This window comes from Poecilia formosa, unplaced genomic scaffold (assembly GCF_000485575.1).
Source record: "Poecilia formosa unplaced genomic scaffold, Poecilia_formosa-5.1.2 Scaffold2, whole genome shotgun sequence".
Taxonomy (NCBI): domain Eukaryota; kingdom Metazoa; phylum Chordata; class Actinopteri; order Cyprinodontiformes; family Poeciliidae; genus Poecilia; species Poecilia formosa.
Window position 1 is genome coordinate 389,865 of NW_006799941.1, and position 60,948 is coordinate 450,812.

General features: G+C 37.4%; 3 protein-coding genes across 3 annotated transcripts; 1 reads left to right on the forward strand and 2 right to left on the reverse strand.

Annotated features, from left to right (window-relative positions):
• Window positions 1–3,654: 3,654 nt before the first annotated feature.
• Window positions 3,655–16,888, forward strand: LOC103135447 (suppressor of tumorigenicity 7 protein-like). Its single transcript, XM_007548186.2, has 15 exons — window positions 3,655–3,860; window positions 4,270–4,352; window positions 5,414–5,573; window positions 5,658–5,712; window positions 5,861–5,976; window positions 6,103–6,181; window positions 6,587–6,675; window positions 7,054–7,154; window positions 7,273–7,387; window positions 7,495–7,567; window positions 7,652–7,754; window positions 13,222–13,372; window positions 13,510–13,602; window positions 13,726–13,865; window positions 15,587–16,888. The coding sequence occupies exons 1-15, from the start codon at window positions 3,692–3,694 to the stop codon at window positions 15,680–15,682; spliced, it is 1,623 nt and encodes a 540-aa protein (XP_007548248.1). The 5' UTR covers window positions 3,655–3,691; the 3' UTR covers window positions 15,683–16,888.
• A 2,132-nt stretch (window positions 16,889–19,020) lies between these two features.
• Window positions 19,021–29,219, reverse strand: wnt2ba (wingless-type MMTV integration site family, member 2Ba). Its single transcript, XM_007548197.2, has 5 exons — window positions 28,579–29,219; window positions 25,074–25,294; window positions 24,008–24,285; window positions 22,119–22,383; window positions 19,021–20,483 (listed from the first exon to the last, which is right to left on the reverse strand). The coding sequence occupies exons 1-5, from the start codon at window positions 28,737–28,739 to the stop codon at window positions 20,254–20,256; spliced, it is 1,155 nt and encodes a 384-aa protein (XP_007548259.1). The 5' UTR covers window positions 28,740–29,219; the 3' UTR covers window positions 19,021–20,253.
• A 4,791-nt stretch (window positions 29,220–34,010) lies between these two features.
• Window positions 34,011–48,993, reverse strand: cttnbp2nla (CTTNBP2 N-terminal like a). Its single transcript, XM_007548208.2, has 7 exons — window positions 48,857–48,993; window positions 45,920–46,024; window positions 38,219–38,452; window positions 36,281–36,388; window positions 35,946–36,134; window positions 35,704–35,874; window positions 34,011–35,615 (listed from the first exon to the last, which is right to left on the reverse strand). Exons 1-7 carry the CDS (start codon window positions 48,893–48,895, stop codon window positions 34,689–34,691), a joined length of 1,773 nt encoding a protein of 590 aa, XP_007548270.1. The 5' UTR covers window positions 48,896–48,993; the 3' UTR covers window positions 34,011–34,688.
• Between the last annotated feature and the right edge of the window lie 11,955 nt (window positions 48,994–60,948).

Below are 60,948 nucleotides of genomic sequence, written 5' to 3' on the forward strand. Positions count from 1 at the left end.
AAACCTGAATGTAAGCAGAAAATTTAAAGTATCTATAAAAAAAGCATTGACCCCTTAAATGTTTTCATATTTTTATTGCTTTTACAAGTGAATAATGATCAACAAAATGTGACTTTTTTTCACCAAGGAAAAAAAAAAATCCTTAAAACCCTCATTTAATATCAAAGTGAAAACTGATTTCTGATGTTGGGCTCCTTGGGGATCAGCTATGGACAGCCCTGTTCAAGACATTCGCAAATTTTCTGTTGAATTGAGGCCTGGTGTTCGACGATAGGCCACTAGTTGTTGTCTGCGGGATGCTTCGGGTCGTTGTCTTGCTGGAAAACAAATGTTCTCTACAGCCGTAGTTCAGTTTAGGATGGAAACTACTTATCCTGCAGGATTTCCCTACATTTTGCTGCATTCGTTTGACCTTCCTACCTTATAAGCCTTCCAGGGGCTGTTGGTGAGAAGCATTCTCACAGCAGGATACTGCAAAAGTCGAAAGTTCAGGAGAATGTGTTTCTGATGATGTGCAGTGTTTAGTGTCTTGTCTGAAATATATTACAATTTTCACAAAATGTGTTAAAAAGTCTTTATGCTTTAGCAAAGCAGAAGACGTTCTATATAATACCTAAGACAAGTTTTTAAGTTCGTGTTTTAGTGCTGGGTATCTGTTTATTCTCATAGATTTATTAAGAAAAATGCTGAAATGCTACTTATTGGCCTCTGAGTCTGTCAAGAAGGAAGTCATTTTTCTGCGGCATGCTTGCCTTCTGATGTGGTCAAACAGCATGCAAAAAAAAGAACACGCCTTTTCTGAAAATGAAGTGTTTTGAGAGAAATGACTTGTGGAGGGAGAGTCCCTTAATGGAGACAAGTAATATAAACTCAGAGAAAGAAAGTAGTGTGGGAGACAGGGAGCAGTTTCATAAAGTTTGACTTTTTCCATCAGCAGAGACCACCAAATGCACAGTTGACAAACGGCCAGTCAAAAATCATGCACTTGTTCAGTGCACCAGATAACTCAAACTGAACTTTACAAGTCATTAAGACCACATTGTATCCACATTTCTGTTTAGGTTACATTAAAATGCTTCACTGATATTTAGCAGACCTAATGTGAAGCATTGTCAGTATTCCGAAATACTTTAAAATACATTTTTGCTTAAACTCGGCTAGAAAAATAAGCACTATCTGCTTAAACACATATTTTTGTGGGAAGTCTTATTCAGAGAAAAGCAGGTATTTTCAAGTCTTGGAGAAAAAAAACATCCTCTCAAGTTATAATGAGAGAAAGAAATGCAGTGCATTTAAGTGAAAACCCTGTTTAATTATGAATGATTAGAGGACTCCTAAAAGCTTTGAGAGTGAAGAGAAAGAAACTACATAAACAGAACATGAAGTCCAGAATGGCTGGATGGATACCAGATGTGAAATTGTAAATGAACCTTAAGTATACAGGTGAGTGCAGAATGATGAGGGATATTGCTTCTGCATGGCTGGACACTAGCTGACCGTGCACAGGGTCTACCACAGTATATGCTAAGGTAGTAGCTCTTGTCTGCAGGTTCATAACAATGTTAACTGTGCATTACTTTTGCAGTTTCATTTATTTAATAGCTAACCGAAAGCCTATTTGACAAAGGGTTATGGATAAACATTTTTCAAGGGTTATGTACAGTATGATCAAATTACAGGGAGGAATTTTGTAACTCAATGTGCATTCATCTCAATGCTGCTGGTAATGGACCTGTGTTGATATTTATCAATATGAGTGATGCAGTGCAAATCTGAAAATATAATGCAATTTGAAGCTACATTTCTGGGCTGGGTTACAAAGCAGAAGTCATTTAGGAATATGATTTCACATAAAAATACTCTCACCGAGACATTGCAAGCTATAACTTTTGCAGACCTGTCTTGCTCCCTTTTCCTTTCCTCTCCGAATCGTCTTTTTTTTCCTGCCCCACTATTCCTTCCCTGTCAGTAGCATCATGCATGTTTTCACCTCTAAAGTGATTGTACCTGATTTATATGACAGGCCTTTAACCCCACATGTTCTTGTCCATCAGCATCAGGCAGAAAACACCCAAGGGCACGAGTGAGCAGGACCAAATCTGGTTCTCTGTCATTCACTGACTGTAACCTCCAACTAGAATGCACTCCTACAAATCACATTTATTCCTGAATGTTTCAGTGATGTGAGTATAACTATCTATCTATCTTTAAGTTGAGAACTGCTACTATGCAATATTAACAAACACATCTCTAAATGAGAGTAGCAATTTGTCTGAAGAGTGTACGCATGTTTGATTATGTAAATTCTAGAACTAGAAGATACAGCTGCTTCAGACATATAATAAAGATGAATCCATGAAGATTATGTTTCCAGTAAACTTTTTTTGTGACTAACTTACAAATTGTATTCTAGATATTTAGGAAATTAACAAATCAGCTTTCACTTTTGCAGAGATTATTTTCTAAAGTACTTGCATACAAGCAACATTGATTCAACACTGAATTGTCTCCCCCTGCAGACAGTTGAAGACGCTCTAGTTTAACGGCTTCATAGTCCAATTGCGCCCCTTTGTGGACTTTAGTTGCATTGCAAGTCATAATGAACAACTGTTAACAAGTATTAGGGGCTGCAGTCCAGCAAATGTCAGATTTGAGAATTACTCTTAAAACTTCTGGCTTTCAAACAGTCACTAAAGTATAACAATTAAATATTGCATTGATATAAGGTTGAATTACAAATCAGACTTAATGTCTGACGCCAGTTCTTATTATAAAAAGTAGCTGATTTTAAATTAGACTCTTCTTTAAAATAGAAATAAACTCTTTCCTCTGTTTAATGTATTATGTAAATATATTTCTATAAATATGTTATTCACGCTTTACCAAAGATAGTATATGGTTGTTTAAAAGAAGGTACTGTTTTAGTTACATGTTATTTTGCTTCATGTTGTTCAAAAGTTGCCTAAAAACACTAGGCTAATTATGTAACTGCCATCTGTGAAACCAACCATAGTTGTGATGATATTTCTAGTTTATTTTTTTTTTTTTAGTATTTTAATCATTTAATCAAAAAAAAATCCTCTTTTTTGGGTTGGTCATACAATAAGCAATGTTAATGAACTGGAAAAAAAAAGAATTGTGAGGACAATTAGACATTGCAGCTGGTTTTCCCTTAGGGTAAAATTATACATTCAAACTCATAAATATTTGGTTCACTGTTTATCAGTAAATTACAGAAAAAACATTCAGATTTTGCCCTAATTCTGGCTTGGTAAAATACCAATCCAGAATTATTCCAGAATTCTGTTGATGGCTACAGAATCATTGATTCCTCTGCACAGTTTATCCAGATATTAGAGGGGTTATTTAATTATGACAAATTTCTTGTTTAAAGAAAATCAACAGTAATTTCCAACTTCTGTGACAAATTTTTAAAATTTAATTTGGTTGTTCTATAATCATTCCAACTCCCAAAATGAGTAATAACATTCATGACCATCATGATGTATCAAAACTTCTGGATGGCCCTTTAACTTGTTCAATTAAATTCGTCACACAACAAGAGGCATTGACTTGAAAGTGTTTACAGAATTTTATTTTATTTCCGGAAATTGATTTTGCAGCTACAAAATAAAAGCAGTTTGACTCCGATGGTCACGTGACGCCACTGTTTACAGACATCCGGAGAAACATGGAGGACACCATTGGCAGTAATCCCCCATCTCTCGGATTTTTAGAGAAATTGAAGTCTTGGCTCTCCTGGTCATGGACTTACGTATGCTTCGTTTGGTTTGGCATGGTGCTGATTATGGTATATGTCGTGTGGAGTCCGCTGAAACTGCAGGAAACTCTTACTTCAGGTAAATTATTGCAGTTTGATGCTAGCTGCTGTTAGCCTTCGGGTTTGTAGCTTTTATCTCAGCAGCCGTTATTTTGACAGCTCGTTGTTTGTGTGGTGAGTACACGAACAAAGATGGTCTTTTGTGCGGAATTTGTCTGTTTAGTGACATTATATCATGTGATATTTAACATTTTTACCGTTCTTAATGAATATTTTATTATTTTAGAATTATGCTCTTTACATTAGTCGGTTAAATTAGCTAAATAGCGTCAAATGCGACAGCGGATATTTTATTGTCATATAAATGCAAAAAAGTAGTTATGTTTGAACTTTCACTTATTGTCATAATGAGAAACGGCACGGAACAGCACATTTATGTGGTTTAGGTTGCACAAATCTGACTGCTCTACTTCTTGTTTGTATTTCAGCTTCAGTGTTTCTGAACACTCTCACTCCTAAATTCTACGTGGCTCTCACTGGAACCTCTTCCCTTATCTCTGGACTTATTCTTGTAAGTTTCCAACTCGATTATTAAAGATTTTTATTTATGCTATCTCGGTACTAACTTTTCACTCACTGAAGGATACACCATCGCCATCCTAAGGGCTTTTGTTCTGCACATCTTTAGTGGTTATAAAAAGTTGAAACAACCCTGTTAAAGAGATTAAGACTTTTTTTTTTTTTTTTTTTCTGGAACACACTGTCTTCCCACCTTCCTTTGTCAGGTGGAAAGTGCTAATGGCTTGTAAATAATTTTGTGCATATCTTATCAATGACACTTTTGGCAAATTGACCCATATGGTGCTTTGGGAGCTGTCAGTGGACCTTGACTTTGACTTTAAAATGCAACTTAAGAAAGTATCAAGAAAAGCCAAAACGAGCAGGTCAACTTTATTTAGGGTTGATCATAAGCACTTTAAATGGTGGCAAATTTATGCACTCCAACAGGTGTTGAATGTGATGGTTAATTATGAACTAAGCCAAATATCCAGTTATAGGAGTGTCTGCACATCTACAGAACCACACTTAAATTTGTATGATTTATTTATTTATTTTTTTTAACTTAACCAAGACTTCTAATAACTACTGTGGATGCATGTCTGTAATGGAATTCCAATTTCAAAATACGATCCCTTAATGAAAGTTCTAGGTTAGTTTCAGTTAGTCAAAACAATTGTAAAAGTATTTTTATTCTGTCTGAATTTAACTCTTTAAACACTTGTCAATATTCTTTTTTAAAACATTTTCTAATTGTATTGCTCTATTTAAGAAAAGCCAAAAGTTTGGGGAAAAAGTTTTGTTTTCGGATCAACATAACGACTCACAAATGTTCAATTTCTTTTCACATATTTTGGTGCATTGCTATTTCTCTTTAACCCCTCATCTACCACCTTCTATTTGTGCTTTTTGAATTTATTTAAACATGAGTATTTTTATTGATTGTTTTGCATTAAGTTTTAGAATTATTGGCATTCTCTCTAATGTTAGCGTTTATAATGGCATACAAATATAATAAGTATTGCTTTTTATTTGTTTCTCTTCAATGTTGTTTTTTTTTATTATTTGGAACAGATTTTTGAGTGGTGGTATTTTCGCAAATATGGCACGTCATTTATCGAGCAAGTGTCTGTGAGCCACCTGCGTCCTCTGCTGGGTGGGGTGGAGAGCAGCTCGTCAACTGGTCTCTTCTCATCAGTTAATGGAGCGGCAGATTCCAGACCCAGTGTTTCTGGTAAGTATATTTGAGCTTGGTGTATTTAAAAGCAGTAGGAGTCTTAATACTGCATGTGCTGACAAGTTGTCCTGCTTTTGATAGATTGCAAGGTCTGGAGGAATCCTTTAAACCTTTTCAGAGGAGCAGAATACAACAGGTATGTATGACAATAACTAGCTGCTGTTTGAAGATCATTTAAAAATTATAATTCATGGCCGAAACCACACTTTATTAGATATATTATTTATGAGTGAGAGATTGTACTTATTTTAGTAAGTTTCTGGTGAAATATGTATGTACTACAGGTACACTTGGGTGACAGGGAAGGAACCTTTAACCTACTATGATATGAACCTTTCTGCTCAAGATCATCAGACCTTTTTCACTGGAGATACTCAACAGTTAAGGCCAGAGGATGCAGGTTTGTTAGATGTTACTTCCAACTCACTGTTAAATAACGCTCTCTGCTCAAATTATAAAGAATAATAATTCTAAAGCAGGTCTTAGAGGTCATGTGAATAAACCTTAGCTCGTTATATCTCCATAGTGATGCAGAAGGCATGGAGAGAGAGAAATCCTCAGGCCAGGATCAGAGCTGCTTACCAGGCCATAGAAATGAACCATGAGTAAGTTCTACTTTTACACAGCTGCCAATCATGTCCCAGATCATGCTACTGAAACTTCAAAAATCACAACATAAATCCATAGTTTTTAGGGATTTACATTAGTATTTGACCTGTGAATCACCTGTCAAAGCTATTGAAGAGAAAATGTGTACATTGTAATCACTTGATTGGTGATAACCTATCACTAATAACAGTACAAGGTTGTTGTAAGACACACAGATGTGTCATACGTGTTTGTTTGAATACCTGATGAATCGTCTTGAATATGTTTTTTTTCCCCTTCTTATAAATTATGCCATTTTACATTGGGTACATTTGCAAAAAACAGTAGTTTCCAGTTGTCAAATTCAAAAAAGATATTTTGGGTGTTTTTTTGTTCATTTTTGTGCATGTTTGCATGTGCAGATGTGCTGCTGCATATGTGCTTCTAGCAGAAGAGGAAGCCACAACCATCACAGAAGCTGAACGCCTCTTTAGAAAAGCACTGAGTTTTGGTAAGGATGGGCGCGACTGAACAGTGATTCCTGAAATCCAAAAGCTGATCAATTAAAATGCAAGTCCCCAAAGTTGGTGAATATACTCTGCAAACTAATTGTCTATGGTAATGGATGTAGTTAAGTGCAATGTAAAATTCTGCATGCTCTTTTACAACACCAGATCTCAAATGTGTAAAGTATTGACTTCAGTCTGCAGTTGGTTCATTATTTCTGTAAAGAACTGTGCAATTATGTTTTGCTGTAGCTTTGACCTCTGCTAATTAGCAGCTTCTTCTATATTCGTTCTGTTTACTGGATGCATATTTTAATCCTATTTATGTTCCGCATTTTTTAACACGTCTTTAATACTGCATATGTCTTCTTTGCGACCTACAGCTGGGAAAGATATCAATCTACTGGTTTACATTAAACGCAGACTGGCGATGTGTGCACGCAAACTGGGCCGGATTAAAGAAGCAGTAAAAATGATGAGAGATGTGAGTTTCTCTCAAAAAAAACATATATATATATACACACATACATACACACACGCGCACACACACAAAATAAATTTCAGAATATGTAGTGCTAATGTGATTTAAAATCTAATTTCAGTTAATGAAAGAGTTCCCATTGTTGGGAATGCTAAATATACACGAAAATCTCTTGGAGGCACTATTGGAGCTTCAGGCATACGCTGATGTCCAAGCAGTCCTCGCAAAATATGATGGTAAGACTAAACGGAATGTTGAATATTTTGCAACTAGTCGTAGAAAGTAGCTCTGATGCCGCAATAATTGAACAACATCCACAAAACTATTTCTGCTTTTATTTTAGATATTAGTTTGCCAAAATCTGCCACTATCTGCTACACATCTGCACTGCTGAAAGCACGGGCAGTTTCAGATAAGTATGTTCCTATTTGTCTTAACTAAGTAGTTGCTAATCTTGTAAATCATGTGATTTAAACCCACTGTCTGTGACTTTTTTTCAGGTTTTCTCCAGAAGCAGCATCTAGACGAGGGCTGAGCACAGCAGAGATGAATGCTGTGGAGGCGATACACAGAGCTGTTGAGTTCAATCCACACGTGCCAAAGGTCAGTAATAAGTATAAGCTGGACCTCATGAAAGCTTTACATCAATGTAATATGTGATATTTAACTATAAAATAATGGGCTGGATTTAATATTTTAGTAACTCATCCTACTCATAAACCCTAAATAAAAAGAAGTACCCCCTGACAGTTTTATAATTTGAAATACCTGAAAAATTTTCAATAATAATGTTTATTTTTTTTAATCATCAGATGGAACAATAAGTGAAGCAATCAAGAACACTGTGTTTGCAGATAAAAGTGTTGACATACTGCTGACTCACCAGCAGATGTCAGTGTGGGTCATTGTACCCAAAATCTCAGCATATTCTCAGTTCAGACTAGCCTTGTTGAACTCTCTGATATATCTGTTCTTCTTTTTTTATTATTTCATGCTTGCTTAACAGTGCTTTGAAACTGTACATGGTTTTCTTTTTTTAAGTGTTCCGTTTAAAACATATCATAAGAAGATGAGGAGAGATTGTGGGAATCACCATCTCTCCTCTCAACACACACCCTCATTTTGCTTTCTTATCATCTTATCTTCCCTTACCCCATCTTCATCCAAAACTGAGCACACTTTTCATCACGATATATTGGAGTGTTCAACGTTTACTTTTTGACCCAGAATTGTCCTACATGCTCAGGGCTCCCTCCCTCTCATATAACAGTGTATGGTATGAAAATGCAAACACTGAAAAGTGGGGGCAGGTTGTTTTGAGCTGTCTGCAACGTCTGATGGATGAGTGCACCTGTAACTCTGCCCTTTGTAGAAATGTTCTCATCTCTTGAGCTACAAAAGATGCCTTGCAACTATTCTGTCTGACATGTAGTCTCCTCTCAGTTTCTGATCCAAAACACTCTAATCACACATTAGTCACATCTAGAAAACTAATTTGAAATGGATTTAAAAATCAATGAGTCTTGGAAAAACTCATGCCAAAATGTAAATAAATTTAATAAATTACACATCAGTAATAAACATACTGATTTACAAGTGTGAATTTATGTAACCAGGTGTCAAACGGTGCTTATGATTTTACAATGAGACAAAATAAATGAGTTTACAGCCTTTCTAAAGAGACCTGGAACATTAAGACAGCTGTTTTAGTAAACCTAATGATGCTAATTTTTAATAAGCACCATAGCAATCTTACCTTTTTAAATAATTGCGTTCTCATTGATAAGGTATAGCATAGTCTATACAACTACTATAATAAATTACAACTAATGGTAGGATTACTAGAAACAAATGTTTTTAATTTTATTATATCTTTTTGGATTATATTTCTTAAAAAGAAACTGACATTGACCTTAAAGATTATCCTAAAATATTAGAAAATTGGCCAAGAGCTCATCTGTAGTTGTGACTGTTGACACGTCTGGTGGTTAGAATCAACTTGGTGACCTAACTAGATGTTTTTAAATGAATAAATTCATTAAGGGTAAGGTGGTTTATATATGATGAGTGTGAGGAGAATATTATTCAAAGCTTTATTATTTGAGCTTGTTCAGGCTTGTCAAAGCCAGTAAAAAGTCCACACACGTAATCTTTATCCACATACAATTCAGTGTCTGGCTAAATGCTGTAGTCCTCGCACACAGCTGCTTTCCCTTTTCCTTCTCAGGTTTTCTATCTTGCCTCAAGTTCTCCTTTGTCTGTTTCTATTTTGTTCTCCTCCTCTTCTTGTCGTCTTCTATTAATCTTCATTTCTTTTTTCCATCTGTCTCCTGATTCCATTTAGCCAATGTATGAACTGGTATTTCGGAAATTCGACAGTTTTGTAAATGGTTGCAGAGCCAACTACATGTCCCTGCTACCTTGATCTGCTTTATATTTACATTTACAACCCCGTTTGGCAATCCACATTCATTTTTAAGCTTGCAGGGTGATCCAATTCCATTTTTTTTTTTTCTTTGCTAGTTTACTTCAACAGCAGTTTTTCATCACACCATATTTTGGTCAATGTTCCCTGATCTAGATTGCTTGTCAGAGCTTGAAATATGGACTTTTCATGTTGCCACCAAAATGGGCTATTCAGTTTGTAAATTGAGACACAGAAACAGGATTAAGTTAGTTTGAAACAAAGATGCATGAAGTTTGATTTTGACAGCAAAAATGGAGCAGCTATAGATATTGCTATGTAGTTTCGGATTTACCCAAATGCTGCAAGGTTTCTGGTATTTTCCCTTCCTGTTGTAAAATTGGCTAAAGCTGTATGTTGAGTTTTATTTTTTATTTATTTTTTTTCATTTCAAGTTTCAAAAATGCATGCCCATCAATCATACAGCAACTACAAAGCTGATGTCATTGTTGCTTGTATGTCAGAGGCAAAAAGAGCCACAGAAGAAAATCAGACGGAGGCTTATGGGTTATGTTCTGGGCTTATGAGTGCCCCAGGATAAAAGGAGAACACATGAAACTCAATCCCTTCATCAAAGAGGCGGCTGGGTCTAAAGAGCCAGACCTCAGAACAGGGTGGTGGTGGTGGGGTGTGTGACTAAGGTGTCACCAAGTCTAAAGCCATGGCATGTGAGGAAGAACAGCTGAGCGGCTCTCTAAATGGTTAATCTTAAAACACAGAAGAGGCAGGTCTGCGTGTCTGCTGTATACTCTCCGCTTGTTATCAACAGCACTTCAGTATGGGTAAAGACGTAAAGCTGGGAAAAAAACCTACTTCACTTTTTCCAGTAGATTATGTTACAGAAAGATTTTTCATTTGCTGACCTCTCCTTCCTTCCTCTAAAGGGTTGTTTCTGTCTGTGGGTTTCAAAATGTATCTTGTAGTGGTCATTTAGGACACAAATATGCAAAATAGACCTTTGTTTGATTTTTTAAAAATGGAGTTTTCTTCATGCTTTTTGACCTTTTGTCAATGGATAAATGCAGCCTACATTTCTGATGAAAGATTTTTATAAAAGACAACTTTTCACATTGAAGAGATTTCAAAAGCAGCCTTAACACAATTTCCTGTCTTACCATGTTTGTTGGGGAATTAAAAAAAATGTGCTATTTGGGTCAAAGTTTCAGAAAATTAAATGGCTGTTATGGGATCTCTCATATTTTAAGTATGTGTATTATGTTTGTAAATGACATATGGAGTTAATATAGGCAAAGGCAACACTTTTCTGTTCGTGTTGATCAAAGCGCTTTAAATTTAAGCCAGATTCACCCAATCTTACTTACAAACACACACAAATAACTCACCTTTTGGATTGTAGGACCTCTACAAGAACAAGAACAAGAACTAGGTATAGTTCTTGTATTCTGGCATAGAAACTGCAGTACTGTCAGAAGTATGCTTTTTTTTAAAGGATTATTTTTGTTGATTTAGTTTTTTCATATTTAATGATCAACTAATTATTTAGGAAAAAGGTTCAATCGGTTGATTGAATCAAAATGTAGACCAGGTTGACATCTGTTCAAGAGTTCAGCATGCAGAGAAACATGCACAGTCAGTGCAGACTGAATGCCTGCATAAGATTCACATAGGATGAGGTCATGTCATAAATGGGACATTGTTGTGAAATTTTGGTACTTGGGTAATTTTTTTCCCCAGATTGTATGCATGATATTTATGGCATTTTATGGCATGTATGATATTTATGACATCAGCATAGTTGCTATGCTGATGTCATGGAATATTTTGGCAAGTCCAAATAGTTTTTTGGCAGTCTGGCTTTGCTGTAATTCAAATTGTGTATGCTTGCCATGTCAAATGCTAGGCAATGCTGGAACATTTTTACTTAAAGCTATGTTTTTTTTTGTTTTTTTTTGTTTGTTTTTTTTGCCATTGAAACACAAAACAGATGTAGAATAGAGGGAGGGCATATTTGTTTCCGGTGCTTTAATGAAGACGAAAAAAAAAGAGTTTTCATCATAGCAATGTTTGAAAACTGTCTTATGTGCATGCTACACATTCTTATTGATTCTTTCAAAATCCATGTGAAAGACTAAAACAACATAGAGAACATGAGAGGTTGTATACCTTGTGTGACTGTCAAACTGAGAGAAATGAAAAGAGAAGTTGTAGAAAGAGGAGGATGAGCTTGGTCAGGCTGGACAGGCTGCGATCCAGGGGGCGAGGGGTGAAGCAGTGTGGTCAGGCTGGTTGGCTGAGCCTCTGACCATGGAGGGGATTAGACAGGATTAACTCTGGGCCAACCTTCCCAAAGTGTCAGTCTGAGATCCAGAGCTCTGTGATGCTGGCCGCCTGGGAATCCAGCCCAGGGGGCCCCCAGCCTTGCACAGGGGTTTTGTTCTGCAGACTCCCTTCCTTGCTACACTTGGCACCACAGACGTAAAGTATAGAGTGGCAGGTTCATGACCGTGCAGCTCATAGTGACTTCCTTAACATTGCATAATTTAACTAATATATATGCCAGAAAAGCATTAAAACACCTTTACTTGTATTTCAAGAAGCTTGTTATCTGTTATTTCAGGGAGACTGCCTGTTTAGTCAGCTGTTGTCAACTCGGTGGTCAAAACTAATTCACTGAACAAACTTATAGTTGGTAAAGAATACAAGGCTGATCTGGGCATGTTAGACATTCATAAAATGAACTGTAACAATAGCAACAGAAAGCTTGGGAACACCCCAGCCTCTCCCCCTCCGTGCAATTGCAAAACAACGCTCTCAAAAATACCTCACCAATACCTCACTTGATGAAAATATATTTTCAGTCTGCAGGGAGTTTAGCAGGACGAGTTGCACAATTTGACTCTGTCAAATACTGAGAAACTATTAGTGCAATAAAAGTAAACTATTGAAACTGCATTAAAAGTATTTAAGATTTTCAAATTTTTAAGTTTTTTAAATAGATACAATACTACTCGACATCAAATAAAACAAGATTGTACGACTTTAATTTACAATTGGGTTTAAATATGCACTTCTTGTGTTCACATAAAAACATAGGTAATGTTTCCATCTGCTTTATTTTTCTCCTGCCTTTTTATGTCAATTTTGTTTTCATTTTCTTGAAACATATGTCTTTTTTTTATGTATAGTGATTGTGGCAACATGATGTAGGAATACTTTTTTCTCTGTGAAAATGGTTAGAATTAGTGAGATGATGGATTTAGTAAACAGACTTATAGGGGTTAAAAAAAAAAAAAAAAACTTCTTACGTTTTAAGTCTTAATTTGTAAAAAGATAGTAAAGATCTTCCCCAGAAAGACTCATAACAAAAGGCCAAATACAAATATATGCCACACTTTTCAGCTCCTTACTTGTAAAACTTCTGAAAATTATGTATAATTTTCGTTCCACTTTACATTTGGACACTACTTTTTATTGGTCTATCTCATAAAATACAAATAAGGTACATTGGTGCTTTAGACAAAATGTGGGAATGTTTTTTGCAAAGCGTTATATGACTCTGACTTGTGATGAGACCCCAAAACGAATTGGAGGCCATGCAAGACAAACATTTAACATTATCATCATTTTTTATTTCCCCATTTATAGTACTTGTTAGAGATGAAGAGCCTGATTCTGCCTCCAGAGCACATCTTAAAGAGGGGGGACAGTGAGGCAGTAGCATACGCTTTCTTCCACCTGCAACACTGGAAGAGAGCAGAAGGAGCCTTAAACCTGCTACACTGCACCTGGGAAGGCAGTATGTATCACTGTTTGTATTCTTGCTTTACCACGATCTAATTCTATCAAATATGTCCTTTTTTTATGTCACATTTTTTACATAGTTTCGTAATGTCTTGGATAAATCTTTGTTATAACCAGTGTCTGTCATTTCAGCCTTCCGGATAATTCCATACCCCTTGGAAAAGGGTCACCTATTTTACCCCTACCCAGGATGCACAGAAACAGCAGATAGAGAACTGCTCCCCTGTATGTTTTCAGCAGCTTCAACCTGCTCTAGAAGGGTTTATCCTCCCTTTTTGAGCAATTTAAAACAATTATCTTCCCTTTATAACAATGTTCTGGGTGTCTTTTCTTTTATTTTTGTTCCAGCTTTTCATGAGGTGTCTGTATACCCAAAGAAAGAGCTTCCCTTCTTCATACTCTTCACAGCAGGCCTTTGCTCTTTCACTGCCATGCTGGCCATGCTCACACATCAGTTTCCTGAGCTCATGGGTGTTTTTGCCAAAGCAGTAAGTATTGTCACTGCTTAATTCTGACATATTATGAACTATCTATTGATAGTGATTTTAAATATTTTAAATTAGTTATTTAGAAGTTAGTCAGTTATCTTCTGCTAATTTATGGGCTTTTTGTTGAAAATACATCACTTTCAGCTTCTGTCTTCAATGTCTGCCAGAACCATAAGCTTCATGGCAGCCTAACCTTTAAAGGCTATAAATGAGTGAATGGATTCCTATTATAGTTATTTTTACAGAAATGTTAACTGCTTTTAACCACACTCTGTACTCTGGGGTAATCTTTAGTTTATGGTTGATTTGTTTATTACGTCTGACTACATAGACTCGTTGGACCTTCTTTCGTCACAGAAACAAGGCCATAGAGAACATCTTGTGCTCTTTGCTTTGTTTCGTTAAAACTCAAGGGCAGAGTTTTACTCAACACCCAGGGTGCCTGGTTTGTGTAATGTTCTGTTAGAAAGCATGAAACCGTTAAACTGAGGAATTCAGAGGTTAGCTCTGCCCTCTGAGGAGAAACAGATTTTAGTAAAGCTGCTGCTATGACTGCAGAGTTGTATTTACAGTCTGCAGGTTTTATTATTTATGGGTATCTGTCATGCATAATAAGTTGAATTATTTCATATTATTAAATTGGATTGGCTTTACAAGATGATGTACTGTTTTAATTAAATTATGGATGTGTCAAACGCATCAATCAAACTTGCGTAGCTTAATCAAGAATGCAACGTCCATCAGCAACTCTTCAAGACGCTGCAGTTTTATTAGAAAATGTCCAGGGCTTTTCCAGGGCCTTTTACGGACTCAGTTTTTTTTTTTTTTCTCTTTTTTCATTTTTATTCCTAAACCAGCTTTTATATAAAGAGACCCCTTTACAAGTAAGAATGGATTTTGGATTAAAGGGGGTTATTATGTATTTTCCAGACACATAATTCCATTCTTTAGCACAATCATGCAAATATGTTATCTTCAACTGCTATGTATGTAACTTGATTAGAAATGTGATTTTGCACCATAGGTGTATCCAAAGTCTTGAAATTAGCCTTTGTCTCTTTAAGAGCATTCCAACACTCTACCTTCAACACGTCATCACAACAATGCTTTTCCATGATACCTTTTTGCAAGCGTTCTCAGGAGCTCAGCAGACGCACAGTTTCACCAGGTGTTTGCTAATTACTGCTGCCACTAGTCAGTGGGGGAGGCGCTGGGGAGGGGTGCTCTGTGTGGTGGAGGCTCAGCTGCTGACTGAAGCTCCAAGGTGGAGATCTGTGGAAATAGGCGGCACATTGTGTGAGCAGGTGTTTAGGAACATCTAAATGGTTGCCACGGGAGACTCAAGGATTCTTCAAACATGCATGAATGAGTCAAAACAATACCTTAGGAAAGACATTATAACATGATAAAAAGGTCTTCTATACTGTGTTCATATTCGGCCTTTTTTTCTTTGAGAACCAGAAAAGTTAAGGAACACTCAGGTTGCGTTATTTATTTAAAAGTACAGAACAAGAAGTATGCATTTAAATGGGTGATTAAGATGTGGTTGTCACTTCATCTGTTCTGAAATCTGACCATTAGTGTCATTGCAAATAGAGCTGTTTTTGCCTGATTATCTACACATAATATATCCAGTATATTTTGGTATACCTCGACATAAAATCTGAGAACCTTTTGGCACGATGAATTAAGGCTTGGTGTTGCTTTTCCTTTACTTTCAGTTCTTCAGCACTCTCTTTGCACCGCTGGGCTTCTTTGCAGACAAAATGGAAAACTTCATGCCGTCCAGTTTTTGGCACCAGCTGACTCGGATTTGACCTCATCTCTGTCTCACTCAGTCATTCACGTGTACACACACACACACACACACTTAATGAAAACACATAAACACCAATCTCACTCAAAATTCTTGGACAAAAAGTGTTTGCTCTCCTGTCTTCAGCATTACTATCCACTTGCTGCATTGTTACTGATTATATTGGCCAGGGTTGTATCAACACAGCAATAACACTTCTAAGATGCTCTCCAACATGTTTCCAGCTTATAGGGGTTTTCCAAGAACTGATTTGGTGACTGCCACTTAAACTAATTATCCTGTCATGTTGTTTGTATTAGTAAATTCAGGCATTTTTAGTTTTCATCAGAAAGCTACTGTTAAAATGAAATGATTAAGATCTGCATGTCCAATTCCTATTAGGTTTGTGTCCATAGAAAGTCATAAAGGAAACTATATAATTTCTCATATGATGCATCTTCTTAGATGTGCCATATAATTTATCACCTTCCATTCTTTTTAAGCTAAAAATGTACATGTCAAGCAGTCAGTATCTGATGTAAAAATAGATGTATTCCTGAAAATACAACTCTTTAAATTACTGAGAGGTGAAACCTAAGACTTATTCATCCACAAAGACTTTTAAATTAAGTCTCACTTAAAAAACATTGACCTTATTTTCAGATTTTAATTATCACATTGTCAGAACTAATTTGTCCAGTTGTAAATTATACTGACAAATCTTCACTTTGAGAGCATTTCCATAAGAACCATTATTGAAATAAAGTGCCTTTGTTAGTATTCTATGCCACTGAACACATCTAGTTTGATTACAAATGATTCCTTAAAAATATAAACATAACTAATAATTATTCTGTTGTTAAAGGGTTTAACGAACTGACAAACTTTGCAATGGCTTTACTAATCCTTCGTAGGCCCTTTCCAAATTGATTGTCCATCCTTTGGCTACACCAGTTTATGTGTGCAGAGTTGTGGGGATCTGGGGCCTATCGCCAGTGGTCATTGAGTGGGAGGCGAGGTAAACCCTGTGCACAAATTTATAAAATGTATGGTAACCGATGACAGTTTCATTCCAAGCTGATTTTTAAAAGTTGATGACAAAATATCTATATTGTACTACTGAAATAAAGCAAAGGCATGCTGAGGACAGGAGAATGTGTTCACAACTGTAATTTCCTTCCGATGGGTTTGACAGCAAAAAACCTACAATAAATGTTTCTTCCCTCTCATGTGTGATGTTTTTTTTTATATATATATATATATACTGAAGAGGAATCAGCTGCCCTATCACTGTTGATGAAAAAACTTCTACCACATGATGCTTCCTCCTCAATATGTCACTTTAGAGATGATGTGCTCAGGCTGAAACATTTTTTTAATTAATTCCTAATTTGAATAACAAGAATAGCCCAAACAAAGAGCACATTTGTATGTTGAATGCATGGGGTTCAGTGAAAACATTGTTGAGTTGTAAAGGTTTTTTCGGGATGAATGACAATTCTTTCTTCTGACAGTAAAAAAATCCACATAAACCACTCTGTGCCCCTGGGACAGTTTTAGCTCTGAGATGTTGTTAAACTGAGATGCTGATTTGATGTAACTTTGTTGGTGGAGAATTCCTTTGATGCCACTCCTGTTATATTTACAGACTTCAACTGGGATCACATGTGGTGGAGAACAAGGCACCACACAAATTGTTTTAAGTACTGTTTACTGTTGTTCCTTTATTGTTGGCACAATTTAGCCAATTAAACAATAAATTAAGACCGTAAGCTTCATTATTTTTGTCCTCTGAATGCCACAGTCACAAAGCTAAAGTATGAAAGGAGCTTTGTTTCCTTAAGGATACCATGAGGTCTTTTTTGGTAATAAAAGAAGTGTGACTTGGTATAAAATCAGTCAAATATTTCTAGATGAGCTTTGCAAAGTAAATTGCATCTAAAATGGTACATAGACTGAACTTGTATAACACTTTTCCAGTCATTGTGACCCCTTAAAGCGCTTTACACTAGAGTCACATTCACACACCAATACGCAGCTTGGGGTTAAGTGCCTTGCCCAGAGGCACATCGACATGTTTCATTAGGAAGCTGGAATCTAACCTACAACCTTCTGATCGCAAGACAACTACTCTAGTCACAGACGAAGTATACAGACTTGTCAGGTATACTTCAAGACCTTTCCCCTATTTCCTCCTGAACCAAAGCTTCACTTGGGCAAAAGAACCTGGCCTCAGTCCAACCTGAACAATTTCATCACCAGATAAAATTAATTTTGCTGAATGAAAAAATATCTAAATTTAAAATGTCTTCATTTACATACTCAAAAGCTGAACTTTTAATGCAGATCAGTGCAAACCCAGGAGCGTTTTTAATCAGTCAGAAGTTATTGCTTACAACTTTCACCTTTCTAATCTTTAAGAGAAACAAACCCACCCCAGACTACTAAAGAAATTGGAAACAGACTCTTTTACTTGTAATTGACTTTTGACTTGGTGTATCATTTGGCTTTGTTTAAAGAACTTTCTCTTGGCTGTTGTTTGCATTGCGTGGTCTTGAAACAATTTCTTCATTTTTAATGTTCGTAGCTTGTTGTCAAATTCATTTAGGTCCATAAACCCTTCTAAAGACTTGTGTCTGAGAAGGCCTAACACTGCTGCTTTACCAGATGTTAGGCTGTCATATTTAAGATCTTGAGCCATTACAATGGTTTTTGTAATGTTTTGGCTCATTTCCTGAAAATTGTAAGTTCTCAAGGAGCAGTATGAGACTAAGTGCTTGTGCACTGGGCTAAAAGCATAGACAAGATTGTAATGTGCATTACAAAAGTTTCATACGCAACAACTTGAAAGATCTGAAAAGTGTTGTTTATATTGAGCTCAATTTAATCTGATGCCTCTAATTTCAGTGAAACGGTCTTTCATAAGGTAGCTAATTAGTAAACAGAGTATACCCCCGTGTGTCGTTTGAACTCAGTATAAATACAATTGTGACACCTGAGAGTTTTGTTGAAATTACAGAACTAACAGTATCATAAATAAGCTGGCAGGATCATGCTGTGGGAACGCATGTCAGGGAAGCTCATTACAGGGAGGGTGGACGGTGCTAAATGCACAACAATCCTGGAAGAAAACCAGTTAGTTGTTACTTCTTCACTTAAAAAGGAGACATTCAGATGTCTCAGTTCATGCTCCTCCTGAAGGAGACTCCCAAAGCAGTACATGCATCTGAACACAAATGTGATCCTTCAGTCATGGGAGTAGACTGTGGCCTCATAGAATAAGCTGAAGGGTGTGGCCATGGAGAAGTATGCATCTTCTGATCTGTTACATCTGCAACCCAGTCTCAGATAAGACAATGATTGGATGGATAAAAATATTATAATTTATTTATTTCAGAATTCTGTTTACATATAGAGGTAACGTGAAAGGTGTGTGCTACATTATATCAGTAGTACCCTTGTAATTTGCCTGTATCAGATACATTTCAGTTGGTTGGGAGCTACTTGCAAAACATGTTTAATGGCAAGCAGTTATATAATTAATGATAATACTATAAGTTGTTTCCAATTTTGGAAATGGACCCGTTTTCAGTCTATTCTACTGTCCTGAACAGGAGTTATTAATACCAGGATCTATTGCTTCACATTTTTGTGTCATTATTTAAGGCAGACTTAAATGCATGAACGTTGAAAACTACTACACACCAAATTCTCTACTGTTTAAACTTACTCAGCTTTGCAACTGTAATAGTCACTGATGATAAATCCATTCTTTGTAAGGTACCGACAGTTCATAAGGTTTGTCACAAGCCGTCTAAGACGGGATCACCATTGTTTTCTCAAACGAGTCTTAAAAACTGAATAATAATAATAAAAAAGAAATCTTAATTTCTGCCAAAAATGTAGTCTTTCAGAGTCTCGTGTCTTTAACATCCCTGATAGTTGTTAACAAGAAATTCCCACAAAAAACAAACCAACTTTTTGGCCATTTGCTGAAATCACCTTCCCACTTCTTACTCAGGATTGAATAAGGCTCTGGCAACATATGACCCTGAATTAATTAATCATAATGTCTCTGAAAGGCAATACTGTCTAAACATGACTTTTGTTTTAAGATCAAATTTTCTGCTTTACTGCCCCCATGTAAGCTATTTTGCCAACCAAATACATTTCCAATTCTCAGGTATCTAGAATAAAAACAACAACATGCATGTCTATTGTCAATTATAAATGAGACATTGTCAGCAGCATTTTTTTTTTCTGTTACTTTAGATCTGGTATTTCTGTTGTTATGGCTATGTCTCCCATCTTCACATAAGAATACATTGTGTCAAAGATCTAAATATAATAGTTTTATAATATATTCACCCATTTAATAACAAAAAGTTAAGTGTCTCATAAATGGTTTTGTAAACTGTTCAATGGACTTCTTTTCCAGTTTCTGTCTTCCTCTCAAGTTTTAGGAAGTCCTTGCATGGAGAAGGATCAAAGCATCAAACGGCAAAGCCTTTGCAGTCACAAGATCCCACTTATAGGAAATCTTTAGAGCAAGTTCTTGAGCCTGTTGTGGCTGTTTTTGGCCTTGCCTTTTCGCTAACTTATGTCCAACCGATCGGGCCTCTTGTGCGGTTTGCAGGTGTGAATGTCCACTAGGTCCTCACAATCTTTGCACTCCACTGCGCAGCACCACTTGAACTTGCACTCACACTTGGTAACACGTTTGACGCGCATGGTGTCGTAGCCGCGTCCACAGCACATGACCTCACAGCCATCTGTGCCTCTTGAGGACTTGTTGCACACTCTGCCAGCTGTCCCCAGAGAGCCTGTCAAGTGATGAGAAGAGTATAAATGCCTCATTTGGCATAATGACCAAATAATTTAGAGACTTTGAACTTGAGGAGGTTATATTAAATAGTTTCCACTGATCATTACTTTTTTTTTTTTAATTAGCTACATGCTTTAACAGTGTTACCCAAAAATGTGTCATAAAATAATAACGTTGTGGTTTCACAATTAGAATGATGGTTTCTTAAACGTCAATGTTTTCTTTTAAACAAAAAGAAAAGCCTTATTCAGCGTACAGTTATCAAAATCTGGATTGACCAGTGTATATTTTACAGACACAAAAATAAATACACACAACTGACAAACCTGTGCTTGGGCTACTTCCAAGCGGTGCCACCATGCAGATATGGAACATCACTGTATCAAAAACCACTACTAAATGTAACATACCTCAGCATAGATTTCACAATTTATTTATGGTGAAATTGGTATTTCTACCAGTTGGCCAACGGCAGCAGATATTCTGATGCAATGATTTGTGTACCAAACCAAAATACCACTTTTCCCCTCGCTATTCTAGAAGGTTCAGTCTACCAGGCAGAATAGTTTCAGATTGTGGTCATATACTAAAGTGGAAAATCTTAGCATAAGATAGGTAAGGCAAGTCAGGGGCCACAATTAAGTTCACTTTTTTTTTTTTTACAAGGTAAGACAGCATGTCCCTTTCAGTCAAAGTGCAACCAAGCTAAATGCTGGAAGGAGCAGAGGAATTTGTAAGATCAGTGCCATCACGTCCCCTGTGCATGCTAACCTCATCTAATCTGCTAACAGTGAACTCCGTCACGGTCTGCTGAAGGGGATGGATCTGACAACCGGGCAAAGCAAACATCAGGAATTAAAGGAGATGTGAGAGGTCAAATTATTGAACTTTAAACTGTGGAGGAATTCAAGACTTGAGAGGATGGATTTCTACCCATTTTTTTAAAGTAGTGCATGATTCACCATCTGTTTGTCATTTTTCAAAACTGATTCAAAGAAAATCTAGATTTTGTTGGTTTTTTTCCCCAATGTTTAAAAGAAACACCAGAGGTCCAGGGAAATCTTTTTTTCAGGCTTTTCAGATCGTCAGTGCTTTAAGAATATGCATAAACAGACGTAGCTAGAATATGAGCAACGCATGTCACATTCCTTGGGGTATAGTCATTCTGAACACCTCACAAGTGTCTTTCCTGGGCTAAGGAGAAAAGAAACTAGACTGTTGCAAGCCTCAACATCCTCTTTCCAGATGGATGTTGCATTTCATTGTATAATGCATAAACTGCACACTAAATGGTTTCAGTAGGCTAGACATTTCCATGAAAAGTGTAATTTTTTTTATTGGCTTTTTGTAATATTCAGATTTTCTGAGAAAGTCTCCACAGTCAGATAAAGCTTTTTAGTTTTTATAAGCTGTAAGCCATATTAATAAAATACAATTACCATTTTATATATCACTCTGATTAATATATGAGTTTCAGGTTTTGAATTGAATTTCTGAAATAAATTCATGATCCCCAAAGTATGAGACTTTAATATCACAGTTGTTTTAAATCAATTTGGCCATTTTGAACCAATCTTTTCAGAACATTGTACATCACAAACAACTTGCAATAAATTGAAACTCACTCACTTACCTGCCATCCGGTCCCTGACACAGTAATCTGGGGAGTTCTCCACATACACCAATTCGTTCTTGGTGGTTCCTTGGAAGTCCCTGTCAGCCACCATAAAGCCAGTCCCATCCTGGTTCATCGTCACTTCGATGGCCATGTCGTACTTCTTCCGAAGGTAGTCCCCGGTTCGCCTGAAGTCAGACATAGCCAGCCAACAGGTTCTCAGAGAACAGGAACCACTGACCCCGTGACACTTGCACTCCAGCTTCATAAAGCGCTTCACTGCCTAGAGCAGGGGTCAGAGGTGACAGGGTGTTAAGCTGTTGATGTTGCCAGCTGGTGTAATCAGCTCTGCTGTTAGCTCTATTTAGAACTGAATTTATATCCTAAATGTGATCTTTCAAGATCACATTTAGGATCTTAAAAGATCAACAAACTTTGTATCTTCCTCTTGGTCTGCAGGCGTGTGTGTGTGTGTGTGTGTGTGTGTATATATACACACACACACACACACACAGTATTTTCCTACATTCTCATTAAGGAAGTTAGGTTGTGGAATATATTTGTGATTTTGGACATAATTTCAACTATTTTTATCAAGCCATGTGACAAAATTGTTAGTCATCTTAATAGTCAATCATAATCAGGAATGTGTTATGAAAAATTACTACAGTATATGTGAAGGAATTTTGCAACTATTAAACAAAATAAGCAATTGACAACTCTAACTTTTAAATAGGAATAATTTTGTTCCTTTCACTTATCTTCATACATAAGTACCGGTACATGTCCAGTTTTTTATGCTAATTTCCTGAAGTGAAACCCATATAATGTGTAGATCCATCACACATTGAATGAACTTTTTCAAACTTTTATTTCTTGTATTTTTGTTTGTTATGACTTATATATCATGAAAACTCCAGAATTTGGTGTCTTATAAAATTTTTATATTGTGGAAAAGTCCAATATTTGACATTCATGATGGCACAACCTAATCAGCTAATAAACTCAAAGCAACAAAACTCTAAATGATGTCATTCTAGGTCAGTAAGTTATACTGCTAACCTGTCAGATATTCAGGAGACAGTCATTGACACCCTCAACAAGGAGAGTAAGCCACAAAAAAATCATTGCTTAAGAAACTGGCTGTTCACAGAGTTATGAAGAAAAAGCTGCATCAGCAATAAAGATAATTGCAGACGGAGCTTCACAAGGAATGGGTTGAGGCTGCAGTCAGCACATTCAGACCTTATGCATTGTGGGTAACAGACATGGGCAACAGATGTCTCATTTCTCATGTCAAGCCACTCCTCAACTAGAGAATACATCAGACGTCTCATAGCTGAGCTGAAGAGAAAAAGAACTGAACATTTGCTAAGTGGTTGAAAGTCCTCTTTTCAGATAAACGTAAGGGGTGAATTTCATTTTGAAATCAAGGTCCCACAGTCTGGAGAATCCACATTGCTGTTCAGTGTAAAGTTTTCACTGACAATGATGATTTGGTGTGCTTTATCATCTACTGGTTCTGGTCCATTGTCTTTGAAGTCCACAGTTACAACTATCTACTTGCGTATTTTAGGGAACTTCATGCTTTTTGTTTTTTTTTCTGATGACAAGCTTTATGGAGATGCTGACTTAATTTTCCAGAAAGACTTGGCACCTGCACCCACTGTAGAGGTATGGTACCTTTGGCAGTGGTTTAATGACCAGGGTGTTACTTTGCTTGATTGACTAACAAACTTGCCTCACCTGAAGCCTATGAAAATATATTGAATTGTTTCCCAATATTCAAAGTTTTAAAATGTCCCTCTAAGTTTTGGACTTGTCTCTAAAAACAATTAGGAGACATCATTTCTTCTCTGACTTGCGTCAAAAGTTGTAATTCTAAAATTAGAACTGCTGCTGCTCACCATCCGACCGCATCGGTTGTTGTGCAGGTTCATCAGCGCTCGTGCATCCTTCACCATCTTTTCTCTGGCATCCACGAAGGCCTTGGCAAATTTGATGCCATAGTTGATGTTATCGCTACAGCCCCCCCAGTCAAAGTAGCCCTTGTCGTCGCTTGCTTGGCCCCGCTTGAGACTGTCACAGTTGCAGATCTTAAGCTCGCCCTGACTGCAGGCCCTTGTAATGGCGTAGACCACTCCAGCTGAAGAAATGGCGTAAACAAATGCTGCTTCTCTGCTGCCTGCATGGAGAAATATATGTCAGTGTTAGAGAAAAAGACTGCACTTTTAATTTTATTTTGATTGACTTTTAAACGTCCTTTTTGGTACCCTAACTCACCTGCAGTCATTTTGTTCTATTTTAGGATTTGAATTACTTAGTATTTAGTTTTGAAATACAGGAACCTTTCCTCTGTATATTTTAAGTAGGAGTGCCATTATCAGTCCATTTGTTCTAGATGGACCAGACAAAGTTGTGGCTACAGTGTCATGCCAAACAATTTTCCTTTTACTTTTTTCTTTTTTGTTTTGTTTTTTGTTTTTTGTTTTGTTTTTTTCAATTAGAACAGATGGTGAATTTCTGGGTCTCTGAACTGTGTTTTCATTTCAGACAAGAGGAGATTCTGGGGGTTATTTGGTCTGGCTGTTCCACCCTCCTCCTGTTCTCATTCCTGCTCACGCAATGAGGCAAAGCACAGGCGATATGTCAGGGAGTGAAGCTTTGTCTGGCTGCCAGATACATCTACCCAAATATTTACATCTTCTATTACTGTTTATACATCACCAGTGTGGATCTCTCAATCTGCTTCTTGTTTTCGGAGAACATTCACTTTCCCAATCTTCCTTCATTCCAGAGATGGTAAAATACCCCCACAACACTTTCTCTTTCTGTTTGTATTTCAGGATAAAGTTGATTTAAAGTGTATTCTTTACTCATGCGGCTTTTCTGAGGAAAAGGAACTCAAGCGTCATCTACATAAACAACCACTGTCACACAGCAGCAAGGCACAGAGAAAAATCTCAGACTCACTTCGCAGCATCACCCTGCCAAACACAGTGTGGTCGCGGTCCAGCGTGCTGCAGTTCCAGCGGTGGTGTCTGAACTGGTGCTGGCACTCTTTGATCCACTCGCTGGCCCCCTCGCTAATGGACTGCATCAGGTCCGGGTGCCGCTGGCAGAGCTGCCGCTGCTTGTTCACCAGGCCGGGAATGTTGTCACAGATCACCCGAGCTCCCAGTGCTCCGATGTACCTGCCGTCACAGACAATGCGAATGAAGGGCGAGCGAGCGCAGTGTTTTATCAGAGTGACACTTGTCACTTTGCGATTGTTGCTGCAAGATTAACTTTTGCTTTCTCCTATTTCATTTTTTATTTTTTATTTTTTGAGTTGGCTAAAACAATGTTTGGATGTTGGGTTACAAAACCATTCATATATTTTATATGATGTAAAATTCAAATGGAAAGCAATCTGCCTAACAAACTTATGAGGCACTAAAATGTCTGATGGTTGGTGGACACATTACTCATATTTAAGAAATATTATTTGTTTATATCAAAGTTATCAAAGTTTTCTATCCCAAAAAAGAACAAAAAAGTCTCATTTTGAATAAATTTGATCAGGTCAAATGTGTTCAAACTCCAACTGACAGATTTAATTTCTAGCAATTAAACTTGTACTCTGCCACATTTTTGGAAACCCCGGGGAAACTACATAAAAGGCACAAGAATACATTCATATTTCATTGCATTTGAGCAATCTTACACTGAACGAACAAAAAACATCGAAAATTCTAACCTTTGAATGCATTCAATAGAGAAAATTATTCCAACATTGTGAAATAATTGTTTAAACAGAATCACTGGTGTCAGAATAAGTTTTTAATCATCTGTTTCCATGATCTGATGTCTCACTTGTTTTAGCAACATTTCAAGATGGGAAAGATTAGAAAATATACCAAGCAAGCCAAATGTATGTATCTTCATAAATCAGGAAATGACTACAAGAAGAAAGCAACTAAAGCTGTGATGAACAATGAAGAGTTATATCCTACGGCTACAGAGTCGCTATTATTAGCAAATTACTGCAAGACTTTTGTGTACATTTTACCAGGGGTGCTGTCTGTTAGCAAGCAGATAATGAACTTAACTACAAAAGTCTTTCACAGGATGAAGTGAGTTTGGAAGAAGAAAAAAACTATTGATTGTTCCACTAATTATGTTCTCAGTTTACTTTAGTGTTTGAGTTTACACTTCTCATTTATACAGCTATTTTTTATTTTTAGCAAAAGTTTAAATTGAATTATGAACATGCAAATTTGAGTGTCAAGATAAAAATGTAAAAATGTTCATTGTTTAAGTTTGTTTCTTGTTTGATACGATTAAATGTTCAGGCAGCTGTGGGAAACTCCAACTGGAAAAACGCTGCAAAAAAACAACCACCAAAAAACAAAAACAAATTCTGTTTATTATCCCTGAGTTTTTCAGCAGCCCATGAGTACGGATCATATGGTGGCATTGTTGGTGGGCTTCACTTATCAACAGCCACCTGCAGTATAAGTGAGAGCTCAGATCAACCATACGATCGCACTAGGCACCCCTCTCCTCTTTCTCCCTGTTTTGGCCTCTTTAAGCTCTGTTCTCCTTCCGGATATCATCCTGATGCTTAATCGCAGCCCCATTTGTGTCACCGGGCCACTGAAACAGAAACAGACAGAGCAGGCTGTTTCCACTCCTGTTTTGGATGTCCTTTCCCATTCTGACCGTGACAATCTGCCAGAGCAATAAAACAAAACAGAGGCACGACTTATGCTTATTGTGTTTATATTGTGTGATGTACAGACAGAGCCCTGAGAGTTTCCAAGAGGACACAGAGAAAAAGAAAGTGAGGAGCGGTTCATTTAGGGAGATTTATGGTGATCGTCTTAATTACTTGTTAAAACAACAGAAAGCAGATACTGGCAAAAAAAAAAGAGAAGAAACTGACTAAAAATGCTACACACTTTCTGTCAGTTTGCTTGAACTGAGAATAGAACAGTTTCTTTTACCTGTACATTATCATTCAGCATTTTTAACTGTAACACTATTCAAAACACAAATCTAACAGGAAAGAGATTAGGAAACTAAGAGCTCATCAGATTTCATTTTCTTGCAGGTGTGATTTCAGGTTAGATTGGATTAAAGTTGCTGCTTATTCTCCAGGATATTTTTTTCTTCTTCTTCTTTTGAGGGCATTTAAAATCCATAAGAGAAATCTTCAAGGGGCATTCACTCATGCACCACTGCCTGCACCTGCCACCTATACTGTGAGCATGAGAGGTGGATAGGGGAACCTCTCTTCACACCATTAATCTTCAGAACGCTGCTGCAGGGAATATCTCACTGTGCAGTGACATGCAGAAGAATAACATAAACACACATCCAAGACGTTCCTATGCAAAGACTAAGATTTTTTAAAGACATGGGAGAGTGCACATACAGTATATAGATAAAGTAGATGAACTCGAGTAGTTTTAGTAACTAATCAATGAAAATTCACACACAAAGTTATATACATATATTAAGTATTTATTTGATGATATTTTAGATTATTTGGGTTTTACGTAACACCATACAGACACAATATTATGTTATGTCCATAATACAACCTATATAATCCTGGGGAAGACTGCTTACTTGACAGTTATCCAGCAGACAGTCTACAAGGAGAGTAAGCTTCAAAAGGTCATTGTTAATGAAGCTGACTGTTAACAGAGGGCTGTGTCCAAGCACATTGATGGAAAGTTGTGTGGAAGGAAAATTGTGTAATAGAGAATGATGGACAAGCAACTGGGGGATTGTGAAACAAAGCCATGTCAGACCACAAGGGAGATTCACAAGGTGTGGGCTACAGCTGAAGTCTGGTTTCAGGAGTCAGGATGTAGGCTATAACTGTGTCACTCATCTTAAGCCATTCCTGAACCTGAAACAACATCCAAAGCACCATACATGAACTGAGGAGAAAAAGGACAAAGCTGTTGTTCCGTGGTCAAAAAACAATTTTCTGATTGAAGATTGTTTTGCATTTCATTCGGAAATCCAAGTCTACACATGCTTGTCCTGGCAGGATCTTGTCACTGAGCAGCTCTCTACAAGGAAATTTGACAATACCTGGACTTGGCACCTTACTACCCTGCCTGACATTCCAACTCCTGGTATAATGACCACAGTGTCACTGTGCTTGATTGACCAGACATTTTCTTTGATCTTTGTTGTCCTTAAATTTTATGATAAACTGAATTTTAGGATTGTATTAGCTGCAGGCCATGATCATGTAAATAAACATTTAAAATATGTGTGCCATAAGAGTTTTAATTTGAAATTGAATTACTCAAAAAAAAAAAAAAAAAAAAACAACTTTCATTTATTTTTAGTTTAATTTACAGGAATGTGCATAAGAAAAATCCCTCCAAATTTTTTTTGCAGCAGCTACATTAAGTTAGTATGTTACATGTCCAGTTACATAAGTTCAAAAATAATGCTTCAAGATCAAACTCACCACCACGATGAATCAACTCTGGGTGTGAAAATGAGTAGGAGCAGAATAAAAATGGGCTTGGTACGATGTTGCCTCTTTGACCCATTTCTAATCGCCATCGCACTGCTGTTGTCTGATAAGCTCCTGGTCTTCATCGGGGAAATCATATTTCTTCTTCTCATGTGTTGGTAAAAGACGTACAGTCGGATGTGAAAGTCCCCGGTGACTGTCCGGCGTCCATCATCGGCGGATAAAAAGAACTTCACAACGAGGAAAAAGTGGTTTCAGTCTCCATTAGCTTTCCAAAGACAATAATCAGAGCGAAGTTTGGATCAGCACATCTGTAACCACCTTCATTGACACTAGAGATTGGTGGTAATGTGTGATACTTCAGTGCGCCGTCGCCAATAGATGGGACATTAGGTTTAGTTCCCCTGTTGCGCCTCAGGATGAAGTTCGGAGAAGTTGGAGGGACTCAAAATCGACAGACTCAACTAATAACACAGTCCAGTGGGAGGAATATCTGAAACTGGGACAGATCCAGTGCTCGCCTTTCCACCAGCAGCCGGGAGAGAAGATGCGCACAGAGAGGCGCAGCGTTCTGCTTTGGTGCGTCAGCCGTGCGCCACCCCTCACTTCTTCCCTCGCCCTGGCCTGACTCCAAAAATTGCAAAGAGCGGTTGTGAATTTGATTTGAACTGAAAATCATTGTGATGAACTTTTGCAAACAAAATTCTGTTTTTTAACACAAACTTTATCTGTGAACGCATCCTTCCACAGATTGAATAGTTCCCAGATTTTAAAATTATATTTAAAAAATGCAGTTTCACCAAAAATGCAAAAGCATATATTTTCGTAAAAAAAAAAAAACAGGACTAAAATTGAAGCATACTGACGAATGAAGCTTTGTCTTTTCTTTCTGTTTTCTTTTTGTCTTTTGTTCTGTTTTGTTTTGTTTTTTCACCTTCCTAGCTTTTGGTCTTTCGGGCTACCTATGTATTATCAGAATCAAAATCAGGCAATGAAGAGCTGTTGTTAATTATTCCTCTCATTGTATTGTACAAATGTGTTTATCAGAAAAATAGTGTAAAAATAATATACAGCCATATGCATAACGCCGCACAGCTAAAGCAGTTGTCAGTAATTTGAGAAAATACGGGGCAAAACAAACATTGAGAAAACCAGAAGCTTCTCCAAAATGAACGAAGAGACAGTTGATCTTTAGTGGATCAGCCACTAAAGATACCGACAGCAATAATGAAGGAGTTGCAGGTCTTTCTGCCAAGCACTTGTTTTGTTGTCCTTGTGACAAAAATGTTATGTTAGATCTACTTTGATGCACGGAATGAAATCTGTCTTTACCTTAACCGTTCCAGCAGACACTAGAAAGTTTTGAGGCAAAAACAGTTTCTCTTCAGCTCAGTGTTTAGATGATTTATTAAAGATCTAATGAAAATGAAAACAAGATAACCCATTGTCATTAAAACAAAATCTTTAGCTATTTTATATATATTTAGGGCTTTTGAGGGTGCTGCTTCCTGTTCAAGTCCTTGTAATCCTTCTTTCATAAATAGTGGTATTGGGGAATCTGTGTTGTGCATGTGAGGCTAAATTTAGGTTATTTCAGAAAGGATATGGTTTATTTTCACCATGACTGCAATTCCACAGGAGTTGATTTCTAACAATCACTTTGCTTTAAAAACTTGTGTTTCATACTATTCAATCCATAAGAAAGTATTTCTTTGCATTAATGGCATAACAGCTCAGACTATGTGCCAAGCCTTAATTTTAAGCTAATTTCTTTCACAAAAGCAAAAGCTCCTAAATATATTTTCCTGAAGAGAGAGGAAAGGATACTCAAACCAAAATTAAGAATTTTCTGGCCCTTCCACAGAGACACTTTACAAGTGAGCAGAATTTACAGAAATGAAAATTTGAATCTTTCACTTAAGTCAAAGGCCTTACCTAAATTGGTTATTTAAATTGACGGTTCTAAAACATAAATGTGGCGTCGTAGGTGTCCTTTGGCACACGTTATCTCTGTCATTTCTCATATTGTTCAGTTTTTCCCATGTTTGGTCCTATGCCCATAATAGCCTCTCTATGTTAGAAAATGATTAATAAGTCAATGAAGATGCCTCCATGCCATGTGCTGCAGGGAGAGGGGAGTAAAATATCCTCCCCTCAGTTCCAAGCACTTGAACCTCTCCTGTAATGCCACCAGAGTGCATGTTTGTAGTTCAGCTCATATCAACAGTCTCAGTCCAGAGACGGGTTTGTCTGGAAACATCTGACCCACCTCAAGGACATTTCCAGCTTATGTCCCTGAGACTTCAGTGAGTCACTTAAGTATATATGACAGGTAGAGATAGGCCCAGAGAAGAGATACGATGTTCCCGCTGTGTGCAGATGAAGTGTGAGAGGTCATTTTAATCAGTGCAAATCCAGGGGTGTTAGTGCTGGATCTAGGTAAAGGTCAATAACAATGCAGCTGCCTAAAAATACTTCAGCTCAGGCAGCCACTTCAATAAGGCTGATCTGGAAGCTGGGATGTCGTTATGAAATACGTTCCCATACAATCCAAAAATCCTTTATTCTCAAACAAAGGCCCATTGTGCATTCTACGCAGCGCGGTCACTAAGCATGCTCTCTTTCTGCTGCCCAGCTGTTTGTCCTCCTTTGGTAGTCGGATCTAGATTTGGAGCCAAAAAGGGATCCTCATTACATGTGACCCTTGCTTTCTTTACCCTGGGACGAGCTATGGATTTTACAGTGACAACTCTATAACAAATTGCTTTACAGGCAGCAGGTGATGGTGGCCATACCACTCATCATCCAGCCCACCCTATACTGGTGACTCGCTTTGAGCCAGCTCCAGCTGTGGTCTTTACGGGGCCGTGTGTGGGGTCTCTGCTCCTATTCTGGGCCCATTAAATGCCTGGAGATAAATTTAGATTGAAACAGACAAAAGGAAGAAAATTGATTAGGGTAAAAAATAATGACAAACAGTGATCATATCCTACAAGTCAAGAGAAGCGACAGCATCAAGTCTACAGAGAAAACATTTGTAGGGGATTCTGTTCTTCCTTGAGGCAAGTCTTTAAAAAGAAGGCTGTAAATTTATGGTTTAACTCCTGACAGGTTATGTGCTCCCTCCTTGACCTCAGTTTCACAATTTCATTTACACAACATGGAACTGCAGATATGTGGTCAGCTTGATGTTGTAGAGCAAGTCAGCACTTGGGAAATCTACACTAAACAAATATGTGTCTGCAGCAGTCATTTTCAAGTTCAACTCAATTTATTTTTGGATCTACACATTCATGACCCCTAAATCTTTCATATTTTCTCCTGTTATAACCACAGACCTCAAAGTATTTTATTAGGATTTCATGTGAGAGAGACACAAAGTAATTCATACTGGTGGAGGAAGTGAAGGAAAATGTTTTCTTTTTCAATTGCATGTACACATAAAAGTCCTTTAAGATATGTTTCTTGCAATTTTTCATATTTGTAAACAGAATTTTTTTGTCTTTGTGTTTTGTAGCTTCTAACTGGAGTTCTTCCAGCCTTGGATTCATTGGTTGCTTTGGATTCCAGTTTTGAATGATGGCTTAAGCAGTGCTCCATGTGAAGCTTACGACATTGCTTAACAATCTAAACCTGCTTTTAACTTCTCCACAATTTGACTTCTGCTCTGTCTGCTGTTTGTTCAATCATGGCCTCTAAAATTACACACAGGAGGACTAATAACTATAGGACTTTTGAAGGCAATTACACAATATGTTGTATAGTATTATTTTATAGTGGTATCAAAGTAGGTGGCCTGGTACTTATAATACATACAATATTTTTCACATTTTGAATCAATCTTTATTGCCTTTCCTCTATTTTACAATCATATGACAGCTACTCTGTCATAAAATCTTCATTAAATATATTGCGGTTTGAGGTCGTTATGCGGGAAAACCTTAAACATTAAGTACTGTCAAACTTTTGTTGTACTTGACTGTAAAGTGTTTTATCACAAGCATGTATCTTTTTATCATATTTGGACTTGCCTTGCCTTGCCTCTAGAATGTTCAAACTAACCACAGAATATCTCCTCTTTATTTATATTCCCTTGTTTTCTTGTAGATTCTTGCTGTTGGGTAACACATGTCTGCGGTATTTTACTTTTGCAAACAAAAGCCTCTACTTGTGCTTCAATATTGCTCCCTAACAAATATGTAAACAAATATTTATTAATGTCCACTTGCTGTTGTATGCAAATGGGCTTCGTGTGAAATACAACATTTTTGGAGATGTTCCAAGAGCAGTTCTTACAGCTCATCGGTGTGAGCTTGTGTTTACAGAGGCCCGAGAAGCTGAGAAGACGAGGTTTTACAGAACGACTAGGCGTGCCTGTTCTGGATTTAGGATGCAGCTTTTCTGTCCTACACTGGAATGTTAATTAGGTGAGCTGAATGAAAGAGAGGTGACCCGTTCCGTTAACCAGCTAACCCTTTTCCCCATGAGCCAGGAGGGGGATTCAATGTGTCGGAAAAGCCAAGTCAGCAAGTGCCTGTGTGGGTGTGTGTGAAGGAGACACAGAAACAATATGTGCTCTGACATTGCTGACTAATCTTCTCTTAATTTTCTTTTCTTAAGTAGCTTCACTTTTCACAGCGTACCACACAAGCACTGTTTACTGATTGAAGCAACATCGGGTATTGAACAAAATAACATTTCTGTCCACTTTTAAGATTTCACAACTTTTCCGTGCAAACAACAAGCTGCTTTTGATGTTTGCAGTAAAAGAAGGATTTCAAACAGGGACATATACTTCTTCATGTGCAGCTGACTACGCCATGCTGAAACAAACAAACTAAACATTCAACTGAACTCAAATATGTAGTACTCTCCAGCTTTTGTTAAACGTAAAACTCTTTGGATCAAGACAAACAACTTAGTATAGATACTGAAGTCTTTGTAATGGAACACATCATGTAAATATGTAAACCATAAATAAAATGTAATTCTAAGAAAACTAAAGGAATAATGCTGCATTATGATGAAAAAAGTCAACCAAACAAAAACATATGAAACAGTGGCCTCTGGCGGAATTTCAAGGACAGTGCAACTTTGCAACTATTGCTGGTAGTCATTAAAGAGATAAGCAACTTGTTCCACTTTAAAAGTAGAAATGGACCAAAATAACACATTAATTTATTTTTATTGCCCATTTTGTCCTGTTCAATGTTTCCTTACTTCCAGATTTAGGGTCTGTCCCAGCTGTCATAAGGACAGACCCAGTGGACCAATCATCAGTCCATCACAACTCTACTGCCCAGGTAAAGAATTAAAGTACTTAGAAACTCTATACAAAAAAGGCCATAATGGTTTAACACATCAGACTGTTGTTTTATGAAATATACAAAACCTTATAAGGTTGTCAATTACAACAAAGACACTTTAACTTTGAGAGTAGTTTATTAAATACGTCACTTTTCAGCCAGCATGTAAAGCATGTGATAAAGGCAGAAATAACCAACATGGCGGAAGAACCCTGATACTAATTACAGCAAAGGTTAATAGTTAAGTAATGCAGGATTCCGCTAATGACAAAGGCATAACATTCAACTTTAAAATCTCTTCCAACAGTAACTGCATGTAATCATTCTCTTTGATAAACGTCACTACGCAAAGAGAATATCAAAGAATCAATGTAGATGTCATGTGTGATTAATAGACTCTGAAACATTCATAACTTTTAATACTAAGACTGTACAATAAAGTAAGACTTGGTAGCATATAAACCTCTGTAAAACTTGTAGTATTCAATGATGATTTTATTATTATTATTTTTTTAATTAACCAGCAAAACACTTCAGGCTCGTATACGGGGATCAAATGAGAACTCATTAGTGTGGATGTTTTTTTGTTTTTTTTTCTTTTAGATGTTAGACTTTAGCTCTTTATTGCCACCTAAGATAGTGCCTCTGTTGATGTTTAAAATACATCTAATAAATACATATAACATTATGAGGGGGATTTTTGTTAAAGAACTGCTATAAATCCTGACTTGTGTAAGTCTCAGTTATAACCATTAGATGATCCCGCAATTAAGTATCTGAAGGCTGAACAATGTGTTAATTTGATGAAACCACCATGTCGAGTTCTTTGACGCCCTCCTGGGTTGAGCTGAGGCCACAGCTACCCGACAAGGCGGTCTCTGAGAAATGGTTGCCAGATTTTGGAACGGCTGCTGGAGAGAGAGGAGCCTGGGCCAGACTGGGTTTCTTCGGAGGAATAGGCGGGGGGTTTCCCCTTTCCACCCTGGAGATGGTTGGTGATCGGACTCCCTGTGGAACTGCCCCTGTGGCCCTACCAGTGGCAGGAGACAGGGGTGCTGCAAGGCTACGGTAGTCTGTACCAAACGGGGAGTTATTTGGCGTGCCCTGTTTCATCGACCCGCTCTGCTGGACGGAGGTGAACCGGGACAGAACCTGAGTGACTGTGCTCCGCGCCATCTGCTTGACTGGGCTGGCCTCAGGAGACGAGCTGCTGGTCACAGGGGAGAGCTCTTTTGGTGAGAGCAAGGGGACAGGTTGAGCAGGCTGGACCTGTGAATCTGGCTCAAAGGAACCCTGGAACTTGTGCCACGCAGCGTGGAAACGTTGGTTGATCCCAGCCTGATATGGAGACTGGTATCCGCCCTGGCTCACGCTGCCTGTGGTGCATTTGGCAAGAACAGGCGAAGTGCAGGGCGAGGAACGAGACTGAGACGGAAATGCTGCACCGGAGTGAGAAAGCGATGTTTGTGCCTCATTTCCATTCTGACAGGACATCTTCTCTGAATGTACGCTTGACATATGAAGCCCATTGGCCTCCCCTGGACAGTAGGATTGGGGCTTTGGCTGTTCAGATGCATGGTCTCCTTCAATGTCCTCAACCTTAATGCTGTCCACTGATAAGCTCCCTGCAGGAACCTTTCTAACTCGATCTCTTCCTGTTGCCTCATTTGAAGAGGCAAAGACTCCTTGCACTTCTTCCAGCTTCCTCTTCAGCTCTTCCACCTTATCATAAATGAAATTCATTGCATGAGATGAAGTAATTCAATGAAAGTGCACCACCGCAAGGTGCAGTTTGTCAAAGTGTTCACACCTGTTGTTGTAGATCGGAGCAATGAGCTTCTTCCTTCTTCAGCCGCGAGCGAAGCTGTTCCCGCTCTGTGTCGAACTCAGCAAGCTGCTCCTCCACCCTCGCCTCCATTCGCAGGGCTCGCATCCTTTCCTCCTCCAGCTCCTTTCGCAGAGTCTGACAGGCATCTTTTTCCTAATTGTATAAAGCCAAATGTTAATAATAGAAACAAAAGGATGAGGTACTTGGATTCAAAATGTTAGGACCTTGTCAAGTTTGCGGTTCAGCTCCGTCAGGCGGTGACCCTCCTCCAGAGCCCTGGCGCTCGCCCACTTGCATTCTTTGGCCAGAGCACAGGAGAGCTGCTTGTACTGAGCCCGTTCTTCTTCGAGCTGCTCAGTAATCCGTCTCTGCTCCTTTTCCAGACGGCGGACCTGACTCCGCTCAAATTCCAGCTGCGAGCAAAGACCAGATGTGCCATCAAGAAACTGTCATTAGTTGGGAGACATTATGTTTCCTGTCTATAATACAGCTCATATTGTTAAAAATTCAGTCAGTCATTCAGTTTCTGGCCGAGGCAAATGTCTTTGAAACAAAGCACCTGTTGTTGTAAGCGCTCCCTCTCCTTTTCCAGGATGTAGGTGACATCATCTCCCTCTGCTGTGTCTTCAGCATGCCTCCTCTTTTCCTCCTCCAGGTCTGCAATAACCTAAAGCAAACACAAAATAGTAGAACAAGAAGTCATCCTGAACCAGGTATCTACATCTTGTGGGTCCAGAGTTGCAGAATGACTCGTTGTACCTTCCACAGTGGCTCTTAATAACTTTGGATACAAGTGATACATTATAGACTAATGTTTTTAGATAGGGATAAAAGGAATTCAAGTTTTTTGCAGATTTTTTTATTTTATTTTATTACAGAATAAGTGAGTAATATTGACACAAATGTTCTACTGTAGAAACTGGTCAGAAATTATGAGTCATCTTTCTTCAAAGGTCAGGTAACATTTGTGGCTCGAAACGAGTTTTACGAAGCTGGACTGAGGGCAAAAACGGCTCTTTGGATTGTAAAGGTTGCTGTTCCCGCTTATGGGGCAATTTCTTATTCTCAAGGTTTGACACCTTTCAGTAAATACCTCAGAGTTAAACAGTATCACTCAAACAAAACACCTGTTGTTGTAAACACTCTGAAAAAAACTTTAAAGTAAACTAATTACTTTTGTTAAATATGGGACAGCATAATTATTTTTACAACTGTTAATTAACCCATTTATTAATATTAAAGATATAAAGAATATATTTTTTTTATTTGGATACCAGGGGTTACTTTAAGATGAGAGTAAATATTTGCTAAAATAACAAGTCTGAACAGGTTTCATTACACAAAATTATAAACCTTCAGTTAGCCTAACTAATTAACCAGTGAAACCTATCTCCTGAGGTAGCTAGCCTGCTTAACAGACATGTCAGTAAACTAGTAAACCTTTGGTTTGAAAGCAGAACGTTGCAAGGAATGCCACATAGTTCATTTTTATTTTTTTACAGCTGGAAATATTTACATCTGAATTTGTCAGTTGGCTGGTAGGAAGTTCACAGCAACATGTAGGGACACAGCTTTCCTACATGCTCCGCATAGCCTGAGGTATTTCTGGTCACTCCGTCTGTGTCTCTCTGACATCTCTTTAATACCTGGTTCATTAGTGTCACAAATTCCCCACAAACCATCACAAAGCTGAGGTGATGTATATGAACCACTGATGTCTGTTAATGCATCGTTCACCTGAACCCAGGATTGTATTGGAAACCCCGTGCTGCCATCTAATTATTGGCGTCATTCACAATTGCATCTAATTTTACTCATTTTCCTACTTAAAATGAGTAGGAATTGTTAATGTGTATGACATACACATTAACAATCTCTACTTAGTTTATAATCAGTTTGGTGTTAAAAAGACAAATAATGTTTTGTATACCACTGTAAATAAATTCAGGCAGTAAAGGGTTAAAGGCAAGGGTTTGACAGAAAGTTTTAGCATTTTAGCCCATGCCTGCAAGCGAGTTTGGTTGACTGCATCAAAAAGTAAAATTTATCTTGTTTCAAAACGCCGCATATATTATGAAGTGCGAGTGCCCCAGATACTAAATAAAAATATCTGCCTTTTATTCAAGTTAGGTTTTGAATCCAAAATGAATATTTTATTCTGTTTCACTCAGCCCGTTACGAACACCTTTTTAATGTGTGTGTGCGTTGAAAACATAAGTGTGTATTTAATCATGTTCCTAAAAACCCAACAGACTGTGATGGAAGGGAAATTTAATTTAACAGATGTGAAAATGTTGCAGCTAAATGAACAGGTCCGTCGATCTTTTTCTTTGAGTGGAAAAAGAAAAAATCCATTATCACATCACACATAAGCACTACACTGCTTTCACAAAGATTTTTGTTAGAAATAGACATAAGCACCAGAGATATATTTGTTTCAGTTTTTACATCAGTTGCTTGGTTTGAATCTCTTAAAGTACCAAGTATTGGGGCTCACCCTCCTGTGCCTGCTCTCAGCTGCAGCCAGCTGGGCCAGCATCTTCTCTTGCATCTTCCTGCAGTGGCTCACCACCAGTTTGAGAACCACCAGAGGATTGGAGGTGGGGGAAGAGCGACCAGGTTCCTTGTTTGGGCCCCCAACAATTTCGCTGTCTCTCTGCAAGGCGTGGAAGGGGTCACTGAGGTTGTACCTACCATAGTGTTCCTGGATAAACAGCTCTTTACATTGGGCCTGAGGAGAAGACAAAATGAGGAGTCAGACTTTTATTTACAGAGATTTAGTAAGTGGGTCATGCTGTGTGATTCTACTCTTAGGCTCGTGTATCTCAGACCCAGAGGGAAGAGTTAAACTGTATATGTAAACTTTTAAACACATGCTGGAGGGAATTCACAAAGCGTTGCAATCTCCTCCTTTTTTAGCAGATGTTTGGCTCACACTTTACTTAATCTCTGTACTGAATTCCCAAAGCAGATGGCACTAAATATTTACTCACACTCACACACACACAAAAAGTGCCTTTAAAGTCCAGGAAACGGGAGTAATGTGCCCCTATTTCTGTGTCAGGTCGATGTTTCAGCCACACTCATTGGAAAAATGTTTTATGTTTTCATTGTTTAAATTAACAGCGAACTGCTGGTCATGTAGACGGTTCCCCCAAAACTTTTACGAACATCTGTCAGGCGGAATCACATCAGAATGATGTTTCTGCATTCAAAAGTGATGCTGAAAATTGTAAGATAAATAAATAAATAAATAAAAACGAATAAATAAATAAAAAATGGTGGAACAATCAACCATTTTAAATGAGTCACTCTAATTGTGGTGCATGTGATTGTAAAATTATTACATGGTGTTTTACAAGCATACTAAACCAGCTTGTAATTAAATCCAAATAAAAAAAGAAACACTTTTATATTGTTATATTTTATATGCAAGTAGACTTGGTTCAAGTTGCTGGGTGTTGCCTGTGTGCTCGCAATCTTATCCATTCCAACAGGCATCTGTTAGAATGTTTAGTAATTAGAAGGATTTATTCTGCATTTCAAAAAGCATCTGCTTGATTTTTAGCACAATTTAGACACTTAATTTAATTAGAAATTAGCACCTCACTGAAAAAGATTATGAATTACAAAGACAAACTGTGACATTTTGATAAAAATCTAAACTATAGTCAGGGCAAAAAGCAAAAGAAAAGGGTAGGCATATTGTGTTTCATGCAATAATATAATATTCACAAGAATATAAAGCAGGTATTTAAGCAACTTATTAGGTTCTGTGATAGAAAGTCTGATGGCTGCTGGGAGAAAATTCTTCCTTGTGTAAAACCTCTGTGCTTTTTCCAAAATTCAACAAGCATGACAGTTCTCCCCCCTCCCCCCTCATTACTGCTTCACAAAAAGTTTTACAGGCTTTCGTTAGATGGTGCATTTTTCATGCAATCTCCATAACATAAATAGCTCAATAACTTTAAATAGTGTGTTATGATGTAATGTTATTTACTTTTGCTGTAATCTATACTAATATGCATAAGTATAGGTGGCTATTTCATGCATAATTCATAACTTAAATGTTATCAAAATATGTCAGCAAGCCAAGTGCTTATTGGTAGTGCTATGTTAGAATCAAATCTGCATTTGCACTAGACAGTAAAGTTTTTAATGCATTTATTACCTGCAAATAGCTTAATCAGGTTGTTTTCACAGTGTTGGGAAATTTCAATTAACTCATCTCAGAGAGAGTTTTAGCAAATTCTGTGACTGATATCTAACCTGTGTTCAGCACAGTTTGATCAACACCTATTAAATAAAGGTAGTTGTTTTAGAGTAATAATTCACACAACTTTATGAATCTGTTAGGTGCTGACATTATGTATAACACTGAAAGTGTCCGAGGAGCTACCAAGTTAAATCAAAATCTTCAGACTGCAAAACTGCATGACATATCTATTAACCTCTTCCAAGTGAATTTTATTTGATAATAAAAGAAACAGTTATCACTTTAAGTTAAACTGCTGTTGCTTTACTTCCATTAAAACAGGAACTAAAATCTTGCATTCTGCACAACATGATCACCATCTCAAATGACTTAACAGATTTAAAGCAGCAGATAATGGAAGAGGAACAGAGAGAGGAAACACTTCAAAAACACAAGAGAAATGGTGCTGAGTGGAGGAAGGAGCAACAGATGGTGTGTGTCTGTCTATCTTTAGCAGGACAGCTGCTCCGGACTGGCCTTTGTCCAAGGCAGACCTGCTGTCTGTTTAACTCATGACAAAAAAGAGATGATGGCGGCGAGACTTTTCAAGTTCAGCAGATGCCTTTAGGTCCGCTGTGAAAAGGGGGGGCTGGAGTGTGAGTGAGGAGGAGAGAAAGATGGTTTAGGCCAGCAGAAGAGCTATATCTTGGTGAGATTTCAACAAAGCAGGATCAGGAGATTAGAGAAAACACTATATCCTGCTTGGCCGAGGGAATCACAGAGTTCTAAAAGAAAGATACCAGGCTGATATTAGAAATTAACCTGAAGTCAAGAAGAATGTAGACACATCTCTGCATTGAAATATTTACCCTTTCAGTTAGCTGAATGTTTTTTTTTTTTTGTTTTGTTTTTTTAACCCATCAACCTACATTTTTCTCTCTTCAATAAAGGATTGATTACGGTGGACCCATTCTACACAATCCTCTAGACTCCACTGGAATTCATCAGCTGAAAGCATAATTATGCCAGGAGTCGGTGAGGAGTTAAAATGATACACTAAACAATTTTTAATGTGGATGTGTCATTATAGAACAAAATTGACCTGTATCAGTGCCTTCATGAAATGACAAAACAATTTAGTGTGCGCATTGCGACTGAGAAGTGGACAAGCTCAGCAGATGCCAGTTCCACCAGGTGTTTGCTAACTGCTGCTGCCACTAGTCTGGAGGAGCTTAGCGGAGAAGGTTGAGAAGTTCAACTTGAAGACTGCAGCGTTTGGCTAGTAGGCAGCACTTTGTGAAAGCGAGCACTTAGGCAACCCTGTATGGCTGCCATGGGAAATTCAAGGATTCCTCAAACATGTTTGAAAATAACCAAAGCAACACTCTAAATATCTTTTTAATGAGGAAGTTGCATTATAACATGATAAAAAGCTAGAGGAATTGAATTTAACGTCCCACCTTTAAGGGTTTTGAACATATCTTTATCAGGGGTGCTGCTGTTACGCAAATCAAATGAGATGTAAACTTGAGCCAAAAACCTGCTTTTTGACTGTTGCTTTGAAACTTAAAAGGTCCAGTCAAATCAGATTAAAATGAACTACCAGAAACTCAGTGAAGCTGTGCGAGCTCAGCTGATTAATGGGAAGTGCAAGGAGGGATGATGAATTAGCGCTGACATAGAACCAAAGTTCAAGACAGATCAGAAGGTTTAGGCTCGTCATTTCCCCCCATCATCAGTATTGGCTCATTCAGCACAAGAAGAGCAGGGCACGGCCCCGAGGCTTTGCTGCCGTTACTTGAACTGGTCTGTCAAGGATGGTGCGAAGGCGGATCAAACGGCAGAGTGGGGTGAAGCAGGAAAACACACTGCACCCAGGAGTATTCAAAAATGCCTCTCACATGTGAGCATTAAAGAAAGCCACATGACCACTCAGAACCTCAGTAACTAGATTATGTGCTATTCAGGGCAGAACTCCTAGATGTTAAAACGCAAATGTTGACTTATACAAAAAAAAAAAAAAAAAAAAAAAAAGCTAAAAATGGTTCAGTGTCACTGATGAAAGTTTAATACAGGATTGTTATTCTTAAAGTCAAGTAACCTGGCAACAGGCTACTCCCTTTTCCTGGTAGTGACTGTCTGATGTGTCACTTTACAGTTAGAACTAACTATTTTTGAAATATCTTTGCAAACCCCTACTGTGCTTCTCCTGTCACCCTTCTCAGTTCTCCTTCAGTGCAAAGATAGCTGTGCAGCTAAACAACACAAAGAAATGCTGCATTTTCTTCACACAAATCTTCCACTTTCAGAAAGTGGTTCTCAGGCATTTAAAAAAAAAAAAAAAAAAAACACTGGTTTCAGGAGACTTTCCCCAATGCCACCTAACACTTAGCACTCACGATTATAATTTTATTACATCATACAGTAAAACACCCATACGCTTTCAGTTCTGCATCACAGTCTAGCCTCATTATTCATGCTTTGTTTGTTGGCTTCAGTTCTTGGCAACACCGGCGTGTCTGTATATGGCAAGCTGTAGCGTTTCCAGCTTATCTTTTGCTGACACATGCCTGGAATCCTTCAGATGTGCAACGGTGGGAACAAGATCTGTGTAAAACAAAAAGAGAGGCTGACCAAGATGCATTTTTAGTCTACAGCCCAAGATATTGCAGTAGCCGTTTTTTTTCAAGCTGAAACTGTCCATCATGCCAGTGTTTGCATTTCGTATTCTCTGCAGGAGAAAGGCCAAACTGATATCTAGTAGCAACTCCAGATAAAAAGAGGCAATTAATTTCTCATTGATGACACTCAATCTAATCAGCTGATGAATCTCAGACCTAGACACGCAATTCATATTTCTACTTCAACACTGACTTTTCAGCAAAACAGACGGCAAAGCTATTTGAAGTAGCACTGCTTGGAAACTGCAGTCAACCACACCATGAGAATTTGACGGTTAATTAAAGGCTCATTTTCATTTTTGAGTCCCATTTGGACCTAAAGAGTTACTTTTTTTTTCCCCAAAACCAAAGTGACTGCTGGATCACCACAGAGTTTTGAGTGCCAAATATAAGCATTGCCAAACACTTCCTTCCTCTTGAAAGCCACACTTTGTAAAGCAGCTGTAGAAGTGAGTCACAAGGGGGGGAAAAACACAGCAGATAGTTAGAATGCCATTGATAGCTCTGCGCAATTAAATTTAGAGAACTGTAAAAAGAAAAAAAGCTAAAAACAAATTAAAAAAAAAAGCAGAAAGGCAAAACTCATATAGGTTCAAATCTCATATCCTACATTTCACCACACGGAAAAGCACTGATAATGTGTAGATAAAAACTTGAGGGTTTTATCTTTTTACCCAGATAGAGAAAAGGGCTTTAAATGAAAACACGCTCAACAAAGTTTGATGACAAGTTTACTAAAATAAGTCTATCCTACACTGTGTTACTACCATAGAGATTTATGTTTATTTTAAATATTTCTCATATGATACTGACAAGGATATGACACATCCACAATGACTCAGACAAGCATGTCTGAACCCACTTCTCATACAGTTGTTTGGTGTGTTAACATCTTCTGATAAGTCTACAAGATGTTAAATGCAATGCTTTTCAATGATATTTGATCTTATTTTCAATTATCATTTAATATACAAAAATAGAAATTTCAACTTTAGGATGTTGCTAAAAACTGAAATGATTATCAAAATCATTGCTACTTTTTGGGAATCTTAGTAAAATAGACTACCACTGAAAAATGTATTTATTTTTAAATGTAAATCAGAAAAGTACATTTATTACAGTGGCATAGAATAGAATAGAGATGCCTTTTGTTGTCCCACACTGGAGACATTTCTGAGGGATGTACTTCCAGCCTTTAATGCTGCAAATTATGTTGATTTATGGATTGAAGATGATGAAATCCAAAAATTTTGTTTCATAAAAAATTTGACTATGACATAAGACAATTTAGAAAACTTGTTAAATATAGAAACGACATGTATTGGCCGCACAATCATGTGAACTCATTGGAGAGTTGAGTGTAAAAATGTTTGGTGTTTAGATGGTGCACAAGTAACAGTGAGAGCCTCTGGTTAGAAAACATTGTGATAAGTCACAAATGGACTGCAGTCTCAGGATCAGCTGTTTCTTCCTTTGTTTACTATACATTTTGCTTTTCAAGGGGAAACAAAGGTCTTGTAGTTTGGAGAAAGAATGCAGAAGCAAGGTTGCTTGCAGTTCAGTGTGTAGGTTCCATAGTCAGTCAGGGATCCATGTAATCTGCTGGTATTGATCCTCTGTGTTTTACCAAGACCAAAGTCTGAGCAGCCACGTACCGGTAAATTGCAGAGAAATTCATGTTTCACATGGTTTATGGAGATGATTTCATTTTCCACTAGGACACTGGCCAAAAAACTGAGGAGCAATGAAGTTAGAAAAAAGGAAGATAAGAGACACCAGAACAAACAATGAAGACAAGCTGAAGGCCGCCATTCTGTGTTTCTTGCATAGAGTCACAGGCTGATTGCAGCTGATGGCACCAATACTGGATTTTTAGTTTGAAATTGGAAATGTACATCTTCAGGAGCTTTCAAAATTTCATACATTCTGATAAATTAATAACACACGTCTGAAGTGATACTTTATGAAATTACTACAGTATTTCTACACTTCATATAAATGTATGTACAGTTTCTCAAGTAAGTGATTACTAAAACACACACTACCTATATGGTTCAGTGCTTCATCATCTCAGAGAACATTTGTGTCACTGGTTAATGTTTAACTGATTATTATCTTTTTTTCGTGTTAAGATAAAACCAAATATAACCCAAAGTAAATTCCTTCCCCTTTCCTTACATGCTCTACCTTGAATACAAGGTAAGACTCCATCCATCAGTTTAGGCTGATAAAAACATCTACAACTCTACAAAGCTCAACAAATGAGTTGTGCAACTGACATGACTCATGAAAAACTTTTTTTTTGTCCATTCATTGTATCTGTATTTCAATAGCTTAGTAAATGAATACTTATCGAAAAGCATTTCCCTAAAGCTTCACTTAAGTCCAGTGTTTATTTATTCACTCTGACCCTCGCTCACATTAAGTTATCAGGCACCTACTGAGATACAACTTCTCTTCCCTTAGATGGTCAGATCACAGGGGAAATGAAGGAATGTGGTGCAGACACAAAAGCACAAAACACTCCGCAGCTCTTTCTCTGCTCTCACGGCTGCAAAACCTGGATGTTAATGACGAGAACTAAGACTCTGGCATTGTTTACCTTGTTTCCTAAGTGCGGATCTCACCTTTTTCAAAGCTGTTGCGTAATCAAGATATGCAACAGTTTATCGTGACGGTTATGGGAGTTACATTTTTAACCAGCTTCAGGAAATGACAGCACTTTCTGTCACTTTTCTGTTATGGGAAACACAAGCCAAGATTCTGGTTTTGAGTTTTTCAGATAATAACGTTTTGACAATTGGACACTCCTTAATGGTTGTCCAAATCCTCTTACGTGGAACAATGATTTCCACTCCCAGCAAATCATTCAATCACCTCCTTTGTCCGCAATTGACACGAAGGACTACAAACCTGGACAATGCAACTCCTATCACGTCGGATATGGTGGCAACTAGCAGGTGGAGGTGATCACTCATGGTAATTTACAGAGACCCCTTACCTTAAAGAAGAAAACTGGAGTCAAACCGCCAGACGTAAAAAGCTACCCCAGGGCTTTAACAGAGCCACTCAATCCCCTCACAAGCTTTCAAGATTTCACTTTGCCAAAAAAGTCTGTTTACTCTCTGTCATGGTTGAGGAAACTCTGTGTATTCTGAAAAGGCTTGTCTAAAAAAATCCAAAGAATGCTTAGTCAATATGCTTAGTGTCCACATCCAGGGCACTTAATTAGGTGACAGCGTGAGATTATCATAATGAGACATTATTTAAAGGGAATGGCCATTACGGGCTGTGAAGGATTTTACTATCTGATTATTGTTACCTTTAGAGCTTCAATGACAACATCCCGAGCCTGCAGCTCTCCTTCCAGGATGCTAAAGAGCATCAGCAACTCCGGCTTGCTCAGGCTCTCCATGTTCACTTTGGTCTGTTGAGACAAAAGACAGAACAAAATGATCTAAACCAGGCATATCTTTAGTTGAGCAAAAATATTAAACAAGTCTAAAACATGAAACACAGAAATGCCCATGATCCTTTCTCATCAGTTTTCTCATTGTGACTGTACAACAATTTTCCAGGTATGTAGTTTTTTTTTTTCTTTATACTTAGCCCCGTGTTTTCCACTTCCCAGAAATCAAACATCGAGGCAGACATCTAATCTCTTCCACTTATTTACGAGCCTACAGTGGACATGTGGTTATTATCTTCGAATGAAGTAATTTTCCAAAGTAGAGCAGGGAAGATTTTATTTAATAAATGAGGAACAAAACCTTGATATTTTAGGCTTAGTTTAGAGGAAGACTTAAATTAAGCTTTGCCAAATTAAAACACCACAAGCAGTATCTGCTCTATCTGCAACCGCCGCTGGTTGCAGACAAATCAGATTCAAACTTTTCCACTTTCATTTACCCATTCAGGTTCAAAAGTCATCGAACTGATGAAGTCACAGAACTTTAAAATATCTTTTTGTTTTGCCAAGAGTTCAAACCCTAATGGGTGCTGTGACAGTTATTTTAGAGTTGGAAATGAGAAGTAGCCCCTTTGTAGAGTCTCTGTGCTTTAATCTCCCAGCTGTGTTGGTTCTGTTGACAAGCCCCGCGGTGTCTACATCTCCAGCATCCAGCCGCACTCTGCCCAAGTAAAAACATGCGGGCCTCGCTTTGAAACGAGATCAAAGCTGTCCATGTTACTACACTAAACATCATTTTCTTATGAGACTCATAGTGTGGGTTAGATCTCCACCCCACTGACTGACTGACTACTTAATAACACACATCCACTGCTGTTTGAATCACAGAGATACCATTTAAGTGGCTGAAGCATCTGAAAAATCTCCCAGTTTGCTTAAAGGCTGTGATCCATGAATGCATTAGGCTTCTGCTTTGAGCAGTCTGTGCTAACCATAACTGAGTTTTATGGTGTCTAATAGGAGATGTTGAGTTTTAACACAAGTTTATGAGAAAAGAAGCCATGATGAACTTAAAGTCAAAATATATTCAAAATGATCTCCTCTTAGCACTGTCCCTTACAAAAGGATTTATACTCTGTGAAGATTTTCACCTGTTGACACATTACAACCAAAAATTCAAGCATATTTTACTTGCATTTATAAGGTAAACCAACAGAAAATAGTACATAAAGGTCAAGCGGAGGGAGAATGACAGAATAAAATTCATGATGTGTTTTTGTTTGTAGTCTAACTAAATCAATACTTTACAGAACCACCTTTTGCTAGATTTAACAGCTGGAGGTTTGGAGTAAGTCAGTCCCAGCTTTCCAAATACGAGCTTTCTACTCCACAATATAATCAAAAAATACAATAAAGCTTGTGTTTGAAACACCACAACAAGCAAAAAGGTCCACAGGTTATGAAGGTGCCTTAACTACTGTATCCAGCGCATTTTTCTGCAAAGCAGTGAGCAGAAGCTAGAAGAAGAAAAACCACAAGCAGCATCTGCTTGAGAAGTTTTTAGTCCCCCTTTGCAGCAACACTCTGTGGCTAAACCACCAGTGTAAAACGCTAATTAAACTCCAGCATATACATGCCCTCCTTTAGTTTTTGCTTTACAGGCCTGCTTGCTAATTTCATAGGCCACCATAATCACTGTGAGAAGTCTGTGCTGTGCACGTTTTGTGAGAAGTGTCTGGGCTTGCCAAGGCCTGCATGCGCCATCGTGCTTGGCGTCCCTTTTAAACGCATCATGACTGTTTCCCTGAGAGAGGAGAAGTTAACCATGACATATACAAACATGATGGCATGGGAAGCACAAATACTTCTACGTGTCCTCCAAAGCTTCTCTTTGGACGACAACAGCCCATTTGCATTACCTGCAAAGCCGTAAATATCTTTATAAAACATGAAGCAGCTTTCACTGTGAAACATATATGTGAAGACCAAGCAGACTCTGGGTTTGAGTGTAGCTGCTGGTGATTGTAAAATATAAGGGCAAAGAAAGAAAATCCTTTCTCCTAATCCAATTCAAAGTCCATTAACTATTCCCCTTTTTAGTCTCAGAAGAGGTTATAAGCTCTTAAGCTCAGGCTGAATGGCAGGAAAAACCTTCCTGCCAATACATTAAGCAATCTGGAGTGCACTCAAAAATTGTTTTTCTTTAAGAATAATCAAGATAGCAAAGTGGTTAACAGTGTTCATTTGTGCACAAAAATATTTCTTATTTTTCAAGAGACTTTTCTGAAAAGGAACAGACAGTAGAAGAAAAAACAGCATCTGCACAAATACCTCAGACCATGCAGCCGTGAGATGGGGGGGTTGGGGGATTCAGCTGAGGGGAAGCAGAGCCGGAGAGGTCTGCTGTGTTTCCTTTTCCCTCACCAACAGATGCAGCATGTCTGGATACTAAATTGGATTTATTAGCCAACCCAATTTTTATACAGGCCACACGCTTGCCTTACTCGGCTTTCTACCCAATTCAACGCAGCTTTACTCGTAAAATAAAAACGATAAATAAAATAAATGTGCTTCTCAGTTAATTAAGGATTGTTTAACAACTGGAGTCGCTGCAAAGCAAAATCTTTGAGCGCATCCACTGAGATCAACAGGCAATCTGACTGAAAAAAGGGAGAAAAAAATGTTTCAAAGTAAGAAGAAAACTTTTTTTGTCAAACGATTTGGGCAGTAGGCTCGAGTGAATCTTTTCTTCTTTTCTTTCTACTCTCATGTGGAACAACCAGCGCGATCAAAAGTCGAAGGTTTTCTTCACATAGTCAACAGAAACCACTTGTCATTTTCACTTCTTACCTTCATGTGTCTTTCAAGGCCGTTTCTAAACTCCAGCATGAACTTTTCTTCTGTCAGACGATTTGTTTCCCTTGATTTGCGTCCCCCGATCCCGACGCAGCGGAACGCAGGAAGGCCAAGTGACTTCTAGAAGAGCAGCTTAACCAACCAATAGGAAATCAGCAGCGACGAGATCTGGCCAATGAAAAATGTAGTAATGGGAAAATAGGAGGAGCGGAATAAATTCCGCCTGGTCGAGTTTTGGTCGGATTTCTTTGTTTGGATTTTCTTAGGTTGCAGTACCAACCTCTTAAAGGGTCTCCCAGAGACTCGCAAATAGCTTTAAAGACTGAAGAAAAGCTTTACTGGGAGCCATAATGTTATAGAGTGGAGACTTTAGGTCCCACATTCCAAATAATCTCCACAACAATGGTCCACAATTGTAAATTAATGGTCGATGTCTGTTGTAGTATAAAAGATAACATAACGTCGCCTCGGTCTCATGTCTGTGTTCACTAATGTCAGTAGTTATTTGGTTGTTTTATTTTGCATTCTCAAAACAGTTTTAACCCAAATGTGCTCTCAATCTAATGAGTAAAATGTTTTAAAAGATTATACCAAAATCTGGAGAAGCATAGCATTATATGAAAAAAAAAAAGTTATAACTCCCTAATAAAAGTTTTCAAAATGAAACTGATCTTTTTAGATGATGCTAAAGAAAGATTTTTCCTACTAATGTAATCAACATTGGGTGTGATTCTGGGGCGTATATGCAAAAATAGACAACCAAATGTGCTGAGCAACACAAAAACCCTTGTTCATTATACAGGCGTCTTTTAAGAAAAATATAAACTCCTATTTTTAAGATTTGAGCCAGGGATGGACTTGGGTGAATGAAGCCCAGGGAAGATTTTCATTTGAGGGCTCATTCCAACTCAGAAAATATCCTTTTCTCTTAAGTTAAATCTTAGATCTGAAAATGACATTAATACCTTATTGAGTGTGTTCCTATCACCCCCCAAAAAACCTATAATTGTTAATTGTTGTTAACTAGCTATCATTAGCAATACAATACCATAAAATGCATCCCTCCCCCATTTTTTTCCATTCAAGCATTTCTGGAATTTTGGTTGTTGCATGTCACCCCAGTTGAAAACATCAGAATAAATAAATTATACTGGCAGAAGCCAATAAAGTTTAAGAGATTATGTTGGAAATGTTTCATAATGTCAACAAAGTGTTAGGAATGAAACAAACTTGTTAAATAAACCTCTGTCTTCTGTCTTAAGGAATCTTAAACAAAGAAATTAGTCCTCATTTCTGTAAAACACATTTTTTCAAAGACATTTCCAATATCTGAGTAGCAATATAAGCAGTTACCAAGGACAAGTTTCTAGGTGTTTTATCTGTAAAAATACACTGTATTGTGTCAAGTGCCTACATTATTCTTTCTGTAATACATAACAACTACCAGTAGAGTGCAATGCTCACATAAGTTAGCTGGTACAATAGCTGACAGTTACTTTGTCAGCACACACATAATAAATATAGTGATAGTGAGGGACAAAAGCTGTATTCATGCACTGCTGTCAAAATGTCTTCCTGGAGCACAAACCCAGTTTTTAAAGCATGGTTTAATAGCACGGTACAATGACGTAAGAGGAAATCTCAGTTGCATTTTAGCTTTGCCGTTTTATTAGGAAATTGTACCCTTACACAGAGAGGCTTCTGTGTTTTTTTGATTATTTTGTCCTCCTTTCTCACCCTCTCTTTCATCTTGAGGGTGTACAGAGAGCAAAGTCAGAGGATTGTCCCTCCTGATAGGCTGCTGCTGCTTGCCGCTTCTTCAGCACTAATAAGAGTCTCTATTTCAGGCTCCTCAATTAAGCAGCTCTGCTCAGCCTGCTGACTGGCTGCTGTGGAGAATCAGTGTCCTTCCATTCACTGTCCCATGTCCTTGTCTCTCTTTCAGACAGGTTCCACTGTGAACCTGTTAGAACAAGGTTTTCCGTTTAGTTCACTTTGAAATAGTTTGTGGCTTAAATGTGAACCAAGAATGATTTTTCTTCATTTCGGATTTTATAATTGAGATGGGAAGGCCGTGTGGAAAATGGAAATGGCAGGGCTATCTCTAAGAATTGAAAATTGGTTTTGTAAGAAGTGATATGAAAGTGTAATTTGCTTCAATTTTGCAGTTTTGGTGTCCCTTTTTGAGATGTGCTTGAATTCTGCTTCAACAATCATGAAAACACAGGTTTGTCATAAGACAGATTTTTGCGTTGGTGATCTGTTTTCTTGAACCTTGTAGTATGTGGAATTAGCTTTTGAATAGGCAGACTGTAACAGCTGAATAAGTAGTTCTATAGCATGGTTACTATGAGCAAAGCAGATTGATAGCTTATTATGCCCACAACTTTCTGTCTGCCTTGTTTACATGCAAGGTAAAGTTTCTAACATTTCTCACTTTCATAATTTAAAAAACGTTATATGTTCTATTATCAAAAACTGCAGGCAAAGGTAGCACAAATATCAATATATCAATATACAAACACTCAAATGTAGTTGTTTTGTTATTTCTGTCTTATTTAACAACCATTAAGCTAAGCACATTGAAACATTTAGGACAACAAAGAAAAAACCTAGAAGGAATTTGTAAGGGGGAAACATTTTTCACAGCAATTCATAAGACCCACATAAACTCCTACAGTTCTATAAATCCTCCTGGGAATAAAAACCTATAGACTGTTTGTTACTATGGTTTGTCTTAAGGTTTTCTATTGCTTTTGTTCACTCAAAACTTCTCCCAGCTCTTTTTCATCTCTTTTAACATTATCTCTGACTGTGAAGTCCATAGCTTTTCTTTTTCACAAAGCTGTCCTGGGTTTCAGTGAGTTTCTGAATCCAGTTCAAAAGAGAATATCAGAACATTGCCACACCAAGCTCAGCACGTCAGGGAATTCTATAAAAGCATATTTAAGGTTGGAAAAAAAAAACGCGGCTTAAATCATAAAGAAAATCTTTCCTGTGGGATATCATTTCATCAGCTGTGATAGTTCCGGGTTCCATCATGAGCACACATAAAAGAAAGGTTCTCCCAGACCTGCAACAATCACAGTTAACCCCAAACATCTGGGACCCTAATCTAAATAATGAATGAGCCAACTACAAAACTTCAATCTGTCTTACTTGTGCGGAATTATTCTCTGCTTAAGTGGTGTGCCAAATGAATATTTCATCTCTATTTCACACCTGGCACTCCATCACCAGAGCCAGACAGAGTGTGGATGTGACACACCTTCGTGGCACAGACATGATCAGAGAGAAGAATGGAAAGAGGGAGCTGTAAATATAGCATCAGAGTCCTGGCAGGAGCCGGCGACAATCTCGAACCTAATCTGAGGCAGTTATCAGCATCTGTTGCCTGGCACCCAGTTCAGTGGAGGTTTTAGTTATTCATCTATTGCTCCATATCTGTCAGGTTTTTTGCATCCGATTCCCCGTGCAGAAGATGTATTCAAAAGTGTGGGTGGATGTAGCCTCTCAAAACCCCCTAAGTGAGTCAGTCAGTCAGTCACTGTTACACTTGTCTTCTTTGCTCAGCAGACCTGATTGCATGAGGAGATTAAAGGTTTGAACATTGATTAGTTTTGCCAATGTGTGGAAAATAGTATATGTAAATTACATGAGTCTGACCTTGAAGTAGTCCTGATTAATCATTTTCATCTGACCAGTGGGTGTCTGTGTCCTGAAGCATGAGAAATTTCACCTACAAAGGTTTTTGTTTTGTTTAGTTTTTTTTATCATGTAGGAGCTGGTGAAGGGAATGTTTATTGTCCAATACTAAAATAATACAGCTTTTCTCTGATCCAGCTCTTGGTGAGAGAAAAATAAACTAAATCAATCACAGTTTATGTTTTGTTTTATAAATAATAAAAACTGACATTACAAAATGCTTTATTTGATCTGTTTAACATTGTGATGGTAACTTTATTAGGTACATCTATCTCTGAATACACACAACACTGAACCTCAAAGTAGATTGGATACAGCAGCAGAAGATGAGTCTCATATTTCCACATTGTAGATGTGTAGTAAAAAATATACAGTTGTTTCAGTGTATTAAAAAATATATATTTGTAGCATCTTGTTGAATCTATGACATGGAAGAAAGAAACAGTTAGAAGGCAAAACACAGGTCGTATCGGGTACTATTAATGTGTATCTAATAATATGGCCAGTGAGTCTATACTGTACTCCGAAGGAAAAAATCTTTAAAATGAATGAAAAGGGTTCAAAATATTAGAGATAAAGTTTATGGAAGTATATGAAATGAAGTAATTATTAGAACAAACCTGAAATCTAGAAAAAATCAAATGTGTAAATCTTTGTACTCATTTAGCCTCAATTCACTGAGCAATAAAATTAAATAATGAAAACAATATTCTTTATTTGTCAGATTTCCAAGATAATTTGTGGCAGCTGACAGATCAGTCTTCAAATCACTCAAAACACAAAGATTTGTTTTCTATTTTCTTCCCAATAAAGTGAAAAGTCAGTTGATATGAGACAAAGACTCTGTCCTGGGAATGTGTCAATTTGTGATCTGTTTTGTTTTAATGGAACAAGTGTCCTACATTTTTAATGTCCAGCTGTGCATGTATTATAAAAGTAATTAACACATTCATTCTCCCAGGGTCTTTTATCAGCAGAAGCTTTTGGAATTTGTTTCTATATCACAGAAAATAGTTTCAGTTTTCATATAATCAGGCTTTCGGATCTTTGCCATCCTTGGTATAGGCTGAGTTTTTTAATATCTAAAATTCAATTCTCATCTCTGGCCATTTTTTTTTAGAATGGTAGAAGAAAACATCTTGTTTTTAAATTGACTATGTTTCATTGTTACAACACCACCCTAAAGGTGTTAGCACTTCAGTTGTTTCAGCTGAAAGTCGTCTTGTTGGTGCCATGTTTCCTGTCAATAAACTAGATGTTGCAGCTCAGTGACCCCTGTAAGCAACGTGTTATCATTTGCATATTTCAAATTGTGCGCTTGTTTGAGAAGTGATGATTACAAGATCATTCTGTACCCCTTTATCACAGTTGGCTAATTTCATATTATTTCTTAAGTTGAACTTTTTCGCCCCTGATATAATTGTGTGGGAGCAGAATAGTCTCATTTTTAAAGGAAAACATTTTGCATCATATCTTGAGTATTTCCCATACAGTTATGATTTCATGTCTTTGTCAGGGATTTTTCTTTCTTCTTGTGAATGAGATGACAAAAAAAAAATCCTCCCACAAATCACAGGCTTACCTGAGAAGAAGAGGGAATAACAAGTCGATCATGCAAGGTGTGATTTACAAGCAACCTGAGTCATTTGAACCAGACAAAACCAGACTCTTTTCTATCCAGGCAAGTCAGTGTTATTAATTTTGATGTCCACAATGTGTGTATTTTTTAAAAAATCAAGACTTAAAAGTAACAAACTAAATAATTACATGGCATGAATCATTTTCCAATCTGAGATGAATACACCTTAGCTTGTCGCTAAAGGTTTATTTATGCTTTTATAAGCTAAATAAAACATTCCTCTGTTTTATGACTATTCCTCCAACCAAGCAACTCACAAACATGGAAATGTGATCTATTACCTATAATATAAAACATTTCCACTGAAAATTGATGCACTCAACCAGAAACAGAAAACATTTACGATATTTCTTCAGCTGAAAATATCATGCCAGCTATATCACTTATTTCAACAACATAAATATAAAGCATAAATAGAGCAAGTTACTGTAGCAGTCCGCAAATGTGTTTCATTCCAAATATCAACTGATACTCAATAACTATATTTAAATCAACATAAGCCTTGTGCATATCTGTGCTGGAAGATGCTGAGTGTTTACGCAGGCAGCCATCCAGGCCAAACGCACCAGATAGCAAAATTATGAATGGTAATTTAATCACATAATGGCTTTTACGCTCTCCAAAAGTCTAATTTCTTGTGTCTGCTCCTCTCTAACAAGGATGCTGGATGAATTTTAATGAAGGGGGCTTCAGTGCAATTGTTTTATTCCAGTTAAGACAACTGTGTTTATGACTGATGGAAAATTATATTCAAAACAGATTCAATATAATAATTCAAAGGGGAAATAGCATGGATTTGCACAACCTTAACTGTTAAGCGACAGAATTCGATTATCTGCTTAGTGTTTATAATAGGAAAATTATTGGATATCAGTAGTGGTCCTTTAAGCCATTCTGCACCCACAGATCATTGAAGTTTATCTGCTGAACCTAACAAGATAGTCAAAAAAGATGTAGTGATATTTATTGAAGAAAAAAGTTGGTATGGAAGCTTTGACAGTGGCTATATCACAACAAACTTGGAAAAATATTGCTTTTACACACTTTAGTGGATAAAAATAAAGACAAATCCAACATCACATTTCTTTTTTTCAGTCATTTGCTCAATCCTGCACAGACTCATGTGTAAACCAAAGATAATTTGTTGTACAGACTGGAAGGTTTAGCAGTCCTTAAAAACAGCCTTCACACCTGAAGCTTATCTGAAATTATTAGTTGAAGCTAACTCACATGTTGCTGTGCTGTGAAACAAGCCGCAGAACCTTGAAATTAAATCCATAGATGTGCTGAAAACATGCAAACTCAGGCAGAAAGCCCTCAGCCCACCTTCTTGCTGTGAGGCACTGAGCAGTTGTTTATTGAATGCATCAAACCTCTTGACATGTTTGAACAAATATAAACCCAAATGAAAACAACTCTCACATTCAAAGATTGTATTAGTAGATTCATATAACTGGAAAACACAACATGTGCATTGAATGTAGGTTGAGCACTGAATGTTTAGGACGTTGTTAATGTCTTTGTCACAGTCATAAGCTTCATTGATGGACTATGAATGATAGAAAGCCAGTGCCCGGCATTAAATTTAAACATGTTACATGCTCCTCCACTAAACTGACCTTCATGTGCTTTCCTTCAGCCTCCTTGTAGAACTCAGTAATTGACAATTTGCTAAGCTCAGCCCCCTTAATCACTGCTGTTCTGGCTGTCAGTCTTCTATTCTTGCAAAAGCAGATATGCAATTTACAGCAGCAACAGGGGGATGATTTAAATTCTTTGTAATTCTGTTTAGTGGAGCACAATTGGATGTGTAAAATTGCCATTGCACGCTAAGAAAACCCTGCAAAGGTTAGGAGCTTTTAGTGAATAGTTAAATTAGATTAAAGTGAAAAATTCTTTTGTAAATCAAAATGGAAAGGAATTTGCTGCTAAAAGTAAACAAGTGCAAGAAAACTGCCCTTCAGCTTGTCCAGTGTTCTCCTTTGACAATAGAGGCTTCTATGCAGACCTTATAGAGCCAACATTTTTTTTATTCCTAAAACTATGATTACAAGGAAAATTACACTTTTGACTGTGCAGTTGAATAATAAGTCATTTGTTAAATATTTCTACAAAAGAACCACAGTGGGTTCTCCCAGTCCAGTTGTTTGTCCAGGTGAACAACTATGTATGTTTATATCTTTGCCACCTCCTCTTCAAGAAAACTGATTTATATTTGCTCCCTCCCACTTGTTAACAATGGCAATTTAATGTAACTCAAGAATCTGAGCAAATTATCTAAGGAGATCCCTTGGTTTTTCCAAATACAGTTTTACATGCTTTAGAACAAAAACATTGAATTCAATCTGATTAAGTTTATTTGAGTAGCACAGCCTTACAATCATTGTTGTCTTACAAAAATAAATTCATTAATTTCATTCCCAAAGAGAGGTTTAAAATCAATTACATTTATTCATATCAATGACACATCATATCCATGAGTGGAATAACACAAATTCATTAATTAAACATCCCCTTCTGGGTACTCCACACGAGATTTCACCCATACTATACATTTTTGCCCACTCATTGCACTAGACTTACAAGTCAAAGTAAGCTTGTAATGGACAGATGTCCATTCGACATCACCCTAAAACATTGTTGTTGTTTTTTGGAGGTTGGAATATAATGGTGTGGGGCTGTTTTTCAACATATGGTTCTGGCAGATTTCTTGTAACCGAAGGAAGGATGAATTGAGAAATGTCAAATTTATAGCAAGAATCTAAAGATGAATTGAAAGGAGATTTTTCTTTGAGACAATGATGCCAAACGTACAGCCATGGGAATTTTCTATTGTTTCCAGAGGAAAAAAAAAAATAAAGCTGCTAAAATGACCCATGCCAATTGCTTGATTGGAATCCAACTGAGAAGTTATTGAAAAATCTAATCATCGGAGTGAACAGAAGACTTCCCCAGGACCTTCAAGATTTGAAGACAGTTGCCTAAATAATTAATAAATTCTGTATGGCAAGTACTCATTCCGTCTGTCATCCACCACACACGACCCGTTTCTTTGTGTGTGCAGAAACATTGGTTATCACTGATGTCAGTGGTGAATTTTTAATGTTGGTAGCCCCAACAAAAATATTTTTAACTCAGGAAAACATTGACATTCCATCACTAATTTCCCTGCTATTTACAACATGTGATATTTGAGAGACAACAGAACATACATCAGTAGAGACGCATAGCTTCTAAGAGGAACAATATCATAGAAAGTTATTTATGCGCAGTGTGAGACTTCATAACGTAAAAAGGCTGACACTGAATCCTAACGGCAGAAAGTAGCTGAGATCATGCTGTGTCAAACTACAAAGCCAAACAAACAGTGTGGGAGCACATTGATGAGTTCACATGAAAGCCTGTAGTATTGATTGTGCTTCAGTAGTGGTCTTTCATAGACAAAAGACAGATGCCCAGCTTTCATTATCCAAAACACAAACAGAATAACATATGAATCCAAACTATTGTGAAGTGATACAGTTTGCTATAACGGGAGAAATAAAATGGTTCCACTGTTAGCTAACGTCATTGCGCTGTTTGTTGTGCAGCTAGCTACTTGTTAAAGCCAGGCACTTACAGAGATCATTTTGAACCTCTCAGGCTTTAAATAGCAAAGCAAATAAATTAACATAAACACACACACACATTTACACACAACAAATTAATTACTGTGTGAAATTCATAACAGCACACATAAACACATTTAAATGACTTCAAGTGAATAGGAAAGTAGCATAGACAAAGTTTTACCTGGCTTTAAAACTTTTTTTTAATTCATTTTTGAACTCTAAATGGACCCACAGAGCGCATGTGTATGAAACATAAAGCAAGCAATTACACATTAAAGCTGTGATGTTAATGCACTCCAAAGAATGCTCTGTCAATGTTATTTGTTGATGGCAACACTCAGAGGTTTTCGGTTGATTATGGTGATCATAGTTTTTTAAATAATTTTAAGTACAGAATATGCCATGTAATAATAACAAAAGCATGTATGTCCTTAAAGCAAAAATAAATCTATGTATCTGAACTTCAAAGTCTCCTGAATGCCAACATTCAAAAGAAGCAAGCAAGAATTTTCCTGTCTGAAAATAGAGGAGAAAATGTGTGGCATTGTGAGCAACAGACCTTGTGCAGAAGGTGAAACTGAAATATTTCTTACACAGTTTTGTCATCTGTGGTTACACTGAGCATTCCAAGACAAACTGAACAGAAGATGAGGCATTTCTCAAATCATGCTTCAATGCTGTTCAGAGAAACCACAGAACCACATTTTTATCAAGCGAGCCTTAAATACTGCCAATACCCACTCATGCATCAAAAACAAGTTATTGCATCTCTTTGGTGTTTTTTTCTTGTGTAATAATTCAAACTGCCCAAGCAGATGTACCTTTTTCAACTATTTTAAAAAGGTACTGTGATTTCTTTTGATTATTTCTGAATATATTTTAAGTCAGGCTGCAGTAATCATTCCTGGAAGTTATCAAAAAAACAATCAAAAAGACTGAGAAGTTATACAGAAAAAACGTACAAGCTCTAAAACTGCCCAAGCAGATGTACCTCCAGGCCACCTCACCAGGTCTTTCATCAGAAGACAACCTTCATGATGACTGGAATGCCAGAAGGTTGAGTGGAAAGCCAATGAAGAGGCGGAAAAACAAAAGAATGCTAAATCAAAGTAACTGGACACACAAGGTAGAGCATGAACTCTGTCTCTGTGGCCAGTCAGTCATGGGTCAGTGGCAGTGTCACTCACAAAGAGATTTGAGGTTTGCTATGTTTTGATGACATTTAGGTGATATTTTCACAGACAAAGTTAATTTCACCTTTAAAGCTGCCTACGTTCTCTGAACCTGATGGACTCTGAGAACATTGTCTCTCCATTCCAACTGAGAGATTAAGTTTAAGTGTCTTGAAGTTTCTGTAGATTTGCAATCTCAAAAACAAAACCCTAAAACCTTCTGTGGCTCATCTTAGTTTTAAAGTGGTGGTACATGTTTGGTGGGGGGGAAATTAATTCAATGTAGCTATTTCAGTTAGCTCTCTTCAAATCATGATTCCTCATCCCTGGAAAACAAAAATGATGCCATTAGACCAGTGAGACCATGAAAATTTGCTTCCACAAAATATGTTTTGATCTCTTGGCTTCTACAAGATGAAGAAAAAAAATCTGATGCTGATAGGTTTTATCTTAGATGTAATAATTAATCTCACATCTTAAATATAATTCAAATATTTATGTGCTGCTTAGAGAAGAATTCTTTTTCCAGATACATTTTACCTTTCCCATCACAGAGCACCCTTACACAGGCTTAATGGTTCCATTACTCCTGGCTATTAATATACTTTATTTCATAAAACACTGTCACTAACCTTATTCTGGAGCTTTAATTTCCAATTAAATTAGATTTGTGTGAAATACGATTAAGTACAAAAAAATTTCAATGACTGGATTCATTGTTGGCTGAGTCCAATTTTCTCCCAGGCTTGCAACGCGTTTGATATGAGAAAAATGTGTTATCTCAATGCTTACAGACATTTTGTATTTCCTTCACGGCCCCGTGCTATTATAGGACACTCATATGTGTTTGAAACAAATCTGCTCGGAAAACTTTTCTTGACTTTTCGAACATTTTGCAGCATCAGTTGTGATGGATTTTCCAAAAAAGTTTTATGAAATTGCCAGAAAAATCCATTGAACAGCAAAACAGTGGTCTGTTCCTTAGATTAAAAAAGGCCATTGCACCAAAACACCCAATGCCAAGCAGACATATAAAAAACAATCCACTTGAACTGGTCTGATTGTGCTGTTGAACCACTCTGTCTGGTCAGCGATAATCACAAAACATGTGGTAAACGCTGCACCATATGTGTAGTCACAGCCTGCCATTTCACATCACAGCCAGAATTACCTGTCTCACCTGAAAAGTCAGATGGTGTTTATTTGAGTTCTGCTTCAGATCACATTGATTGTGTTCAAAGCACACGCTTTGCTAAGTTTAATATTTTTTCTTTGCTAGAATCATTTATTCTCTTCAAAAGCTAAAATAAAACAGACATACGTTATTTTTGGATTATTATAGGCTTTGTTAAATGTCATGGACCAGGTTGTAATGAAGACTCAGATAAGCAAAACTGTTTAATTTGTACTGTTACAAATTAAACAGTAAGTGCCTTTTTCAGCATTCCTATGTTGTCATAGCAGAAAAAAGAAATGGAAGGTTTCTGGTTACAAATACACATCCTGGAGGGAATTCCTCAGGAGAAACGACAGACTTACCTTTATGGACGGCAAGAACATCTTCAAACCTTAGATACTTGTCCCATTACCATTTGAACTATGGATTCAACCCGTACAAATGACACACAACATTTCACAAAAGGTTAAATGCTGAATAAGCTGCATATTGTCCAAAAGCAACAAAAACAATCTATTATCGTCCTGCTGCTTTCTGTTGCCTTCATTGTGTTTTTTGCAGGTAGTAACATCCGGCTGTTGATCTTGTGACTCGTGTGTTGCAAACAAAAAGTGTCTCCATTGCAGTTTTGCGAAATACATCTACTTCAATATGGATGAAAAACCATCTCATCCCACCACAAAAACTTTTTATCAAAAAATATGAGTTTTTTTTTTTTTTTTTTTTTTTAATTGACATGTTTACATTCACATCACAGCCAACTTGAACTATTTTCATAGTTC

Coding starts and splice junctions, on each gene's coding strand:
- LOC103135447 (XM_007548186.2), top strand. CDS start 3,692: ATGGAGGACACCATTGGCAGTAATCCCCCATCTCTCGGATTTTTAGAG. Junction 4,353..5,413: donor TTATCTCTGGACTTATTCTT/GTAAGTTTCCAA, acceptor TATTTGGAACAG/ATTTTTGAGTGGTGGTATTT. Junction 13,866..15,586: donor TGGGTGTTTTTGCCAAAGCA/GTAAGTATTGTC, acceptor CTTTACTTTCAG/TTCTTCAGCACTCTCTTTGC.
- wnt2ba (XM_007548197.2), bottom strand. CDS start 28,739: ATGAGAAGAAGAAATATGATTTCCCCGATGAAGACCAGGAGCTTATCA. Junction 24,286..25,073: donor TGGCAGGGTGATGCTGCGAA/GTGAGTCTGAGA, acceptor TTCTCCATGCAG/GCAGCAGAGAAGCAGCATTT. Junction 20,484..22,118: donor TGTCAGGGACCGGATGGCAG/GTAAGTGAGTGA, acceptor ATCACTTGACAG/GCTCTCTGGGGACAGCTGGC.
- cttnbp2nla (XM_007548208.2), bottom strand. CDS start 48,895: ATGCTGGAGTTTAGAAACGGCCTTGAAAGACACATGAAG. Junction 38,453..45,919: donor TTGTCATTGAAGCTCTAAAG/GTAACAATAATC, acceptor TCTTCTCCTCAG/GCCCAATGTAAAGAGCTGTT. Junction 35,875..35,945: donor TGAACCGCAAACTTGACAAG/GTCCTAACATTT, acceptor TTATACAATTAG/GAAAAAGATGCCTGTCAGAC.